This window comes from Vipera berus, assembly GCF_964194415.1.
Source record: "Vipera berus genome assembly, chromosome: W".
Taxonomy (NCBI): domain Eukaryota; kingdom Metazoa; phylum Chordata; class Lepidosauria; order Squamata; family Viperidae; genus Vipera; species Vipera berus.
In genome coordinates this window covers 51106602-51178690 of record NC_138210.1, presented here as the reverse complement: position 1 = coordinate 51178690, position 72089 = coordinate 51106602, and the positions used below count along the sequence as shown (strand labels likewise).

The 72089-nt window shown below is 44.7% G+C and overlaps 1 protein-coding gene across 1 annotated transcript; it reads left to right on the top strand.

Annotated features, from left to right (window-relative positions):
* Positions 1-42339: 42339 nt before the first annotated feature.
* Positions 42340-67072, top strand: LOC308676289 (uncharacterized protein; the record flags this gene model as incomplete). Its single annotated transcript, XM_081342102.1, has 6 exons — positions 42340-42612; positions 59710-59986; positions 62579-62680; positions 63885-64019; positions 64771-64825; positions 66016-67072. The coding sequence occupies 5 exons, from the start codon at positions 42340-42342 to the stop codon at positions 64821-64823; spliced, it is 840 nt and encodes a 279-aa protein (XP_081198228.1). The 3' UTR covers positions 64824-64825; positions 66016-67072.
* Between the last annotated feature and the right edge of the window lie 5017 nt (positions 67073-72089).

Genomic DNA, 72089 nt, shown 5'->3' with positions numbered 1-72089 from the left:
AAAACCATACAATACAAAAGTTAATAAATTTAAAACAATTAATTAAATTTAAGCCCAAAAGTTAAAACTTTAAAACCCAATTAAAAAACCCCTCAGTCTAGGCCAGACAGCTCAAAGAGCCAAGTTTTTAGGTCCCGGCGAAATGAACGAAGGTCGGGGGCAGTCCTAAGTTCCATAGGAAGTTGGTTCCAAAGGGCAGGAGCACCCACAGAGAAGGCCCTCTCTCTGGGAGTCACCCGCCAGCAATCCTTCACCGGTGGTACCCTAAGAAGGCCCTCCCTGTGGGAGCGCACAGGACGATGGGAAGTTAATGTCGGCAGCAGGTGTTCCCTCAGATAATGATGATGGTTGGTTGAGGACGGCTTCATACTGTTCAGTCATCTCTGCAGGATCTGAACTTTCTCTTTAATGAGAGATATTCAGGAGGGGGGGAACCCCCAAGAGACTGAGATCTGTAAAGAGGGTAGAGGGCTTCCTAGGATCATCTGAAGTTGTTTCTGACAGCATGTTCCTCTATCTTTTCTGCCTTGACACTCAGCCAGTCATCTTCCATTTTATAAAATTTATTCTGGATTGCCCTGGGACACTGGTAAAGGCATTATTCTTGGCAGCTGACGGTAGGACTTCTGATGAGCAGGATGAAGGGGAGGCTTTTCAGCAAACAGAGCCAGTATCTCCTCATCATGCTCATTGAAGGTCCTAGCATCTTTCAAAGCTAATGAATGGGCAGCCTCCCGGGAACATTTGCAGTCATGCTCAGTAGGTCAGCAAGCTTGGTTTCTAGGTCTTCAACCAGAGCTGAAGCTGTGTTGGGGTTCTTCAGCCTGACCACAGTGATTCTTTTTGTGGCCTTTGTTTCCTTGTGGCCGCTTCTTGGGTCTAATATGGAATTTCATTCTGGAATCAATTTGTCCAATAGTGATTTGTCCAACAATCAGTATGATCATGGCCTTGGTCATTCTGACTTCCTGCCTGTCTTTTCTCCTAACTTTGACGTAGTCAGTAAGATGCTAATATTTAGGATAGGGATGCATGTAGACAGGCAGAAAGTCTTGTTGGGGAAGAAGAGACTGTGCACCGCACAGATCTGTAGTAAAAGTAGGCGATCACTGTTATACTTGCCCACTCCATGTCTCTAATGACTCCCTGACAGGTTGTAGAATTGCACCCTACTTTTCTCTTGAGGTTGCCAAGCAAGATCAGCTTCTCATGTTACTGCTGATAACAGGCCATCTAGCTCTTCATACAATCTGTTTATCACCAAATCTGGGTTGGTCACCGTAAGAGTATAAGCACTGATCAAGTTACTCTAACTTTTGTTCTGTAGGGAAGCTCTAGTGTCATCAGCCGGTCACTAAGAGTGTTCTGTACCAGCCTGCTACTGGCCCTGCAGAAAAGGCAGGGACAACCCCTTTTACAAGAAGGCAAGAGGCTGGAACTAAGCCTGCCAAATTTATGGACACAAAAGCAAACAGAACAAGACACGAACCATGAAACAGGAGCTATTCAAGCGGGTGCCTTCAGCAAACCAGCCCTCCCACGCATTCCCCTTTTATACAGTTCAGGGCGTGGCTTCTCTCTGCCTCCTTCTGAGGTGCCCCATTGCCTTCCTCTGTTTACTCCTGATTGACTCCCTCCTGCGTCGGGCGTCCTTGAACTGGGCCAGCTGTGGGTCATCTTCATCCACGCTGTCAGGCTCACACAGCTGGGTCTGCGTCATGACCAGGTGGGAGGGGCCTGGCTGAGGGCTCTCATCAGCAAGCTCTCCAACCCCCTCAGCAACCTCTCCAACACCCCCCTCCTCCTCCTCTGAATCATCCGACCCAAATGCCGAACCCACAGGCTGACCCTGAATCACAACAAAGAGCTACAATGTCAGTGTGGGATCTTGCAAGCTCGCTGGCAACCGAGGTTGTTCTTCTCTTTGTTGTGTCTGCTGTAGGATTATCCAACTGGGCTGATCAGTCGTGCTGGTAGACACCAACTTTCACTGCTGCTTTGGTCAGCAAAAAAAGATCATTAGGCCTGAGCTGCCTGTGTGGAAGTCTATGATGACAGCTCCCAGTGTACCCACACCTGATGCTTCATCACTTGCCCATCAACTACAGGACTTCTGATGAAAGAGAAGATAAGTAGTGTTGAAGATTAAAAAAAAAGTCAAAACTAGTGTGTGTCACTTGGATTTAAATGAGAGACAGTTATGCAATGTCAGCCTCACTATCTCTTCCCAATTCCTATCTGGATCCAGGAGCAGGACAAGATGACTGGAGATGGGACAGAGTGCAGTAGGTGACCTGGATGCCTTCAAGTGTCTTTTTGTAGTCTACACATTCCATGAGGCTTTCAGAGCTGCTTCTTGACCATTGAACTTTCCAAGGGTCTCATCACTCAGCCTGCCGGTGTCTGTCCTCACATACTGGGATAGACAATTCCCTATCTCACCAAAGGTTGAAAACCCATTGACTACCTTCACCTGATTTAGCCAACTTGTTGAAAGTCGTTCCCTGTGATATGGCCCCTGTCACATGCAAAGAGTTGTGAGAATAGAATAGAATAGAATAGAATAGAATAGAATGGAATGGAATGGAATGGAATGGAATGGAATGGAATGGAATGGAATGGAATGGAATGGAACGGAACGGAACAGAATAGGTGGAATGGAACGGAACGGAACGGAACGGAACGGAACGGAATGTTTATGTTTATGTTTATGTTTATGTTTATGTTTATGTTTATGTTTATGTTTATGTTTATGTTTATGTTTATGTTTATGTTTATGTTTATGTTTATGTTTATGTTTATTGGACTTATATAGCGCCCTTCTCCTGTAGGACTCAGGGAGGTTCACAAGGTATTTAAAATAACAATACAAATTAAATGTCACTGCACGTTTTTTTTGTTCGTCAGAAAGTTCATTTCTAACTGTACATTTTCCCCTGTTCTCTGCACCTGTTGTGATAACTTATCTGGTAACCATAGTGAATCCCATATGACCAGTTATGTTATGGTTTCAGTCTGTTTATTGCGCATGTCTAGAGAAAGTTCTGAGTTGTTATCTGTATTGTTTTCTTCACTTTGCTGTTACTGACTGTTACGTTAGGATGTAGCCCAGCTAGCTCTGTATAATATATATTTAGTTTTTATATTTTTGTAAGTAAAAGGTATTTAGTAAGATTATGCGTCGTGTTTTTCTTGCCTTCCTGCAAGCATATCATGCATTCTCTGAAGCACGGTCCGTCGCCCTCTACAAAGGTGATTTTTACCTTGACATTTTGGTAGCAGAGGATGGTTTGATTTATGTTTTTGGAGATGCATGTTTCTGCGGCTGTTATCAGTTAGTTAGTGCTAGTGAGGCAGCGGTGATTAACTGCTGAAACATGTCAGGAAGGAAGCCACGGCTGAAAAGGAGTCTTTCTGTTGGGCATCTCCCTTCGACCTTAAGAACTCCGATAGCTTCGGCCACACGCCTTGGAGAAGACGCACCTGCTCCTGTCTACGATGCAAGGTCAGTCACTCCTTTTTCTACTTTTCCAAGCTCCCTGGCAGCTGCTTTTGGAAATGTTCACACTCCAGGGGCTCAAGATGAATTTCAAAGGCTTGGAGCGAAACCTAAAGTTCAGCCAAAGAAAATTTCTTCTGCTCCTTCAAGCCCCAAGCAAACTATGCGAGATAGGGCTATGCAAGGCTACTGTGAACAAATTGGGGTTTTTGAAAGGCGTTTGCAGCAGGCAAAGAAATATGTGTCAATGGTTCAGCAATATGAGAGGAATTATGAGCATGAACCGGCCATATTGCCACATCCACAAGGAGAAGCCATATTGCCTCCTTCTTCCCCAAAGCCAAAGTCATGCCCATCATTGAGTGTCATGCAAGACGAATGGGAACCGGAGGCTCCTATGTCACATGATCATGGGCTGTCTCAAAGGACATACAGAGCCACAGTGATGCCTGAAGCAAATGTTATAGCACCATCTACTGGTGAAGCTGCATTAAGACATAAATTGGAGCTCTCACTCTCGCAATTGTCTATGGAGGAGTCTTTGCTCAGAGATACAGGATTTCTGCCGTTATCTGAGGCTCCAGCCCCTGATGGTGCTAGGATTCCTGTTACTGTTGCTTCTCCTGTTAATATTGCTTCTATGCAAGCCCCTCTACCTGGCAGAACACAGCCATATTTAACCCACATGCAATTGCCACCGGGTTCTTATATGCGAAGGCCAGCGTCATCTGCAGGTTATGCTAATGCACCAGCCCCAGCGCCAGCGCCTCCTGCTGGCCAGGGTGGAATAGCAGCTCAAAGACAGTCACAGCCAGCACCAAGACTACCGGCAGCTTCAATGCAACTGCCGCATGTCCAGGCACGGACGCCACTGGTGCCCCCTGCAGGTTATGGTCGGATTGCACAACCTGCACAGCCAGTACCTCAGTTGTATATTCCTCATCAAACACCTTCCATTGTACCACTGGCTGGTGATTCAAAATTAAAGAAGTCAGGACAGAATTACAGGGCATGGGTCAGTGAGGTTGGACTTTTGTTACGCAGAGAAGGTACTCACATGATGGTGTTTAATCCTCCTGCCCAGCCATGGACTCCTGACATATGGGACTTGGATAATAGAGCATGCACAACATTATTGATGTCAATGGACATTGAATTGCAGCTCACGTTTTCACAAGATGCAACTGCCCAACAAATTTGGACTCAGTTAGAGGCATGTTATCGACCTACATCAATTGAGTCTACATGTTTGCTTTTGTCTGAGTTCCATGGTTCCAGATTAAAACCTGGTGAACATATTGGAGCACATTTGACTAAAATGAAAGGTATTAGAAAAGAACTGGGTGAAAAAGGCTATCCTATTGATGATTTTCAAATGATCAGCATTATCATCAATTCTTTGAATCATGAGTGGAAAGATGCTATTTCCAAGATTAATCAAGTGCCTATTGCTCAACGCACAGTGGATCATGTATGCAGAATTTTAGCCGAAGAAGAGGCACTTATGCAAGCTGCGCCACATTTAAGGGAACCACCTGCATCAAGAGCTTCAGCGAGGCGTGCCTTCCGTGGAAGGACCTACGTTCCAAGGATGCCAAGATGCTACATCTGCAATCGTGTGGGACATGCCACCCGGGATTGTCCCCAACGAGTTCCAGCGCCCGTCACATACCAGCCCAGAGGAACAGATTCCAGAGGAGGCAGAGGTAGAGGCGGACGACAAGGTCGTGGTCGTGGTTCCAGGCGTGATTCACAAGCTCCACTTGTCACATTGGTTGTGACCAACGATCCACAGCCTCAACCAGAGTACGACAGACGACTTCTTTGGACTTTGGACAGTGGAGCAGCATTACATGTTACCTACAGAAAAGAGCTTTACACTGAGATGCACGAGCCTGAACCTGAACTTCGTGAACTTTACTCTTTTTCCAATCATCCTGTTCAGGTCATGGGAAAAGGAACTGTCTACATTGAAGAGCTTGATGCTCTCATTCCAAATGTTTACTACGTTCCGTCTGCCAGTAGTAATTTGCTTAGTCAGAGTCATTTGTCTAGGTTTTCTCATTTTCAGGTCCACCATCTTGAAAAAGCAAGTTATATAGTCAAAGACGGAGATATTGTTGCTGAAACCATGTTGATTGGTGGTGTTTATTACTTAAAACCAAAGTCTAAGCAGCAAGAGCAGGCAAGTATACACGTTCCAAAAAGCACAGGCCCAGAGAGAGACGTCCCAGAGAGAGATCCTGTTGCTACTCCAAAGGTTCCTAATAATGATAAAAAGACAAAAAAGACACAGGTTGCTCACAGCAAGCCTGGGGTTCCTAATAAAAATGCTAATGTTGAGAATTCACTAACAGGTAAACCTTTGCATTCCAGGTGTATCCATAAGTGGCACAGAAGATTGGGTCATGCCAGTTTCCGTGTTCTGAAGAAGATGCCAGAGTTCGCAAGAGGTTTGGATCTAAAGGGGTGTAAGGTGTTTTTGGACTGTGCTGTCTGCAAGAAAGCCAAATCCAAGGCAGCAGCAATTCCAAAACGCGCTACACGCCTGTCAACACGCATTTTTGATTTGGTACACACTGACATAGTTGGTCCTTTTGCACCAACACTTGGTGGTAAAAGATATTTCTTGACAATCGTTGATAATTATTCTAGATATGGATATGTATATCCTATGAAAGAAAAATCTGAGACCTTTCAGATCTTTAAAGACTTTGCTAGTCTTGTCTATACCCAATTCGAGGTCAACATTGCCAGAATCCAGAGTGATCGTGGTGCTGAATTCATGTCTCAGCGTTTCCAGGACTGGATGCGTGAGAATGGGATAGTACATCAGACATCCGCTCCTTATACTCCAGCTGAAAATGGGGTGGCAGAACGCAGAAATGGGGTTTTGCAAACCATGATGCGTTGCCTCCTTGAAGATGCTAATCTCAGTCTTCCATACTGGGGTGAAGCTATCAAATATGCTAACCATATCATCAACCGTACTTGGAGTAGTGTGATAAATCAGACCCCTTATTTCATGTTGTATGGACACAAGCCTGATCTCTCACATCTCCATATTTTTGGTTCCTATGCTATGGTGAATATTCCTTTAGCCCAAAGAAAGAAAGGGGGTCCTGCAGCAAAAAGGATGAGATTTATGGGCATTGATGATAATTCAAAATGGAGCAAATACATTGACTCTCATCATGTTATTGTGGTTTCACAATCTGCTACTTTTGAGGAAGATGCTGACTGGTCCAGGATTCATTCTAACGATCCTGGAGTTTATTTTCCTAGAGATGATGTTGCTGATGCCACACAACCTGATGGTCAAGATTCACAGGATAATGTTCCTTCCACAAGTTCTTCCCAACCTGCTGTTCCGTCTTCGCAAGCCGCCGATGTTGCTGCTGGCGACGATGAAGACGAGGACGACACAGAAGAAGAATGGACGGTTGGCCCAAGACGTTCCAAGAGGTCCACAAAGGGAATCCCTCCAAAACGGTATTCGTGGCAAGTAACAAAAACACCTGTACCTTTGATTTGTAATGTTACACTTCCACCTGAGAAGTTCACACAGATCAAACATCTTCCTGAATCAGAACAAGATAAATGGTTTGAGGCAATGCAGGCTGAAATGGACAGTCTAAAGAAGCTTCAAGTGTTTACGCCTGCAAGCCCTCCAGCAAACAAGAAAGTTATTGGTACTCGATGGGTCTACAGGATCAAAAAGAAGCCGAATGGTGAGTTGTTGTACAAGGCCAGACTCGTAGCCCAGGGTTTTGCTCAACGTTATCCTGAGGACTATACAAATACATACTCACCCACGGTGCGAACTGAAAGTGTGAAAATTGCTTTAGCCACTGCAACTATCCTTGGCCTGGAAGTTTTCCAGTTCGACGTTGAAACGGCTTATCTTCACGCTGATCTTGATGAAGACATCTACGTCAAAGGCCCTCCAGGTTTCAGACAGCAAGAAGGGGATACCTGGTTTCTACACAAAAGTCTTTATGGTCTGAAACAGTCTGGTTTAATGTGGTACTTATGTCTTTCTGACAAACTAAATTCAATGGGCTTTATTAAGTCCGAAACAGATGAATGCGTGTTTACCAAAAGATCCGGTAATAGGTATGAGATAATTCTTGTTTATGTCGATGATATTGTTTATATTGGTCCAAATAAGCAGATGAGTGAGGTTTTTGCTAAAGCTTTACAAAAGTTTTTCACGTTGAAGTGTTTAGGGTGTATTAACACTTATTTAGGTGTTCAAATTGCCAAAACTCAGAAGGGGTTTAGTCTCACACAAGAAGAGAAGATTGAACAACTGTTACATCACTGTAACATGGAGGACGCTAAGCCTGTGAGTATACCCATGCAAACTGATTTTCACATTTTGGCACATGAACCAAGTCCTGAGTTCGAAGATCAAACACTATATCGCTCAGTCATTGGGTCGCTGCTGTATATTAGTAGTTGGACTAGACCCGACATTGCACTTAGTGTTAATCTTTTATCACGACACGTAGGCAAGGCAAAACAGTTTCATTGGACATGTGTTAAAAAGTTATTGAGGTATCTAAAACACACCAAAGACATGAAGTTGTTGTTGGAACCCACACATACTGACTATGCAGAGTTATGTTGTTATGCAGATTCAGATTGGGCGAGTGATAAGAAGTCACGGAAAAGTACATCAGGTTATATGATGTTCTTGAATGGATGTCCTGTTTACTGGCATGTGCGTAAACAGAATTTTGTTTCTTGTTCCTCTACAGAAGCTGAGTATGCTTGTGTGTCTGATGCATGCAATTCTTTAACCTGGTTTGATGCTTTAATCACAGATATCTGGACACATCCGATTCGACCAATCACAGTGATGGAAGATAATGAATCTGTGGTTTATATTTCTGAAACACGTTTTACAGGTTCAAGGTCCAGACACATTGACATCCGATATCAAAACATAAGGCAACTGGTGAAACAAGGTTTTGTGTCATTACAGTATGTGCCTACACGTGATCAAATTGCTGACATGCTGAACAAACCACTTCCTACAGCCCAGCATGAGTATCTGCGTGAGAAGATGTGCCTTACTTGAGTCTTCACTTTGCTGACGAAAGAAGGGGAATGTCACTGCACGTTTTTTTTGTTCGTCAGAAAGTTCATTTCTAACTGTACATTTTCCCCTGTTCTCTGCACCTGTTGTGATAACTTATCTGGTAACCATAGTGAATCCCGTATGACCAGTTATGTTATGGTTTCAGTCTGTTTATTGCGCATGTCTAGAGAAAGTTCTGAGTTGTTATCTGTATTGTTTTCTTCACTTTGCTGTTACTGACTGTTACGTTAGGATGTAGCCCAGCTAGCTCTGTATAATATATATTTAGTTTTTATATTTTTGTAAGTAAAAGGTATTTAGTAAGATTATGCGTCGTGTTTTTCTTGCCTTCCTGCAAGCATATCATGCATTCTCTGAAGCACGGTCCGTCGCCCTCTACAAAGGTGATTTTTACCTTGACATTACAAATGTTAAGATCAATTAAAATAATTAAATTTAGCCCTTGAATAAAATAAAACCCCTGTTAAACTCCAATTAAAACCCAATTAAAATAAAATTACCATTAAAATTCTCAGTCCTGGCCGGAAAGCTCAAAGAGCCAGGTCTTCAGGTCCCGGCGGAATGAACGAAGGTCAGGGGCAGTCCTGAGCTTTACCGGCAGCTGGTTCCAAAGGGCAGGCGCACCCACAGAGAAGGCCCTCCCCCTGGGTGTTACCCACCGGCAATCTTTTGCCCGCGGTACCCTGAGAAGGCCCTCCCGGTGGGAGCGCACAGGACGAAGGGAGCTTGATGCCGGCAGCAGGTGTTCCCTCAAATATCCTGGACCCAAGCCATTTAGGGCTTTATAGGTCAACAACAGCACCTTGAATCTCACCCGGAGGGCAACCGGAAGCCAATGCAGCTCCCGGAGCAGAGGTGTTACATGGGAGTATTGGGAAATCCCCATCACAACTCGCGCGGCTGCATTCTGCACCAGCTGAAGCCTCTGAGTGGTCCTCAAGGGCAGCCCCATGTAGAGAGCATTGGGATGGAATGGAATGGAACAGAACGGAACAGAACAGTATAGAATTCTTTATTGGCCAAGTGTGATTGGACACTCAAGAAATTGTCTCCGATGCATAAAGTCTCAGTGTACATACAAATAAAGTGATAGGTCATGGATCATAAATTATAGTTATAATCATTAATCATAAGATGCATATGATAAATAATAAGACACCAATAGGAGAAGGTAGTAGAAAAGATGAGAAAGGATGAGAAGATCAGAATGAAAACTGCAATGCAGCCTACTACATGGATAAATATCTTTAGGCCTCAGACAGTGCTGTGAGAATTAGGTGTTCAGCAGAGTGATAGCATGGGGGGGGGAAATATCTTTGTGTCTAGTTGTTTTGACATGCAATGCCCTATAGCAGCGTCCTGAGAGGAGAAATTAAAATAGTTTATGTCCAGGATGTGAGGGGTCAGTAGATATTTTCTCAGTCCTCTTTCTGGTTCATACAGTATACAGATTATACAGATTATACAGATTATACAATTGCAGGCTGCAATTGTTTTTTCTGCAGTCCTAACTATCCGCTGAAGTCTGTACCTGTCCTGTTTGGTTGCTGTTCCAAACCAGACAGCTACTAAGGTGCAGATGACAGATTCAGATCTGTATCAGCAGATCCTTGGGCAATCTGGGCTTTCTGAGTTGACACGAGAAAAACATTCTTTGTTGTGCCTTTTTAATGATGGTTCTAGAAGCCAGAGGTGAGGCACAGATAAACCACAGATGGATAAACAACCCTACAAGCAGGATTCAACATATTCCCTCACCAGTGCTACCCAAACCTGACACCGCATATACCCCAAATCATTCAGGTTATAGATTTTATGAAGGTTGCCAACTAATCAGACATGGGGTATTTTTCAATAGCCAACCTGACTGCCATTTCAGGAAATATAAAAAGGTAAAGGTTTCCCCTCTCCAGTCATGTCTGACTCTAGGGGGCACTGCTCATGTCTGTTTCCTAGCTGAGGGAGCCTGTGTTATCTAAAGACACTTCCGTGGTCATGGGGCTGGCATGACTATATGCAGAGATGCACTGAATGCTGTTACCTTCCCATCGAAGTGGTACCTATTTATCTACTCGCATTTGCATGCTTTCCAACTGGTAGGTGGGCAGGAGCTGGGTCAAGAACAGGTGCCCACCCCATTGCACAGTGTTTGGGACTCAAACTGCCAACCTTCCAGTAGACAATCCCAGCATTTTCATCGCTAGGCCACCTCACCCACCACCCACCACACACATGTGTAAGTAATGTAAGTAAGAGCCTTGGTGGAGCAGTGGGCTAATGCCTCCCTAAGTAACACCAGCTGCCTGCAATTAGTGCAGGTTCGAGTCCCACCAGGCTCAAGGTTGGCTCAGCCTTCCATCCTTCCGAGGTAGGTAAAATGAGGACCCAGATTGTTGGGGGCAATAAGCTGACTTTGTAAAAAAAAATGCCGCGGGGGGGGGGGGGCCGAAAGCCCTAATAAGCAGGCATATACATAGAATGAAGGTTATTGCTAAGCACATTGATTTGTGCTTCTTAGATTGTAAGCCGCCCTGAGTCTTCGGAGAAGGGCGGGATATAAATGGGATTTTTAAAAAAATGTATGCTTTCTTCAAAGATTAGTCATACGATTCTTTTAATTACCCAGGTTCCGTTCTGGTGATAAGCAGGTAGTTTTTTCCTCCTTACTAATGAAAGCCACCCTAACTCGGATCCAATTAAATAAAATTTAGTCAAATTGGTTATATAATTCAACTGATGGTACAAATGGGAGAGGAAGTACAAGAAAACTCCCTCTCTCCTATGGCCTGAAAGACAAGCTGCTGACAGATGTCTTTCTTCTCTGTGGTCAATTCTCAGAGAACCATCCTTGAAACAAGAAGTCTATCATTATGCACAGTGGAGGAGTGAATCCCTTAATTTATATCAACCAAAGTTTAAAACAAATGTTTATGTGACTACAGCAAATAAGATTTACAGTATAATAACTCTCCACACCTCTAAGATATTACACCACTAGGAAAAGAACATACCAATAGTCATCTTACTACCACAGCTGAGACAAGAATTTTTGTTGCTAAGCGAGGCAGTTGTTAAGTGAGACATGCCCAATTTTATGACCCTTTTTGCTATAGTTGTTAAACAAATCACTGCAACTGCATCTGTTAAGTGAATCATGCAGTCGTTAAAAGACTTGATGTGCTTCCCGCATTGATTTTACTTGCTAGAAGTTTGCTAGGAAGGTCAAAAATGGTGATCATGTGACCCCAGGACGCTGCCACACACTGGTTGCCAAGCGCCCAAAGTTTCATCCCGTCACTCTGGGAATGCTGCATTGGTTGTAAGTGCAAGAACCAGTTGTAAGTCGCCTTTTTTTTAATGCTGCCGTTGCAACTTTGAACAGTCACTAAACAAACAGTTGTACGTTGAGGACAGCCTGTATAAGGCAGAGAAGAAATATAAGGCAAGAGCATGGATTGAGAAGGAAGATTTTATCTCCAACCGAAAAGCATAAAGGAAAAAAATGAGAGGTAATAATAATAATAATAATAATAATAATAATAATAATAATAATAATAATAATAATAATAATAATAATTTTATTTATATACCGCCCTTCTCCCGAAGGACTCAGGGCGGTGAACAGGGCAAGCATAAAAAATACAAAAATACAAAAGTTAAAAGGGATTAAATATATGCCCAAGTAAAAACAGTAAATACAAATATTAAAATAGCAATAAAAAACCCCACCCATCTTAAGAAAGTCTAAGGGAGGATCTAGACTTGTTTTAGAAGGGGCCCAAAACAATTATAGAGGAGATAGTTACACAGGGAAATAAGAAGAAAAAAATCAATATAAACAGAAATAGCTTCCAGAACAGCAGTCCCCAACCTTTCTAGTTCCATGGACCGGCGGCAGTGGGGGCGGGGGAGAAGGGATGGTTTCACATGCAGGACCACCGCATGTGCAAATAGGCCTTCACACTCTCACACACCATTTTGTGGCCTGATTCCCAATAGACCATTGACCAGATCTGGGTTGCAGACTGGGAGTTGGAGACTCCTGTTCTAGAGAGTCTTTTTGAGTACATACTCTTCAACCCAGATCTGGGTTGCAGACTGGGAGTTGGAGACCCCTGTTCTAGAGAGTCTTTTTGAGTACATACTCTTCAACCCAGATCTGGGTTGCAGACTGGGAGTTGGAGACCCCTGTTCTAGAGAGTCTTTTTGAGTACATACTCTTCAACCATTCCTAAACTGGCAGAAATATATTGGCCTGAAACGTTTGGTCTCTATTGCCAATATTCAGTATTTCCTGCCTGTTTCAACTCACTGTGAATTCCTTTCAAGGTCATGAGGGACAAAGACTTCATATAACTTGAGGCTGCCCTTGTAGAGGGGCAGAATAAGGTAAAATAAAAAAGCATAACTTTAACACCAGAACAGCTAAAGGATGATTTATGCTTGTCTCACTCCTGGGCTATGGATGAGATGAAAGCAACCATATGCACACGGGGCGGGGGGATCTTATTTTAGCTGTGGTTTAATGAACTGGTGACCTGGAGAGATTCTCAACAATGAGCAAAGTTTCTATAGAGGAACTTAAGGAACAACATTTACAATCTGAGGAAATCCCTGTGGAAGATATGGGACTGATACTTACTGTATTTTCCGGTGTATAAGACGACTGGGCGTATAAGACGACCCCCGACTTTTGAGAAGATTTTCAAGATTTTCCGTCTTACACGCCGGAAAATACTTACATGCCAGTTGCCAAGTGTCCGACACAAGCCCAATTCAGCCCCGTCTGATGCAGATGGTGCAAAGCCACCCTTCTGAAGCGCAAAGGGGCTTTTCCTTCCACCCACCCTTTGGAATACACACAAGAGCTGCATTCACACGACGCGCTCTTCCAGGCCAGACTCTGCAAATGGCACGCCAGAAGCCACAACCACCGCGGGAACTCCAAGTCCCCGCCTTTCGGCAGCCTGCACGGCCGAGCACAATCCGGCTTTGAAAGCGCATTTGCAGATGGAGCAGCTGCTGCGTCTGGAGCCAAGCCCCGCCCAGGAGGCGGTCGGCCAGGTGGGCCTGGAAGACGCGCTGGAGAGCCGGGCTTGGGGCGGCCATGCCAAGGCTGGCTGGTGAGGGCCGCTGCATGGTCTGCAGGTGAGAGGGGCGCCAGGCCACCAAGTACTGCTGTCCAGGCTGCCGGGAGAAATAGTGGGTAGCAGGGTGTGCTCTGCTTATGCTCAGATGCCGCTTGGGTGAGGGGGAGGGGCTTCCTGCCGCTCCCGGGGTCTGGCGTTTGCAAGGGGGAGGGGAAGGGGCTTAGAGGCTCTTGGGGTGGGAAGGGAGGGTCACGTTGGAGGGGGGACTGGACTAAGGAGGCTTGAAGTTGCTTTCCAAGAATGGGGGTGCTCGATTGATTTATGTACTATTTTCCAGCGTATAAGACGACTGGGCATATAAGATGACCCCCCCCGACTTTTGAGAAGATTTTCATGGGTTAAAAAGTTGTCTTATACGCTGGAAAATACGGTACTACAGGGTAATTGTAAAAAAAAAAGAAACTACAAAAAAAGAATAAAACTTGTCAAGTCCTGAATGTTAAGCAAACAAAACTGACTGAGACAGTGGGGATGAAAGAAAATGAGCAGCAAAGGGAAATAAAAGCCCACAAATGTCAGAGATAAGAAAGCTCAACATGAAAAGAAAATGTTGCAATTTAATCTTCACAAACAAGATTCTGCTTTCCAGATTGGCCTGGGGAAAATCCTCACACTTTTCTGTCAATTTTTGAGAGAATTGACAGAAGGTGGAACAAAAGTTTGAACAATTCATCAAACTCAGCCTAAGTTCGACTAAAGAACTAGCGGAGATCTCTTACTGCATAATATTTCAGGAGAAAAAAACAGTTTCTTTGGCTAACTTGAAACAATTGAATAAAAAAAGTTTTTAAAAGGAGTCTGAAAACATTAGATCTTTGTTTCCAGAACCAGAAAAGTCTTTTTTGTGGCATTTGATACACAGTTGGTAGAACTGTTAAAATAAATAGATGGGTCTTAGGTAGAAGCGCAGAAGAAATAATGGAATTTAATAGGAATGGAAGAATTTTATTTTCAGTTCCCCCATAAGTTAAATATAAAAACATGTGTGCTAGTCGTTTCCAACTCTAGGGGCCGGTGCTCATCTCCGTTTCAAAGCCGAAGAGCCAGCGCTTGTCCGAGGACGTCTCCGTGGTCATGTGGCCGGCATGACTAGACGCCAAAGGCGCACGGAACGCTGTTACCTTCCCACCGTAGTGGTCCCTATTTTTCTACTTGCATTTTTACGTGCTTTCGAACTGCTAGGTTGGCAGAAGCTGGGACGAGTAACAGGCGCTCACTCTGTTACACGGCACTCGGGATTCGACCCGCCAAACTGCCGACCTTCTGATCGACAAGCTCAGCGTCCTAACCCACTGAGCCACCGCGTCCCTTTTACATATAGCCCTTTACTTACACCTAATCATTTAGTGATGTTTCAAAAGTTACAACAGCACTGAAAAATGACTTATGACTTATGATCCTTTCAGCATCCCCAGAGTCGTGTGATCAAAGTTCGGATGCTTGGTGCAATGTTGCGTGGTCGCACAGAGAGACGGACACTTGAGCTGGGTAGTACTTCTTTATTTGGATCCGGAATGAAGCTGGATGAAAAGGGGTTTACCTGGCGTCTCTTATACCTGCCCAGGTGAATGGTGACCAATGGATTTGAACCTGGGCTTCCCGCCAGTCCAGGTGGCCAATAGGTTTAAACCCTGGCTTCCCGCCAGAGCTGACCATGCCTGGGGCTGTCAATGACTCACTCTATTCAGGTTTTCCCGCCTAAGCAGTTATAGCCTGGAGCTGTCCAGCCCCCTGCTGTGCTGGTATTTCCTGTGTATGCTTAGCAGCATACACTACACTTGGCAACTGACTCATATTCATGATGGGTGCGGTGTCCCAGGGTCATGTGATCTCCTTTTGTGATCTACTGACAAGGAAAGTCAATGGGGAAGCCAGATTCACTTAACAACCGTGTAACTAACTTAATAACTGCAGAGTTTCACTTCACAACTGTGGCAAGAAAGATCATAAAATAGGGCAAAACTCACTAAACAACTGTCTTCTTTTAACAACAGAAATGTTGGGGTCAATTGTGGTTGTAGGTTGAGGACCACCTATACTGGTGCGTAGAAAATATTAGATTTAGCCAATGCATAGTGGTAGAAAGGTTAGAAAAGTAAGGTGTGGTAGGAGTATCATGGAGTGAAGAAAAGAGAGTTCTTTGAAGTCAGTGTGATGGAATATTTTTACCACATTAAAGGAAGCGACATCAGGAACCCTTATCTCCATGTTTGCGTTTGAACTTTGAGGTTGGACAAGATTCTTGAGAATACTATGGACAATCAAGAAAACAAACCAATGAATTTTAGAACAAAGCAACCCAGAGTTCTCAGTTGTGGTACAATCGTAGCTTGGCACTCGACCGCTTCAAAAGATGAAGTGAGGGAAGCTAAGGCTCAAAATGAACTAAGGCTTGTGACCAAAGTCAAAAATAACCCCCCAAAAAAGCTTCTTTCAATATGTAAAAAAGAAGAAAAAGTTAAGAAAATGATTGGTCCATTAGTGGGAGAAAGTGGCAAGAAGGTGACAAGCAACAGGGAGAAAGCACAACTACTCAACTCATTTTTTGCATCCGTATTTATACAAAGGGAGAAAACAGTCCAACCTATCAAAAACAGTACCGTAAAAAACAGATTAGAAACACAAGTTAAGATAGGCAAGAAAATGGTAAGTGAGCACCTGTCCAGCCTAGACGAGTTCAGATCACCAGGACCAGATGGATTACACCTCAAGGTTCTGAAGGAACTGGCAGATGTGATCTCAGAACCACTGAACTATAGTTTTCAAAAATCCTGGAGCACTGGGGAACTACCAGAGGACTGGAAAAGAATGATGTAGTTCCCATCTTCAAAAGAGAAAAAAAATGGATCCAGGAAACTACAGACCTATCAGCCTGACCTCAATACCTGGGAAGATCTTGGAAAAGATAATCAAGTGATGAATCAGCGAACACCTAGAGGAAAACAAAGTCATTACCAAAAGCCAACATGGGTTTGTCAAAAACAGATCATGCCAGACAAATCTTATTGCATTATTTGACTAGGTGACAAAAGTAGTGGACCAGAGCAATGCTGTGGATATAATTTACTTGGACTTCAGTAAGGCATTTGATAAAGTAGACCACAACCTACTACTTGATAAGATAGAAAAATGTGGGTTAGACAGCATCACCACCAGATGGATTCGTAGCTGGCTGACTGGCTGTACTCAGTGTGTGGTATTCAAAGGAACTGCATCTACATGGAGAGTCTATATAGCGGGGTGCCCTAGGGCTCTGTTCTGGGCCCAGTGCTCTTTAACATCTTCATCAAAGATTTGGATGAGGGGATAGATGGGGAGGATCAAGTCCATGGTTGCTATACCTGTTAGAGTTCTAGGCCTGAAATGTCTCAGGCCCCAGTTCATAGGTGGGAAGAAACACATACCCCCAATCACTTTAGGGGAGAGCACCGCCACCCCAGGCTGATCACTCACAATGAAGCAAGACTATATTTCAGTCAGTCAAAGGAATTCAGCTGCTGGCTGAATGACTGAAAGTGAAAAAAGAGAAGGAAAAGAAAGTCAAGAAGTTGCTTCCTGAAATGAATTACCAAATTTGTATCCCCCCACAACAAGTGCATGGCAGAGCTACAGTTCTTTATTAATATAAAGGATGGTCGTTTCAAAGCTGTCTTTGAAAACTGCTTAATTTAATTAATAAGTAAATGAATAGCGACAGAATTGCCAGTCCAAATTGTGGTTGCTGAGGACGAACTGTATTCTACTACAGTCCTCGACTTACAACCATTCATCTAGGGACTGCTTGAAGTTACAATGGCGTTGGAAAAAGTGACTTATGACCATTTTCCACTCTTATGACCTTTGCAGTATCCCCACTGTCATATAGTCAAAATTCAGAAAATTGCAACCGGCATGTGTTTATGATGGTTGCAGTCTTCCAAGGTCATGTGATCACTTTTTGCGACCTTCTGACAAGCAAAGTCCATGGGGAAGCCAGATTCACTGTGTTACTAACTTAAGAACTGAAGTGATTTTCTTCACAACTGTGTCAAGAAAGGTCATAAAATGGGGCAAAACTCAGTGAACAACTGTCTTGCTTAGCAGTGGAAATTTTGTGGTTATAACTCAAGGACTACCTGTATAATATAGGATTTAAACATCCTTAAGGGATTTCAATCATGACTTAGTTCCCCTGACACTATTTGAACTGAAACCTTAAATTTGTCAACCAAGAATTATCCAAATGTTTTAAAGAACAAAAAGCTCATGGTTGGTGAGAGGTTACAATTGATTGTGATTGATTATATGCCATCAAATTGTTTTCAACTCCAGCCACCACAAAGAAAGATTTTCTCCATGAGGGGTTACCCAAATGTTTACTCAGTCCTAACTAACACCATGACAAAATTTTATAGAAAGTAAGATGGTGATATAAAAAGGTAAAGGTTCCCCCGCACATGCGTGCTAGTCGTTTCCAACTCTAGGGGCCGGTGCTCATCTCCGTTTCAAAGCCAAAAAGCCAGCGCTTGTCCAAGGACATCTCCGTGGTCATGTGGCCGGCATGACTAGTCGCCAAAGGCGCACGGAACGCTGTTACCTTCCCACCGTAGTGGTCCCTATTTTTCTACTTGCATTTTTTAACATGCTTTCGAACTGCTAGGTTGGCAGAAGCTGGGACGAGTAACAGGTGCTCACTCTGCTACGCGGCACTCGGGATTCAACCCACCAAACTGCCGATCTTCTGATCGACAAGCTCAGCGTCCTAACCCACTGAGCCACCGCGTCCCTTATGGTGATATAGTGTAGTCTAATTTATACATCATATCTGGTACAACCCAGGGACTGTGTAGTCTTTCAGCATAGCACAATACTTTATCAATATCCCGATCTTTCCTGTCTTGCTATCAAAGCCCTATGTTTATTGTCATACATATTTCTATATTTGTATTCCAATGGAGTCTTGCTTAATACAATGATTAAAACGCAACTGGGATTGTCAGGCATGATTGTTTATTTTCATCAGTGCCTTTAGGTTCATACATGAGAAATTATACAACCTACGCTAGTGTAATGAAAGAAGCTGAAAGAAAAACTATGACGAAGTGTCTGGATTCAGTCACCAGCTGAAACATTTGGAAAAGTTCCCAATTACAGAAAACTGCAATCAACAGACTTATATAGGTAGTCCTCGACTTACAACAGTTTGTTTAGTGACTGTTCAAAGTTACAACGGCACTGGACAAAGTGATTCATGACCATTTTTCGCACTTATGACCGTTGCAGCATCCCTATGGTCCTGTGATATACATTCAGATATTTGACAACTGGTTCATATTTATGACGGTTGCAGTGTCCCGGAGTCATGTGATCACCTTTTGTGACCTCCTGACAAGCAAAGTCGATGGGGAAGCCAGATTCATTGAACATCCGTGTCACCAATTTAACAACTGCGATGTTTCACTTAACAAACGTGGCAAGAAAGCTTGTAAAATGGGGCAAAACTCACTTAATGAATTTCTCACTTAGCAACATAAATTTTGGGCTCAATTGTGGTCGTAAGTCGAGGACTACCTATATTTTACAACATATTCATTTACCAAGCACTTTCATTTTACTTTTGCCTGACAGTCCCTACTCAACCAGCTCCAAGTCTTTACAAGAGATTGCAAAGTATGCCACTCATCGGCACTTTGATATCCCCTTCTTTGCCAGGGAAGGAGATGAAAAGACTTTTGGTACACCGAAAAAGGCTTGTTCTATGTTAAATGGCTTCTGACATAGAAAGTGACTTCTGGCAAAGATGGAAAGAAAAGAGAGCAAAGGCAACCTCGGTACCAATTAGCAGCCACTAAGCAGTTACTACTTACACTCCGAACAGCCCTTGAAGTGGGCTGCTTTTGAACCCAGTGTAGGGCATTTTGAACTCTAAATCAGGGGTGTCAAACTCAATTTCATTGAGGGCCGCATCAGCATTGCGGTTGCCCTCAGGGGACCGGGTGGGCGTGGCCTACTGGGTGGGCATGGCTAAAGTGCATATGGCCTACTGGGTGGGCGTGGCCAGCTCTACATCGTTGGCATCAAGGGTGCCTATGGGGGCCTGGGCAGGAGTGGGACAGATCTGGTTCATATTGGCAGGAGGAGGGTCTCTGGGCCAGGGCCAAGGCAGTGGGGGCCGTTCCCTCACTGTTTCCAGGATGGCTTCGCGGGCCACATGTAACCACTTCGTGGGCTGGATCAGGCCCCCGGGCCTTGTGTTTGACATGTCTGCTCTAAATGATTTTAATTTGCTAAATTTTGCACAGCCTCTAATTAACCCTAATGCCCTCCATCTGTATTCGGAATGGATAAAGTTTTAAAGAGGTTGTTTGCTTGAGACATTTCATTACCAAACTAAGTAATATCATCAGTGTGAGTGAGCTTCTTGTTTATATGCAAAAGACCCAGTAGCCCAAGAAGAAGAAAAAACAGGGGCCATCTACCACAACATAAAATGCAAGGACTGCATCTGCCATTAAATAAGGGAGACAGGCAGAAGAACAGCAGAATAGCAGTGACACCAACTAGCTGTCAAAAGACGTGACAACTCCTAAATCTCACAACACACGGACTGACTCAACCACAGTTTCACTTGGGAAAAACTATTAGCCTCATAGGCCAAGTCAAATCCAAAAATGCTAGGAAATTCCTGGAAGCTTGGCATTTAGATAAATCAGCCATCAGTAGACACGTAAAGTTAAACTATATTTACACACCATTCAAAAGACACAGTAAAAAAAATCTAGGAAGAAAACAAAAAGACTAAAACATATCTGTCCGACAGGCAGCACTCAGATAAGCTGAGATCAACACAGCCAGACAAACAATCAGAGAAGAAATTCAATACTCTAATGAAGAAACTGCCAAGGAGAAAGCCATACACACTCCCACCAAAACTGGGAGGGCAAACTACTATATACATAAAGGCAAGAATTTCCACCCTTACTCACACTGAAGACATTCCCTAGTTGGGTGCAAACAAACATCCATCCTCAGAGAGCACCAAGAAAACCATAATCCATCCTTGGGCTACTGATAGTCTTTTTCTATCAGAACATGACATATGTGCTAATACGGCAAGGTTTCTATAGCAGACTATCATAAATCTAGGATAAGATAGCCCAACTACTAGGCTTATACAACAATATAAATGTATCCCTAAACTGGGGGTCTCCAAACTTGGCAACTTGAAGACTTGTGGACTTCAACTCCCAAAATTCTCCAGCCGCCATGGCTGGCTGAGGAATTCTGGGAGTTGAAGTCCACAAATCTTTAAGTTGCCAAGTTTGGAGACCCTGCCCTAAGCCAATAGCCCATATTTCATGTTATGGTCTTCCCCACTCAACACAATACAGCAGACACGTCAAACACAAGGCCCGGGGGCCGGATCCAGCCCGCGAAGTGGTTTCATGTGGCCCGCGAAGCCATCCTGGAAACAGTGAGGGACCGGCCCCCACTGCCTTGGCCCTGGTCCAGAGACCCTCCTTCTGCCAGAGACCCTCAGATCTGTCCCACTCCTGCCCAGGCCCCCATAGGCACCCTTGATGCGAAAGATGTAGAGCTGGCCACGCCCACCCAGTAGGCCATATGCACTCTAGCCACGCCCACCCAGTAGGCCACGCCCACCCTGGCCACACCAACCCGGCCCCCTGAGGGCAACCGCAATGCTAATGCGGCCCTCAATGAAATTGAGTTTGACACCCCTGCAATACAGCATAATGGTAACCCCACTGACCTTCCAAAATGACACCATCTTTTTTTCTGGACATTAATTGATTGTCTCTGACCTGGTGCTCTTAGAAAGTACATTGATGAAACTGAGCTTGGAAGGAAACAGAGTGCATTTACATGGAATTATTCCAGATATTTAACAAGCCGACTGTTCACAGCTCAGCATTTTGCTTTTGTTTTGGGAAGATGCTCGGTCAATAAACGAGTACATCAAGATTTTTATGCATACTAATTCTTAATGAAAGACAGATTGGACACAAATCTGTTCCAGCATTCAGCACAATGCAAGCAGGAATAGTCACCCAACGCATTCAATTGAAAACAATCATGCTAATGAAATAACACGTAATATTAATTACCCTTTGTTGTGCTGACTGAACATTGTAAGCACAGCATGTCTTTTCTTTGTCAACAATGAAATGCGATGGGGGTATCTTTCCGTGGAGATAGTTGATCTGTTTCTGACAAAATATAATGAAAATTGATTTTTCTTCTTTCGTTTATTCTTCTCTGGAAAGAAAGATTACAGTGATTAAAATTAAAAACATATGAAGAACAGTTGCAGGAATTGGGTATGGCTGGACTAGGGGGTAACGTGATAGCAGTGTTCTAGTATTTGTGGGGCTGCCACAAAGATGAGGGGATCAACTTATCTTTCAAAGCACCAGAAGGCAAGACAAGAAACAATGGATGGAAACTAATCAAGGAGAGAAGCAACCTGGAATTAAGGAGAAACTTCCTAACAGTGAGGACAATTAACCAGTGGAACAACTTTCCTCCAGAAGTTGTGAATGCTCCAGACTCAGCCTTCCATCCTTCCGAGGTAGGTAAAATGAGGACCCAGATTGTTGGGGGCAATAAGCTGACTTTGTAATAATGCCGCTGGGGGGGGGGGGCGAAAGCCCTAATAAGCAGGCCTATACATAGAATGAAGGCTATTGCTAAGCACATTGAGTTGTGCTTTAGATTGTAAGCCGCCCTGAGTCTTTGGAGAAGGGCGGGATATAAATGGGATTTTTAAAAAAAAAGTTTTAAGAAGAGATTGGACAACCATTTGTCTGAAATGGCATAAGGTTTCCTCCCTGAGCAGGAGGTTGGACTAGAAGACCTCCAAGGTCCCTTTTCAACTCTGTTCTGATTCTGAAAAATGAAAAACAGCTATTCTGACAGGAAAAAAAATCACCCCGTGCCATTGCTCAAGTCAAAAATGATGACTTTGAATAAGTCTTCCTTCGCTTTTTCTTTCTTTATTTCCTTTTTTTCCTTTCTTTTTTCTTTTCTATATATATTTAATATCATTAAGATTTGTATTATCCTGTATAAGCTAGAGAGTGATGGATTTTAGAGTTTATGGTTGTTAGTATATGGTTGTTTATGATTGTTTTTCTTTTCTATACCTTGTATTTAGCTCTGGGAAGTCGGGGGGGGGGAGGGGGGGAGGGGTAGGGAGGGAGGGAGAGGGGAGGGGGAGGGGGGATTGTTAAAGATAAACTGTATGTTAAAACTTTTCAATAAAAAAAAAAATGATGGTACGAAAAGGCCATCTCTTTTATTGGACAACAGGTTTTCAGAGGAGTTTTAAGAGCATTAAGATCCCTATGTGCAGAGTTAAGATTTATACAACTGAATTTAGACTTAGAATAACTAAGTTGGAAGGAAACGGTTAGGCCACAGGTCTGCAACCCGCGACTCCGGAGCCGCATGCGGCTCTTTCAGCCATCTCCTGCGGCTCCCAGTCCTCTGCCATGTGCAGTCCCCCCCAAAAAAATGCGGGACTAAAAAAGTTCAACCAATCAATTCAAATATGCAGGGTAGGTGCATATCTCGCCTTGGCTCCACTCTTCAGTCAAACCCTGTTCTGCGTATGTACACGCATGTACGCACATGTGCACACATTTTTTTTGCGGCTCCCAGTTTTTCCTTTTGTGAGGGAACCGGTTCCGAGTGGCTCTTTCACTGTTTCAGGTTGCTGACCCCTGTGTTAGGCTGATTGGTCTGTAGTTTCCTGGGTCTGATTTTTTTTTTCCTTTGTTGAGGATGGGAACAACATCAGCTCTTTTCCAATCCTCAGGTAGTTCCCCAGTGCTCCAGGATTTTTGACAGATATAGTACAACGGTCAGGGCTTTTTTTCTCATAGAACGCTCAGAACGGAGTTCCGGCACCTTTTTTTGGATGGAACCTTGTAGGGTAGGCAAGGCGGGTTGTATGACATGTGTGAGTTCCGGCACCTTTTTCTTTTACAAAAAGAGCACTGACAACGGTGGTTAGATAACATCTGCCAGTTCCTTCAGAACTCTGGGATATAATCCATCCCATCCCTGTGGTTTATATTCATCAAGATCAGACAGCTATTCTCTTGCCATTTTCTTGCTTATTTTATTTTTTATTGTTAGTCTGTGTTTTACAGTTAAGTTTTTGGTAGGTTGGGCTATATTTTCTTTTTGCATGAAGACTGATGCAAAGAATGAGTTAGGCAGCTCTGCTTTGTCTCTGCTGTCTGTTACTTCCTTGCCATCTTCTATCTTTAATGCACAGATTGTTTCCTTGGCTTTTTTTCTTGTTATTTATATGTTGAAAGAAACTTTTTTATTATTATTTTATTGACTTTTGTTGCAAGTCTTTGTTCATTCTGAGCCTTTGCTTTCCTGACTTCACCTTTGCAGATTTTGGCTGTCTGCTGATATTCTGCCTTAGTTATGTGTCCCTCTTTCCATTTTTTGTACTTGTCCCTTTTGTCTTTCAGTTTATCAGAGAGATCTTTGTGCAGCCATGCTGGTTTCTTCTTGGATTTCTTGTTTTTCTTTTTCATTTAACTTTACCCTCATTTAATTGCATCCCCAAGTCCAAGAAGGAGAGATTTATTTATCCATCATGACTGAATATAGCATTTCCATCCTATTAGGATGATAATCCGGATTTTTTTTTCAACACTATTTTTCATGAGGCCTCGTCTCTCTTTCTTTTGCAAATAACTTGCATTTTGGATCCCAGGGATAAAACCGAGGTGTTATTTTCCCTGTTGGTTTCAGAAATGCAAACCACCACAGTCTTCAGGCTGAGACATGAAATGCAATAAATCTTCTACTGTTCTAATAATTACTTTTTAATTGAAGAATGAAATCCTAACAGGATTTAAAATTGGGATTATGATACTGTAGCACAAAAGTCATTCTTTTGAGAAGTGGGTTAAACACGAGGCATGTTAAATGTGAAAAATAATTAGACAAGACCCCCAAACAACCATGGTTATTCCAGTGTTAATCTGAGTGAAAGCACACATTACGGTTTCACAGGATTGGGGCTTTAAATGTTTCTACCATCTGCCTTTGTCTTAGTAACTGTTTTCACTGTTAATCCTCTTCCCTGTGTAACTCAAGATTTGGATTCATTCACACACTTTGCCAATTCTTCTGTCATGACGCAAATGAGGACACAAGGGGAGACATCTTTGGAAAGAAAATGAATCTTCATATGATACACAAATCTGAATCATGAGTGATTTATTTTCTTCCTGAAGACGTTTCCCCGCATGTCCTCATTTCCTGCAAAGCCTAGGTGTGTCTTCACAATGAAACTAAATTAAATTCGAAGTCTTGTTGAGATATTTATGTCCTTAAAGAAATCCAGGAATACCTGCTGGTACTCTTTTCAAAATGTTTAAATAATAATAATAATAATAATAATAATAATAATAATAATAATAATAATAATAATGATGATGATGATGATGATGATGATGATGATGATGATGATGATGATGAAAGGGACCTTGGAGTAGTAGTAGTAGTAGTAGTAGTAATAATAATAATAATAATAATAATAATAATAATAATAATAATAATAATAATAATAATAATAATAATAATGATGATGATAAAGTTGGAAGGGACCTTGGAAGTCATCTATTCCAACCCCCTGCTCAGGCAGAAAACCCTATACCATTTCGGACAAATGGCTGTCCAGTCTCTTCTTAAAACTTCCAGTGTTGGAGCATTCACAGCTTCTGGAGGCAGGTTGTTCCACTGGTTAATTCTTCTAACTGTCAGGAAATTTCTTCTTAGTTCTAGGTTGCTTCTCTCCTTGATTAGTTTCCATCCGTTGCTTCTTGTCCTGCCTTCAGGCGCTTTGGAGAATAGCTTGACTCCTTCTTTGTGGCATATATTTTTTATGTATTGGTTTATTATGAATGAGCTGTGGTGGCACAGTGGTTAGAATGCAGTATTGCAGGCTAACTCTTCCTACTGCCAACAGTTCGATCCTGATCAACTCAAGGTTGACTCAGCCTTCCTTTCTTCCAAAGTCAGTAAAATGAGGAGCTAGATTGTTGGGTGCAATATATACTATGTAAACTGTAAAACTATGTAAAACTAGTCTAGCTCAGGGCTTTTCAATTGGTGGTACGTGTACCACCTGTGGTACTTTGCCACGTGGCAGGTGGTACGTGATTGCTAGCCAAGTGTAGCAGAGGAGGGGAATAAACCTAAGCGACCCAAGCCTGAGGGAGAGGCAGCTGCAGCTGCATGAATGTCTGGACTCGGCAGAAGCACCAGGAGCCAGCAGGGCTGCAGTTGATTGGCACTTCCAGAAGCAGCTTGGAGCTGGAGGTGAACTGAAGAAAAAGTGGGGGAAAAGAGAGGAAAAGCTATAAAAGAATGTGGTTTGGGTTTAATGCCTTTAAACAAATGTAATTAGTTTTTGTTTTTTTTAATCCCATTTATATCCCGCCCTTCTCCGAAGACTCAGGGCGGCTTACAATCTAAGCACAAATCAATGTGCTTAGCAATAGCCTTCATTCTATGTATATGCCTGCTTATTAGAGCTTTCGGGGGGCCCCAAACGGCATTATCACAAAGTCAGCTTACTGTATTGCCCCCAACAATCTGGGTCCTCATTTTACCTACCTCGGAAGGATGGAAGGCTGAGTCAACCTTGAGCCTGGTGGGATGCAAACCTGCACTAATTGCAGGCAGCTGGTGTTACCTAAGGAGGCATTAGCCCACTGCTCCACCAAGGCTCTTTATCCCCTTTAATTGAGTCTGTCTGTGGCTTTTAGAAAGTTTTCTTTGAAGGTAAACTGGCTTAATTTAAAGCTAAAGCTTTTCGCAATTGCTGGTGCCTTTCAGTGAAGTATTGCAACATTGTGACACGTGACACACCTGAGGCAGCTTAAAGAGAAAAAAACCAGAGTTTGTGTTTCTTTATTTTATTTTCTTGCTTTGCACTTGTCTTTAAGGGTACATGGAAAGGAATTGGGGGGGGGTACATTCTTACTACACTGTGGAAGAGCTCAGAAGGGAGAGAGGAAGAAGGGACAACCAACTAGCTCAGGAGTCTACAAATGTAGCAACTTTAAGACCTGTCATGAGAACTGAGGAATTCTGGGAGTTGAAGTCCACAAGTCTTAAAAGTGCCAAGTTTGAAGACCCCTGAACTAGCTGGTAGTGGTGCATATTAATAAACATGGATAAATTTATCATACATTTGTCAGTGGAAAGGGAAAGTGATTCAGCAAAGGAACAGCCACTGAAGAAATTAAAACTGGTACTTTTTTTCTTTTTTTCTATAGTTTGTAATATTATACTAGATTATAGAATGAAATGCAAAAATACAAAAGCAAATATAGGACACAGTGGGGAAGAAAAAGGGGGGAAAGTGAGGGGGAGAAAGGAAAAAGAACAGACTTCCTCTATTGCAGTAGAAGGAACTATTAACATTGAACCTCAACTTTTTACTTTTCCATAATATTATAAACTAGCCATTTCTATAACAACAAATGAATCTAATCAGTAAAACCCCAAATCCCCCCCCTTTTTTTTAACTCATCAAGTTTTTGACACCTTGCTAAGCACTGGTGGTACTCAAATAATGTCATGTCCTAAAAGTGGTACAATCTTTGAAAGGGTTGAAAAGCCCTGGTCTAGCCTATCGAAAAGAAGGATTAGGGGGTATGTGATAGCTGTCTTCCACTACTTGAGTGGCTGAAAGCTTGTCAAAGGGCAATCCAACCTAGAAATAAGAGAAATTTTCTGACAGCGAAAGCAATTAATTAATAGAATAGTTTGCCTCCCAGAGCGCTGAGTGCTCCATCAATGGAAATTTTCAAGAATAGACTGGACAACCATTTGACTGGGATGCCATAAAAATTCCATCTCAAGGTTGTTGGACTAGAAGACCTCCAATGTTCCTTCTAGCCCTATGATTCTATGATTCCAACACATACCAGCATCCTGACCAAGGAGAGCAGTGGAAACAACGCTGGCCCCTCTTCCTGTTGTCAAACAATTAACTGGATTGTACTAACTTCCCTTTTCCTGTTACAGATAAATTTTGCTCCAGTTCAAAGCCTGCCTTTTGAGAAAATAATCCTCGATTAGGAAGTGAATAGTTTAAAAATATTTCAAAAATAAATCTGGGCTCAATTACAGTCATAAGTCAAGGACCACCTGTACATCCTCACAGGGAGGGAGGGAGGGAGGGAGGGAGGGAGGGAGGGAGGGAGGGGGAGAGAGAGAGTGAGAGTGAGAGTGAGAGTGAGAGTGAGAGTGAGAGAGAGAGAGAGAGAGAGAGAGAGAGAGAGAGAGACTGGTCCAAGGTCAAACGGTGCATTTCTGTGACCAAGGAGTAATTTAAACCTGGTTTCCTTGGCATCAGTACAAAATCTTAGCTTCTATCCCACACTGGGTCTCTAGAGCCTAAAGAATACCGCTGTTTATAAACAGAAAGTTCGCATGCTTTCTTTTCCTTAACACGTTCCAAAATGTCCTGTTACCAAGTTTAACACTTCTAGTAAAAATCTAACTATTCATATATTTTAAATCTCAATTGCATTTTTAAAAAGTAGCTCATGAAAGAAGATGGAAGATAGCAAGAAAAGAACAAGGAATACCATTCTTGAAAATACAAAGCTTGAAAAAGCAAGTTCTTTGGGCAGCTAGTAGAAGGATTATTTATTTATTTATTGTCACTGTTCACATGTGTCACTGGTGGCACCGAGAAATCTTCCCAAGTCTTATGAGAAGGCAGGAGAGGCAAACAATCACGTTGACGATGGCTGTAAAGATCAATCCCCACAAGGCCACCTGCTTGTCCACTTGGCCCAGCATGGCACACTCAAGAATTGGGGGACAGGCCCGTCCACCCAGAAGGCACCAGAAGGTCATTTCAGATACCAAGGGAATCTGCAGAGCAATTACAACCCAGAGGAAGACCAACTCCATTACCAGGAGAAGAATCATCAGAAAAGCAAAGGCTGCTAAGTGCCAGGTAGATAGAGAAAAAGTCTTGGCATCAGATGGAGCTACATTTCTTTCTAAGGTGGCTTCTTTGAGAGATGGAGGCGATTCGGCAGTCACCATGGCATAACTGACACCATCAGGGTTTGTTTGCGCTTCCTCTGCTGCTCTTGCAGCTTTTTTCTGGTGCTTGGATACAACCCTTATGAACCCCATAAGCCCCACAGGGAACAGGCCAAGCAAAAAACCAAGGCCCCACGCTGAAGAAACGGGAGACGAGAAGTGCTGGTTGAAGCAGAGAGCTTGGCAAAAAGGCTGAAGATCTTCCTCCATTGTTGCCTTCGTCCAGTTACAGACCAGGTCTGCCTTTGCAGAGGACCAGGGGTCATTGGCTAGGAGGAGGGCCACCAGGCGTAGGCCCAAGAGGAGGTACCATGGGGCCAGGCCAAGACCATCAGATTTTCCTCCAGGAAGCATCATAGTTGGCTGAAAGAGTCGGGCCAGACCAGTAACCAAAGCCGCCATCTATGGAGACAAGGGAAGGGATAAGAGAAAGATAAATCTCATTAAGAAAGCCATTTCTCCTTCCTTCCTTCCTTCCTCCCTCTCTCCCTCTCTCCCTTACACACTTCCTTCCTTTCTCCCTTCCTTCCATCCACTCCTTCCTTTTTCCCTCCTTCCCTCCCTTTTCCATAAGTCCACTCCTTCCTTCCTTCCTTCCCTCCCTCCCTCCCTCTCTCCCTCCCACTCCTTCCTTCCTTTCTCCCTTCCTTCCATCCATTCCTTCCTTTCTTCCCTTCTTCCCTCCCTCTTTTCCATATGTCCATTCCTTCCTTCCTTCCTTCCTTCCTTCCTTCCTTCCTTCCTTCCTTCCTTCCTTCCTTCCTCCCTCCCTCCCTCCCTCCCAAATAGAGTCCCAAACATGCAGATGTGACAGTGCTCAAGAAAGATAAAGGTAAAGGTAAAGGTTCCCCCGCACATGCGTGCTAGTCATTTCTGACTCTAGGGGCCGGTGCTCATCTCCGTTTCAAAGCCGAAGAGCCAGCGCTTGTCCGAGGACGTCTCCGTGGTCATGCGGCCGGCATGGCTAGACGCCAAAGGCGCACGGAACGCTGTTACCTTCCCACCGTAGTGGTCCCTATTTTTCTACTTGCATTTTTTACGTGCTTTCGAACTGCTAGGTTGGCAGAAGCTGGGACGAGTAACAGGCGCTCACTCTGTTACGCGGCACTCGGGATTCAACCCGCCAAACTGCCGACCTTCTGATCGACAAGCTCAGCGTCCTAACCCAGTATAAAAAGAATTTTTAGGAATTTTTAGGAGTTGATTCCAAACTGCTCACGTGGGCTTGGGAGGTGGAAAGATTGTTGATGTGTGAAAATGGCCATCTACATAGAAGGTGCAGAGAGTGAAAAGATCGTAGTATTCGGTGCCCTGCAGAGGTTTTTTTCACTCAAGATGAAGAATGGGGTGTGGTCCTTACTAAGTTGCAAATCAGGATCAGAAGGGAGGGAGGAAACTAAATGAGGCAAAACAAGAGAAGGGGAGAATCGACTGGGTTCCCTGAAACCCCTGCTTGTTCTTTAGTAGCTGCTGCTTCTCTTCCAGGATTCCTGTTCCTCAAGTAACTGAGGCACAAATTCAACAAGTGGGATTTTTCCAAACATTTGAAGAAAATTCCGTTTGCTGAATCCCAGTGAAGTTCTTCCCATTGAGAAATTGAACTGCAGGAAAGGGAGGGAGGGAGGGAGGGAGGGACGGAAGGAAGGAAGGAAGGAAGGAAGGAAGGAAGGAAGGAAGGAAGGAAGGAAGGCAGGCAGGCCTGAACCAATCACACTCAACCGACTTCCATCAACTGACCCAAAAAAAGGGGAAGAACATTATCCAATCACTGCACCATCATCCCCTGAGCTTCTGCTATATGTGAAATTAAAAAGTCCCCTACAACTCTTTCTCTGCAGAAAAAGAAAATAACGTAAATTGTCACTCCTTCCCCTAACACTACTTTCTTCAGGACACGTGATGTCTATGCATTTCTCTGGTAGTTTCCAAAAAGAACTAAGAGGGTGGTGTGATGGGAAGTTATCTAAGCGAAGGTTAATGATAAAATGTGCAAATAATAATATTGAAATCTCAGCCAAGATTTGTTGCATTAAAACTCCCTGGAAACTAGCAAAGGTGAACTATTAATTTATGACTAGAAATTAAATCAAGAGAAATGTACTAGAGCAGACATGTCAAACACAAGGCCCGGGGGCCGGATCCGGCCCGCAAAGTGGTTTCATGCGGCCCGCGAAGCCATCCTGGAAACAGTGAGGGAACGGCCCCCACTTCCTTGGCCCTGGCCCAGAGACCCTCCTTCTGCCAGAGACCCTCAGATCTGTCCCACTCCTGCCCAGGCCCCCATAGGCACCCTTGATGCGAACGATGTAGAGCTGGCCACGCCCACCCAGTAGGCCATATGCACTCTACCCACGCCCACCCAGTAGGCCATGCCCACCCAGTAGGCCACACCCACCCGGCCCCCTGAGGGCAACCGCAATGCTGATGCGGCCCTCAATGAAATTGAGTTTGACACCCCTGTACTAGAGGAAGCAGGCAATACAGGAAGATTAGTGTTAATATTGTAACAGTTTATGCAGGTGGTCCTCAACGTATGACCACAATTGAGCCCCCAAATTTCCATGGCCAGTAGTTGAGGGAGTTTTGCCCCATTTGCCACAACTGCAGGGATTCACTTAACAAGAAAAATTGTAAAACGGGGCAAAACCACTTAACAACTGTCTTGCTTAGCAACGGAAATTTTGGCCTCCGTTGTGGCAACCCTTTTTTTTAGCTGCCAAAGTTGCCGAATTTTATATCTTCCACTTGTAGAAAAGCCTTCTCCACTTTTACGCTGCCTTTTCCTTCCTTACTTCAAATAATAGTAAAAAAAAATGAGGACAATGAACAAACTGCACAGGGCTTGGCGGCTGGTAGTACTAGGAGCTGTTTGTGTGGAGGGACCCAAAATGCAAACGTTGCAACTTTTCAGTTTTAATGAATTTCTTTCCTCCCCTCCTCCTTTTCCCTTCTCCCCATTTCTAAGACAAAGGAAATGAAGATACAAGAGGATTGCAAGTAGTCTAGACTCGTTTCCCACAAAAGAGAGAAAGTGATAGAAAGGAGAAATGCAGCCACTTTGCAAAGTTAAAACTTGGAGCAGGATTTAGTAGCCGTTCCAGAACACAACTGGGCTTTTTCGTTTGTGGATCATCTCAAAATTCACAGTCGTGCACATAAGCAACCCAACTTTTTTACCTTCAACCCATTCAACCAAGAGAGGAAGCCTGGGGCAGTAAAGATCTCTTTGGATTAAAACATGCACGTGAATTATTATTATTATTATTTTAGCGTCCCTCCTTCCTGTCCCCTCCTTCATTTCCTCTGCTTATGTAACCCGTGTCCAATAATTCTCTTAAAATTCAGTCAAACGTTTTACATCGTGAAATTTCCCTGTCTCTGGAGCACCAAGTTTTTAGTTTTTACCTTTAGTCTGTTCTCGGTGTCTTTCCTGCCACCTCTTTAGACTTCTTCACTTTCTTGGATCGGCTGTCTGTCTGGGTGCTTCAAAGTAGAAAAAGTATTTATTTATTTTTTGTTCCAGATTATCAGAAATAGGATGGGCTGCTTAGTGAGAAATGGAAAGCTGAACTGAAAGCCACTTCTCCAAGTAAGAATAGCCGCTGTCCCTATCCAGCTGCACACTGGGAAGTTGCCACTTCCCCACAAAGAGATGTGAACAAAGCACAACGCATCTGCATTCATTGGACGCCCTCTCCTCTGGCGAGCTTTTATATGCTGTTGTGTTTTTTTTAAAAAAATCAATGGTCTTTCCATGTCCTGCCCAGTCTGTGCATCCAGAGTTGGAAGGAATGAACTAAGACCCTTGGGGAATCTGTTTCCCTCCCTTTCACAGATGCTTCCGGGGAATGGATTCAAAACAAGTCTCTAACAAAAGCAAAGCTGTGCGAAGAAGTTTCACAGAATAATGGCTAGAGGTCACAAATAGCAAGGATGCAGATACAGCCTGTGATGTAAGCGTGTCCCCTCCTCCTGAACTAAAGGTGGGTTTAACAGAATTAACAGAGTTGGAAGGGACCTTGGAGATCTTCTAGTCCAACCCCCTATTCAAGCAGGAAATCCTGAAACCATTTCAGACAAATGGTTGTCCAATCTCTTCTTTAAAACCTCCAGTGTTGGAGCACCTACAACTTCTGGAGGCAAGTTGTGCCACTGATTAATTGTTCTGACTGTTAGGAAGTTTCTCCTTAATTCCAGGTCCTTCTCTTCTTTAAACTAGACATACCCAATTCCTGTAACCATTCTTCATATGTTTTAGCCTCCAGTCCCCTAATCATCTTTGTTGTTCTTTTCTGCACTCTTTCTAGAGGTTCTACATCTTTTTATATCATAGTGACCAAAACTGGATGCAATATTCCAAGTGTGGTTTTACCAAGGCATTATAAAGTGATATTGACATGTGATTTTGATTCTGTCCCTCTGTTAATGCAGCCTAGAACTGTGTTGACTTTTTTGGCAGCTGCAGCACATTGCTGGCTCATATTTAAGTGATTGTCCGCCAGGACTCCAAGATCCCTCTCGCAGTTGCTATTATTGAGCCAGGTACAACCTATATTATACCTGTTTATTTGTTTCACGTCACTATCTCTACATCCCACCAGATAAAAAACAGAAAATGCATGATTATTGGCATCGTGACAGATACTGGAATACAAATAGCATGGTGAGGTCACCATGCGCTTGTCATTTTCAGCACTGCAAATAGAGAAAATCAGGATTTCTGCTTGCAAACCAGCCCTTGCAAGTGGTTGGCTTTGGTTCAACTCTAAACCCCCTATTATGAATACAGGTCATGTGAAAATAACAATTTCTGGTCCTTTGCTCAGGGCCAGCCACAGTAGAACAGAAAAGCCATATTCTTTGAGAATTTACTAGAGTGTATTTTTTGCATATCCTGCCCTGTGAGGGATCAGGGATGTGTGTGGATACAATTGTATCAGCCGTCTGTTCCCAGAAATCTTGGTCCAGGTTCTGCCACAAAGCCAGAAGACAGGATCCAAGGGTTGACTCTGCAGAAAAAGAGGAGGCGGAGGAGGAGAAAGCCAGAGTGATTTGAAGTGATATGGTTTTTAAGTAGCCCCCAGTATGTCAGTTTTCTCCAACCTGGTACTCTTCAGAGACATTGAACCATGCAGCATGTCCTTGAAACGTGAAATGAAACTTTGCAACAATTAAATGGGGGAGGTAGGAACGGGAATCTTGTGGTCCCTCAATCACCTATAACAATTTCTGTTGGCTACAGCAATAAGCTTCATTTACAGACTGTGTTGTAGCCACACAAACTGGGAATAATAAAGCTGTGAACCACGCTGTTTTCCCAGGAGATTTCAATAAATAAGGCATTTAAAGCTGGATTTCTCTATTTGGAGGAGCCATTACTTTGCGGGAAAATATACATTTCAATAGGGGATGATGAATCAGGGCTTAGTGTGGAGAATGGAGAAACGTAAGCACCAGGATGTAGCTGCAAAATAATAATAAAAAATAGAGTTTCTGGAACTTTAATGCAATGATCTCAGAGATGCAATTACAATGAGGAGAGAAATCAGATCCTCGAATGGAAGGTGCTTAACAACTTGTGTGCAGGTTTCAACAAGCCCACAGGGTGGCAGTTCCCATGTTTCCTTAGCTTGTTTTTTGTTTGATTGCTTCTTCAAGATGGTTGATTCTGAATTTCAACTTCTGCTTCGTGACAGATGTTTGCCTCTTCGCAGAAAGACTCTGGTTAACATAGCCTGGATGCTGCCAGATTCCAGTTATCATTCTGAAAGCATTTTACATAAAAAGCCACATCCCACCAATCAGAGTGGGACAGGCACCCCAAAACAAATCCACAGCTCAAGAGAAAGTCAGAGTTGAGGAGATCAGGACAGGGGGGTGTTAAGTCCGGAATGACGAGCGTAGACAGCGAGGTAGAACAAGAGAACGTTTATTGAATTCACATGGGTCAACTGGGTAGCAGCCGTTGAGCCCTACCTTATATACTATGGTGCCTTTAAACATAACCAATCCCCGGCCCAGAATCTCCCGCCGGAAAGTAACAACCAATAATTGCACCAGGTTTTCCCGGCAAAGGAAAACCACTCCCATAACTATGGACACAACACCCCTTCCCCCCTTGATGAAGATTACTATTTGACATAGTCTTTCAGATAACTGGGAGGCTTATGATTCCTGGCTGGGTATCTGTTGGCCGAACTGACTACTGGGGTGTCTTCAGTTCCGCCCTTAGCTAACGCCTCCGACTCTGTTGTGTGTGTTGCTAACTCTGGTAATATCTCCCTTGTGGGTTGCTGTTGTTGTTGGGGATCATTGGACTGACTAGAGGACCCCGGTGGTCTGTCTGGGGAAGCTGGTTCAAATTCTGCGGTACTATTCTGGGGATTTTCCTCAACTGCCCTGAGTTGTATTCCCCTCCCTTTGCCCACTGGTGCTGTGCCAACCCGGGCATGGGTGGAAACAGTGTCAGATGTAGTGATTCTCCTCTCTTTGTTAGCTTGAACACATTCAGGGGCCCTTTTCCTTAACTGATCGATGTGTCTCCTGATCAGCTGATTCCCTTCCCCCTCAATTAAATAAGATAAAGGTCCAGTTTTGTCAATGACTACCCCTTGTGACCACTTGTCCCCCTGTCCATAATTCCTTGCCCAGACTGAGTCACCAATGTTCAGAGACCAGGTCGGAGTGTCCAGCTCAGGTTCCTCAGGTAGTCTGTCAGGGTGTAGTCTGTCCAATTTTGTTATTAAACGTCTGCTCCACCTCATTTCAGCTGGGCTCTTCCCTGTGGCCGTGCACGGTGTAGTATGTTGGGCCAACAGGAACTGAGCCAGTCTCTGATGCCAGTTGCCTTGGATGATTCTGCGGAGGGCGTCTTTGGTTGTCCTGACGTTTCGTTCTGCCAATCCGTTGGAGGAGGGGTGGAAGGGTGCCGATGTCGCGTGCCTAATCCAGTTGGCCTTGAGGAAGTCCTGAAATTCATTAGATGTGAATTGGGGCCCATTGTCAGAAACAATTACGTCAGGTAACCCATGAGTGGCAAAGAGTCCCCGCAAGACCTGTATGGTTTTGACTGAAGTCATGGACTTAACAGGCACGACCTCCAACCACCGGGAGTAGCTATCCACCACAACTAGGAATGTGAGGCCCTGGAATGGGCCCGCAAAGTCAATATGGATTTGAGACCAAGGGTTCCTGGCCACTTCCCACTTATGTACCGTCGTGTGTGCTTGCTCTGGTCTGGATCGCTGACACTGATAGCACCCTGCTACTCTGTCTTCGATTGCTGTGTCCAACCCTGGCCACCATAAGTGACTCCTTGCTAAGGCTTTCATACGGACGATCCCAGGGTGCCCTTCATGTAATTCCCCCATCATTGTGTTCCTATGCCCCTCTGGAATGACAACCCTGCTTCCCCACAGGATACACCCTAAGTGTGATGACAATTCATCCTTCCTTCTAAAGTACGGTGTGAATTTGGGGTCAGGGTTTTTGTTAGGCCACCCACCTTGTACCCACGCTGCTATTCTGCTAAGTATGTGGTCTTTTTTGGTGGCTGCTGCAATGTCTCTAGCTGTCAGAGGGCACTCCGAGAGTTCCTGGAGGGACAGGATTTGTCCCACTGGTGCTGGGTCCGTGCCGGTATCAGCTAGGGGTAATCTGCTGAGGGCATCAGCATGCCCCATCTCTTTGCCAGGTCTGTGCTTGATGGAGAATGTGTATGCAGAAAGGAAAATTGACCATCTAAGCATCCTAGGGGACATGATTTGTGGAGTCTGCTTATCAGTAGTGAATAACCCTAGCAGGGGTTTATGGTCAGTGTAAATTGTAAAGTCCCTACCGTACAGGTAATCGTGGAACTTTTTTACGCCAGCCACGATGGCCAACGCTTCCCGGTCAATCTGTGCATAATTCCATTCTGCCTTAGTTAAGGTCCTGGAATAATATGCTATAGGCCTCTGTTGACCTTGCTCATCCATGTGGCTTATGACCGCTCCTACTCCATAAGGGGAGGCGTCACACGCTAGGAAAATAGGTTTGTTTTCAATGAAGTGAGTGACTGTGGAGTTACTGGACAGGATGTCCTTTAGTGTTTGGAAACTGACCTTGTGTTTTTTCTGCCACAGCCAAGGGGTTTTCTTATCTAAGAGCCTATGTAAGGGTTCAGCAATAGCTGCTTTGTGAGGCAGGAAGGTGTGATAGAAGTTAATTAACCCTAGGAAGGCTTGTAGTTCCGCCTTGTTCTTGGGCTCAGGTGCTAATTTGATTGCCCTAATTTTTCCTTCTGTTGGGTGAATGCCTTGTGCATCAATTCTAAATCCTAAAAATTCAGTTGATTTTACACCTATGCAGCACTTATCCTTTTTTAATTTAAGCCCTGCCTCTCTGAATTTCCCCAATACCTGTTCCAGCCTCTCAGCTAGGATGTCCTCAGTTTTTCCAGCAATTAGGACATCATCGAAGTAAGGGCATACACCTGGAATGCCCTTCAAGGTCCTCTCCATCACCTCCTGGAAGATGCCTGGAGCTGCTGCTATTCCGAACTGAAGTCTGTGAACGCGGAACGCCCCCTTGTGGGTAACTATCGTTTGAGCCTCGGCGGCTTCCTTAGACACAGTAAGTTGCAAATACGCCTGCGCCAAGTCGAGCTTGGCGAAAATGGCGCCGTCCTGGATCGTTGCGAGGACCTGCTTCACCGTCGGGACCGGGTAAGCATGTTTTTTCATGGCTAAGTTCAGGGTGGCCTTATAGTTGGCACAAATCCTCACATCCCCGTTCGGTTTAAGGGGTGTGACGATTGGTGTCTCCCAAAGGCCTCCCTCTACAGGTTCTAGGACGCCCTGGCCTACTAGCTTATCTAGTTCGGCCTCGATTTTTTGTTTAAGGGCGAAAGGCACCCTCCGGGCCTTAAGCCTGATGGGCCTAACAGCGGGGTCTAGATTAAAGGTGATGGGGGGGTCCCTTGTACCTTCCTAAGGACTCATCGAACACGTCTGCGAAGTTATCGCAGACAGACTTCAGGGTCTTGCTTTGTATAGTGTTAATTCCCCCAACCCAGATGCCCAGGGCCGAGAACCAATTGAGGCCTACAAGGCTGGTTCTCTGGCCCTCAGTGACTAAGACATTTAAAAATCCGCTAAACCCTTTGTAATTTACTTTAACAGTAGCCTCGCCGACTAAGTCTATTGGTGTTTTCTGGAAATCGGCTAACTGTAATTTAGTGGATTTTAGGGGAATTCTACGGCCGCTTTTGTTTTCTATGTACCTAAGGGTGTCCCTAGAAATTATAGATACTGAGGCCCCCGAGTCCACTTCCATCTTGCAGGGAATACCCTGCAGTCGGACTTCTATTTTTAATTTAGGCCTCAGAATGTGATTGATTCTAGGGTTGTGATCTATTCTAGGGGTCCCCACATGGTTGACCCCCAGCCCTGCCCCCTGGTTGGAAGTGCGTGCCTTAGGTCTAGGGGTCTCTCCGCCACTCCGATCGGGGGTTACCTCACCTGAGGCCCATGCATCGAGCTCGTGGAGACGGTTGTCGCGCGGTCGGCTTCGGCAGATGGCCTGGATGTGGCCGGTTTTCCCGCACCCTCGGCATTTCGCGTTTCTGAACCTACACGATGATCGGAGGTGATTTCCGCCGCAGCTGCCACACCTCGCTTCTGAGTCGCGAGGCCTGTTTGGGTTTTCCCTCTGGGGTCGTTGAATCGCTGGAGGTTGTTGTCTTCTCCCTTGGTCGGGTCCATCGGTGCGTGAAGGTCTCGCCGCCATCTTCCCGAACCTTCGGGCAATCTCTGCAACGTCGGCTTCCCACTGGTAGTCCACCTCCCCACCGTCCACATGGCTCTCGAGGTTGACTTCAGCCGAGGCAGCCATGCTGTTGTAGGGGGGGTCGCGCCTTCCTGTAGACTCGTACGTGAGTAACTCGTCTAAAACATCTTGCAGTGTCCCCGTGGGCTTCGAGATTATCCGGTTCTGCAAGTGTTCGTCTCGCAGGCCCAAAACGACTCGGCCTCTTATTCTGATTTCGAGGTTGTCGTATTTGCAGCGCAGAGCTGCTTCTCTGACTGCCGCCACAAATTGAGTAATTGATTCGCCTGGTCGTTGGTTCCGTTTTTCGAATATCCTCCGCCAGAACAGTTCAGACCTCTTTGGGGTGAAATGGACCTTAAGCTTGGCCAACAGGTCGGCGTACGACACGCTGGAGACCGGCAAGGGCTGGCACAGGACGACGGCCACCCGGTAAACCGGTGTGCCGCTGATGGTTAGGAGAGCCGCCGCTTTCTTCCGGTCCTCCGTTATCCCATTGACCAACATGAACCCCTCGACTTGTCCGACATACTCCTCCCAGTCTTCAGGGTAGTTCGGGTCGAACTCCTTCAGGGATCCGACTTGCGCCATCCTGGGAGTTCAGTTTAGCTAGCTGATCGGTTGACTGCAATTCAAATTTCCCGCTTTTCGCTCTGCTGGCTTCCGCGGCTCCTTCGCTGTTCTGTCGTCAATCCCACCCTCGTCGCCACTGTTAAGTCCGGAATGACGAGCGTAGACAGCGAGGTAGAACAAGAGAACGTTTATTGAATTCACATGGGTCAACTGGCTAGCAGCCGTTGAGCCCTACCTTATATACTATGGTGCCTTTAAACATAACCAATCCCCGGCCCAGAATCTCCCGCCGAAAAGTAACAACCAATAATTGCACCAGGTTTTCCCGCCGAAGGAAAACCACTCCCATAACTATGGACACAACAGGGGGCATGTTTAACTACTATTCCTAAACGTGCTCCAGGGAGTTTGCCAGCTAGTAGGGGTCAGGAAACCTGCCCCAGGGCTCTGTTCTTGCCCCAAGGCTCTGTACTGGGCCCAGTGCTCTTCAATATCTTCATTAATGATTTGGATGAGGGGATAGATGGGGAACTCATCAAATTTGCAGACGACACCAAGCTGGCAGGAATAGCCAATACTCCAGAAGATAGGCTTAAGATACAGAAGGATCTGGACAGACTCGAATACTGGGCACTATCTAACAAAATGAAATTCAATGGTGAAAAAAGTAAGGTTCTACATTTAGGCAGGAAAAATCAAATGCATAGGTATAGTATAGGTGGTACCTTGCTCAATAGTAGTAACTGTGAGAGGGATCTCGGAGTCTTAGTAGACAATCACTTCAATATGAGCCAGCAGTGTGCTGCAGCTGCCAAAAAAGCCAACACAGTGCTAGGCTGCATTAACAGAGGGACAGAATCAAGATCAAGTGAAGTACTAATACCACTTTACAATGCTTTGGTAAGGCCACACCTGGAATACTGCATCCAGTTTTGGTCACCACGATATAAAAAAGATGTCGAGACTCTAGAAAGGGTACAGAAGAGAGCAACAAAGATGATTAGGGGGCTGGAGGCTAAAACATAGAGGGAACGGTTGCTGGAATTGGGTATGTGTAGTTTAATGAAGAGAAGGGCGAGGGGGGACATGATAGCAGTGTTCCAATATCTCAGGGGCTACCACAAAGAAGAGGGAGTCAAGCTATTCTCCAAAGCACCTGAAAGCAGGACAAGAAAGCAACGGATGGAAACTAGTCAAGGAGAGAAGCAACCTAGAACTAAGGAGAAACTTCCTGACAGTTAGAACAATTAACCAGTGGAACAACCTGCCTCCAGAGGTGGTGAATGCTCCAACACTGGAGGTTTTTAAGAAGAGACTGGACAGCCATTTGCCTGAAATGGTATAAGGTTTCCTGCCTGAGCAGGGGGTTGGACTAGATGACCTCCAAGGTCCCTTCCAACTTTATTATTATTATTATTATTATTATTATTATTATTATTATTATTATTATTATTATTATTATTATTATTATTATTATTATTATTATTATTATTATTATTATTATTATTATTATCTCCTCATGCCTATCTACTCTTGACCTCTCAATACAAGACATCTCAGTCAAAGCATTACCAGTCTTCCACCTTGGAGTCCATTGGGGAGGAAGTGGTGACCACATGACCTCAAATGGACCAAATGTCAATATCCTGCTCATCTTGCAGTATGAGGGGACACTGAGTGGCTAAGGATGTACTTGGGGCATGTGCAAATAAGTTATAGCCATGTGGATTACCTGGCATCTTCCTCCTTTAATGAAGATGTCAAGTGGTCAAGACAGATGACATGGTGATGCTATCCTGGAAGTGCCAATCAACAAGAGAACCAATCAGCTGCTCAGAATTCAAATATAGCTCCAAACAACTGACTACACTGGCACACAAGATGCTTACAAACGAAGGAGAACAGGACAAGAAAATCCTGCTGATGATGACACCTAGTTTGGTAGCGAAACGTTCAGGAATTATATTAAAACAAGCTTGGAGAACAAACCACAGCCAAAATAACAAATACTATGCCTAATTGGATAAATGGCCTAGCTATTAATATACAGAACACTTATTCCATTCTCATGAACCAACGTACTTCAAAATGTAACCTATAACTTGTTGTGTCAGTAGTTAATTAATGAGAGGTTTCTGTGAAGCGGGAAACACGGTTGCAATTATTGGTTAATGTTTAAACGGCGGGAAATTCCGGGCTGGGGATTGGCTACAGTTCAAACGTTCCGGAGTATATAAGCCGAAGTTTAACTGACAGTTGCCAGTTGACATATGTGTATTAATAAACGTTCTTACTGAGAAACCTCACTGTGTCATTCGTCTGTCCGAACCTAACAAGTGGCGACGAAGGTGGGATTGACGGCGGACTAGTGAAGGAGCGGCGATAATCAGCTGCGCGTAAGGCGGTAAAATTTAAAACACAGTCAACCGTTGGCGGCCGTGGCAGAATTTAACAAACCTCCGAATGGCGCAAGTCGGCTCTTTGAAAGAGTTCGATCCAAAATACCCAGAGGATTGGGAAGAATACGTTGGCCAGGTCGAAGGGTTTATGCTTGTTAATGGCATAACCGATGACCGGAAGAAGGCTGCAGCTCTATTGACCATCAGCGGCACACCCGTTTACCGGGTTGCCGTCGGCCTGTGCCAACCAATGCCGGTATCCAGTGTCTCGTACGCTGACTTATTGGCCAAATTAAAAGTGCACTTTACGCCTAAGAGATCTGAACTGTTTTGGAGGCGTATATTTGAAAAGCGCAATCAGAGACCTGGCGAGTCGATCACGAAGTTCGTTGCAGCGGTCAGAGAGGCAGCTTTGCGCTGCAAATATGATAATCTCGAAATCAGAATTCGAGACAGAGTAGTGCTGGGCTTGCGTGATGAACATTTACAAAATCGGATTATTGCCAAGCCCACCGGGGATCTACAAGAAGTCCTCGACGAATTGCTAACTTACGAATCTACTGGAAGTGGTAGTCGAGACCCCCCCCCCGCAATAGCATGGGCACTTCAGCCGAAATAAATCTTGAAAGCCATGTGGACAGTGGGGAGGTGGATCAACAATGGGAAGCCGACATAGCCGAAGTCGCCAGAAGATTCGGGAAAATGTCGGCAAGACCCTCTCGCAACGAAGCACCAGAACCGGGACGCAGATACCAGACAACAACACCGCAAAGACAACCGAGGGACAACCCGACCAGACCGCACGACACAGACACCAGATGTGGAAGCTGCGGGGGCAACCACCCCAGAGCAACATGTAGATTCCGTTCCGCAAAATGCAGGATGTGCGGGAAAACGGGCCACATCCAGGCCATTTGCCGTAGCCGACCTCGCGACAATCGCCTCCATGAAATTGACGTTTGGGCCGAAGGTAAGGTAACCCCCTACTGTCGTGGCATTGAGACCCCCAGACCTTTGGCACGTTACCCCAACCGCGGGAAGGTGGCGCGAGTCAACCACATAGGGAACCCAAAAATTAATCATATTCTGAGGCCTAAATTAAAAATTGTAGTCCATTTGCAAGGAATTCCCTGCAAAATGGAAGTTGATTCTGGGGCCTCAGTATCAATAATTTCTAGTGAAACTCTTAAACATATTGAACTTAAAAGTGGCCGTAGAATTCCACTTAATTCGACTAAAATTCAGTTAGCGGATTTCCAAAAAACTCCAATACACATTAAGGGAAAAGTCACCATTAGGGTTAAATATAAGGGATTTAATGGCTTCTTAGACTTATTAGTCACCGAAGGCCAGAGAACTAGTTTAATTGGCCTTAATTGGTTCCCAGCCCTAGGAATCTGGGTCGGGGGAATAAATACTATTAATAATAAGACCCTCAAATCTGTCTGCGATGAATTCGCAGACTTATTTGATGGGTCTTTAGGTAAATACAAAGGGCCCCCTATTAATTTTAATTTAGACCCCGCAGTAAAACCCATTAGGCTTAAGGCCCGACGGGTGCCTTTTGCCCTTAAACAAAAAATCGAGGCCGAGCTCGATAAGCTTGTAGGCCAAGGCGTATTAGAACCGGTCGAGGGAGGCTTGTGGGAGACACCAATCGTCACACCCCTAAAACCTAATGGGGATGTGAGGATTTGTGCCGATTATAAAGCCACCCTGAATTTAGGAATGAAAAAGCATGCTTACCCGGTCCCAACGGTGAAGCAGGTCCTCGCGACGATCCAGGACGGTGCCATCTTTGCCAAGCTTGACTTGGCGCAGGCGTATTTGCAACTCACTGTTTCCAGGGAAGCTGCTGAAGCTCAAACGATTGTTACCCACAAGGGGGCGTTCCGAGTCCACAGATTGCAATTTGGCATTGCAGCAGCTCCAGGCATCTTCCAGGAGGTGATGGAGAGGACATTAAAGGGCATACCAGGTGTATGCCCTTACTTTGATGATGTCCTGATTGCTGGAAAAACTGAAGAAATTTTAGCTGATCGTTTGGAACAGGTACTGGGAAAATTTAGAGAGGCAGGACTTAAATTAAAAAAGGAAAAATGTTTTATTGGAGTTAAATCCACTGAATTCTTAGGGTTTAGAATAGATGAAAAGGGAATACATCCTACAGCTGAAAAAATTAGAGCAATTAAATTAGCACCTGAACCTAAAAACAAGGCTGAGTTACAAGCCTTTTTAGGGCTAGTTAACTTCTATCACACATTCTTGCCACATAAAGCTGCTATCGCAGAACCATTACATAGATTGCTAGACAGAAAAACCCCTTGGCAGTGGCAAGAAAAACATAGAATTAGCTTCCAAACCTTAAAAGATATTCTATCTAGCCAATCCACGGTTACACATTTTATAGAAAATAAACCAATCTATTTAGCGTGTGATGCTTCACCTTATGGTGTTGGGGCTGTCATCAGCCATATGGATAATCAGGGCCATCAAAAGCCAATTGCATACTATTCCAGGACGCTCACCAAAGCTGAACGGAATTATGCACAAATTGACAGAGAAGCATTAGCTATAGTGGCAGGAGTAAAAAAGTTCCATGATTACCTTTATGGTAGGAACTTTACCATATTCACTGACCACAAACCATTATTGGGACTGTTTACCACAGACAAACAGACACCCCAGATAATGTCTCCTAGGATGCTTAGGTGGTCAATTTTCCTGTCAGCATATTCATTCTCTTTGAAACATAGACCTGGCAAGGAGATGGGTCATGCAGATGCCCTTAGCAGACTACCTTTATCTAACACAGAGGATGACCCCGCGCCGGTTGGTCAAATTCTGTCGTTACAAGAAATACCTGAATGCCCCTTGACAGCTAGAGACATTGCTGATGCCACTAAAAAAGACCGAATCCTCAATAGAATTACAACCTGGGTACAAGGTGGATGGCCAAATAAGAATCCTGACCCTAACTTCACTCCATATTTTAGGAGAAAAGATGAATTATCATCTCATTTGGGTTGCATCTTGTGGGGTAACCGAGTTGTCATTCCTGAACATCACAGGAATACTGTAATAGCAGAATTACATGAGGGTCACCCGGGGATTGTCCGCATGAAGGCATTAGCTAGAAGTCATTTGTGGTGGCCTGGGTTAGACAAGGCAATTGAAGAGTGCGTATCAGGGTGTTATCAGTGTCAGCGCTCTAGGCCTGAACAGGCACACGCACATACACATAAGTGGGAGATGGCCAGGAACCCATGGTCTCGTATACATATTGATTTTGCGGGGCCATTTCAAGGCATAACATTCTTAGTTGTGGTGGACAGTTTCTCCCGGTGGTTGGAGGTTGTGCCTGTTACCACTATGTCATCTGCTAAAACAATTCAGGTTTTGAGGGGCCTCTTTGCCACCCATGGGTTACCTGATGTGATTGTATCTGATAATGGGCCCCAATTCACCTCTACTGAATTTCAGGATTTCCTCAAGGCCAATTGGATTAGGCACGCGACGTCGGCACCCTTTCACCCTTCCACCAATGGCTTGGCTGAACGCAACGTCAGAACCACAAAAGACGCTCTGAAGCGGATCATACGTGGCGATTGGCACCATAGACTTGCAAAGTTCTTGCTGGCTCAGCACACGACTCCCTGCACGGCTACCGGTAAAAGCCCAGCTGAGATGAGGTGGGGCAGATGGCTAACCACTAAATTGGACAGGTTACACCCTGACAGAATGCCCACAACTGCTGAACCTGACATGCCAAACCGGTCTCTCAACATTGGAGACTTAGTTTGGGCCAGGAACTATGGACATGGGGACAAATGGGTTCCAGGGGTAGTCACTGACATAACGGGGCCGTTATCTTACACCATTGAGGGGGAAGGGAATAGAGTAATCAGAAGACATATTGACCAATTAAGGAAGAGGGTTCCCGAAAGTGTGTTAGACAATGCGGGTCAAAATGAACACATGCGCGACACTACATTCTGGCATAACCAGTCTGATACTACAGCTGTTGGGGGGGGGAGTGGAAACTCAACCCAGGTTAGCAGAAACAATTCCACAGCACGGTCAAATCGATTGGGAGTTGTTTCCAATGGAAAGACCAGCAGTTCCTGTGCGGCAACAACAGCAACAACAACATCAGCAACAACAACAACAACAACAATTGTCTGATAGAGCATTATCAGAGTCAGTGTCCCAAACATCTAGGCCCATAACAATCAGCCAGTCTGCAAACACAACTGTAAGTTGCAAGGCCAATAGATATCCTTCAAGGGTTCACAAGCCACCAAAATATTTGAAAGATTACGTTAACAAATAACATCATCTGGGGGGGAAGGGGTGTTGTGTCAGTAGTTAATTAATGAGAGGTTTCTGTGAAGCGAGAAACACGGTTGCAATTATTGGTTAATGTTTAAACGGCGGGAAATTCCGGGCTGGGGATTGGCTACAGTTCAAACGTTCCGGAGTATATAAGCCGAAGTTTAACTGACAGTTGCCAGTTGACATATGTGTATTAATAAACGTTCTTACTGAGAAACCTCACTGTGTCATTCGTCTGTCCGAACCTAACATAACTCATATGTAGCTTCTTGAATCCCTCATATCTTACAAAATTGACTAAATATTCCATCATATTTATTTTATTTTATTTTTATTTTTTATTACATTTATATCCCGCCCTTCTCCGAAGACTCAGGGCGGCTTACAAGCTTAGCAGTAGCCTTCATTCTATGTATATGCCTGCTTATTAGGGCTTTCACACACACCCCAAGCGGCATTATTACAAAGTCAGCTTATTGCCCCCAACAATCTGGGTCCTCATTTTACCTACCTCAGAAGGATGGAAGGCTGAGTCAACCTTGAGCCTGGTGGGATGCGAACCTGCACTAATTGCGGGCAGCTGGTGTTACTTAAGGAGGCATTAGCCCACTGCTCCACCAAGGCTCTTCGTACCATAGCATTATATGCTCCTTTTATATATTTTTACTACTGTTATCCATATACTCTATGCCGCACGCTAAATATTCTAATCATCACTGAGACGATGTAAAGCTTATTCCCATTATTCCCAATGTCATCCTTCCTCTGGAATAGCATAGCCTGTCCTCCCATCCCAGAATTCTTACAATCCCGATCCTGCTTACTTCCTGCAGATGTTAAAAGACCTAGATCAGGGGTAGGCAACCTCGGCTCTTTTATGACTCATGGACTTCAAGTCCCAGAATTCCTGAGTCAATTTGGTCTAGTGCAGGGGTAGGCAACCTCGGCTCTTTTATGACTCGTGGACTTCAACTCCCAGAATTCCTGAGCCAGCATGGCTCAGCATGGAAACCTCTCCATTTCTCCTCAGCTTGGCTGACTCAGGAATTCTGGGAGTTGAAGTCCATGAGTCATAAAAGAGCCGAGGTTGCCTACCCCTGACCTAGATGTTTCCCTAGGCATAGAACTAGGATGTTAGAGGAGTCCATTTTATGTGGGTTTTGTGTTCTTTGGAGACAGGCTATATAGGACCGAAGACCAATTTATGTTTAAATTACTTTCTGCCGCTCATTTGATGTATATTGTGGGATGTAATCCTATGCTAGTATATAGGAGGGAGATGAGGAGGGAGATGGAGAGAGAGAGACAGTCTCTCAGCCCTACAAAGCAGGCCAAGACAAGCCAATTCTGGAAGAAAGAAAATCTTGCCCAGAAAACTTCTCTCTCTCTCTCTCTCTCTCTCTCTCTCTCTCTCTCTCTCTCTCTCTCTCTCTCTCACACACACACACACACACACACACACACACAGAGAGAGAGAGAGAGAGAGAGAGAGAGAGAGAGAGAGAGAGAGAGAGAGAGAGAGAGAGAGAGAGAGGGTCCCTTATTTGGTTACAAATGGGGAACCGACTAGCAGCAGGTGGCGCTAAAGGCTCTCTCATCGGGGACATGGGGAAATGCGAGTTCAAGATACAGAAAAGGGCGATTAAAAGTGGAAGAAGCGGGGAGAACTCCCGCCTCCCAAACCCCGCTTTAAGCTTCCTTTAGGCCGCAGAGGCGGGCGCGGGCAGGGATTGAGATCGCTGATAAAGAATGAGCTAGTGGCCCGCCCTGGTTGTGGAGACCAGCGGTAGAGAAGAAGGCTAATTCCCCGTTATCCAGACCGGAGGCTTTGGAAGTCGCCAGGCAGTGAGTGTGGCTGATGCACGGGTAGTAAAAGTCATCTGAAACCGCACTGGCTGAGGTGTCAAAGCCTCAATTAAGGATATGCTGTATGAAGAGTGAGGGGTTCCACAACCTCCTAGCCCTTTCTAGCTACCTTATCCAGCCTCCATCACACACATAATACACCTGGCTGACTCGACTATCCACCATGGAAACAATGGGCTCCATGATGGCTGGGCTGATGGGAATTAGAGTCCAAACCACATCTGGGAATCGCCAGGTGGCTCATCTCCATCCATCTTCAGCCTGACAGCCTCATAGCTGGCGGTATTTAGTGGTTACTTAAAAGACAAAAGCACTTCCGAGAGCGCAGCGTGCATTTTAACCGGATATTTTTAATTGCTCCTGGGCTCTGGAAGAGCCAACTTCAAATCTTGCCCTCTTGCTGAGTCACACGCCTAGAGTGGAGGGTAACTAACGGGAGGGCCGGGCCTTGCCAGATGGCTGCAACAGTTTGGCAACCAGCCTGGTCTCTTTGTCACCAGGGAATTTCTAAGGTTGCACAACCCCCTGAAGCGAGTTCCTGCCTATTGAAACCCTGGGCATTCCTCCATTGTGGTACGAAGCCAATGACGGAAAGGCAAAGAAATATATGCACTAATAGTTAGATGTGTGAGGTTGCATGTGACTTTACTGGACACTGGGGGCAAAGGAGGGGAATCCACCCAGAATAAAAGAGGATAGCCCATGGAGGAGGAGGGAGGGAGGTTAGCCCTCTGGGAGCGAAGGAGGGGAGACCACTGGGAGTGAGTGAAGGGAGTCCATTTTAACATAAGTTGATCAGTACAGATCTAAAATGACAGGTCAATTGCCTCCCTGGATGGATGGAACCTCACAGACTCCCTGGCTGACACAGGTAGTCCTCGACTTACAACCACAATTGAGCCCAACATTTCTGTTGCTAAGCAAGACAGTTGTTAAGTGACTTTTGCCCCATTTTACAACCTTTCTTGCCAGAGTTGTTAAGTGAAACACTGCAGCGGTTAAGTTTAATGATACGGTTGCTAAGTGAATCTGGCTTCCCCATCGACTTCGCTTGTCAGAAGGTTGCAAATGGTGATCGCGTGACCCTGGGACACCGCGACCGTCATCAACGTGAACCAGTGGCCAAGAGACTCAATTTTGATCACATGACCGTGGGGATGCTGCAATGGTTTTAAATGTGAAAAACACTCATAAGTCACTTTTTACAGTGCCACTGTAACTTCAAACAGTGACTAAATGAATGTTCATAAATCGAGGACTACCTGTAATTATGGGAGCTAGAATCCACTACACTTCCAGCCAGGACAACATCTGGAAGATCTATAACGTCATATTCAGTTCACCTGGGGCTGACTCTTCGCTCAGTGTAATGTGGGCCATGTCTTCGCTCCTGGCAGTTGGCAAAGAAAAAGGATCATCTTTAACCATCCAAGACAAAGAATTAATTGAGATTGGAGGGAGAGATGAAGCATTTTGCAAAGAAATTAAATGTTTGGAAATCTGTTTGCCAGGTGGATTTGTCCCAGTTTCTGCTGCTTCTCCCCCTTCTTCAGATTACCATTTTTCCAGCTCAAACCCTCAAATGCAGCACTTTTGCTGTTCCCAGAGCTTGAAATAACGAGAGGGAGAATGTCTCTGAGTATCTACAATACAGCAGTGATTCTATTTATCTACAATTTTGTGTATTTACAATACAGCAGTGTAGCAGTATTATTTATCCTTTTTTATTACCTTCTTTACCTCCCCCTTTTATTGGTGGTATTACTATTATTATGGTTTGTCCAGTCAGCCAGATGTTCAGACTGGATTATTCCATCTATTGCTTTGCATATACACTGAGTGCTTCTGTACTGGAGACAAATTCCTTGTGTGTCTAATCACACTTGGCCAAATAAAGTATTCAATTCAATTTTTGAACTTGGCAATTTTAAGAAGTATGAGCTTCAAATCCCAGCATGCTGAGGAATTCTGGGACATGAAGTCCATGCAGCATAAAGTAGTCAGGTTTGGAAAAACACTGATTTACTGTCCATTATGCTTTTAGGCCAGCCACAAGGAATCCTGACTTTGCTATAATTATGGACAAAGATGGCTAAAGCACAGGAGGAATACCAAATAAGTCAGAAGAGACAAAGAGTGTTACTGGGAGGCTGGTCCATGCCCAGAACATTTGATGTCTCAAACAGAAATTACTTTCAAATCTGTATCATGTCTTCTGATAAAGCAGTTTTGCTTCCGGATAAGTAAATCTCCCATACCTTTTATTTCAAATTTATAACATTTCAATTTGGCCTGTCCTCAGCCAAGTTAGGAAGCCTGTTTCTCCTCTTTTTCCCTTTAAAAACTCTTTTCTCATCTGTTGCATGACTGTTGCACTGCTTTCTTGCAGTCTAGACAGTTCCAGTAATATCCAATTATTATGTCTCCAAGTTTCTTTGGTTTTAATTTCCAAAATGTCCTATTTCTGCCCCCGCTCAGGTGGATTTGCTCCAAAACCTCAGTACTTGGATTGACCCAAAATGAAAGTATCTCTCTGTACAATCTGTATGTTGAAAAAGCATTTTTTAAAAATATCTATCCATTCTCTATATGCCAGCAACCACATTCTCTTTCCCTCTCAAAGAATTTAAAAATGAAATCTTTCTTGAATTCAATCCATGTTGACCACAAGGATAGGTCCACATGATTTTCTTGGCGCAATATTGTATAGATAGTCCTTGACTTATGATCACAATGGAGCCCAAAATTTCTCTTGCTAAGTGAAACATTTGTTAAGTGAGATTTGCCCCATGTTATGACCTTTCTTGATGCAGTTGTTAAGTGAATCACAGCAGTTAAATTAGTTACATGGTTGTAAAGCGAATCTGGCTTCCCTATTGACTTTGCTTCTCAGAAGTTCGCAAAAGGTGATCACATGATCTCGGGACACTGCAACCGTCATAAATATGAGCCAATTGCCAGGCGTCTGAATTTTGATCATGTGACCATGGGGATGCTGCGAAGTTTTCCTAAGTGTGAAAAATGGACATAAGTCACTTTTTTCAGTGCCCTTATAACAGACATGTCAAACACAAGGCCCGGGGGCCAGATCCGGCCCTCGAAGTGGTTTCATGCGGCCCGCGAAGTCATCCTGCAAACAGTGAGGGAACGGCCTCCGCTGCCTTGGCCCTGGCCCAGAGATCCTCCTTCTGCCAGAGACCCTCAGATCTGTCCCACTCCTGCCCAAGCCCCCATAGGCACCCTTGATGCGAACAATGTAGAGCTGGCCACACCCACCCAGGCCATACACACTCTAGCCACGCCCACCCAGGAGGCCACGCCCACCCTGGCCACACCCACCCGGCCCCCTGAGGGCAACTGCAATGCTGATGCGGCCCTCAGTGAAATTGAGTTTGACCCCCCTGCCTTATAACTTTGAAAGGTCACTAAACGAAAGGTTGTAGGTCAAGGACTAACTTCATAGAAGCAATTAACAACTGCCTTCTTATGGTAGAATTTTAGCAGTCTTCTTCTTGGGCTTTCCTGTTGGTATCCCATCCAGTAGAAAAAAGAGATCACCCAAGGCTGGCAATTACACCTCCTACAACATGTATAGAAACACCCACACCCTCTTGATGGGCTGGATTACAATTTCCATCCTTCTGCAAGCACTGGCTGTGGCTGATGGGAACAATAAGTTCTTGAAGGCACAAGAGTATGAAAGGGCAAAACCATGCATTTAGCTAGACCAGGGGTAGGCAACCTTGGCTCTTTTACGACTTGTGGACTTCAACTCCCAGAATTCCTGAGCCAGCTGGCTCAGGAATTCCGGGAGTTGAAGTCCACAAGTCGTAAAAGAGCCAAGGTTGCCTACCCCTGACCTAGTCCTAGACCACGGGTCGGCAACCCGTGGCTCCGGAGCCGCATGCGGCTCTTTGAGCCGTCTCCTGCGGCTCCCAGCCGCCCGGTGCGCGCGCACCTCTTCAAACGGGCAGTGGTGCGCGCGCACCTCTCCAAATGGAGAGTGGCACCGCCCATTTGGAGAGGTGCGCGCGCACCTCCCCGAATGGGCGGAGGTGCGCGCGCACCTCCCCAAACCTTTGGAGAGGTGCGCGCGTACCTCCGCGCGAACGGGCCGCGGCGTCGTTCTTTCAGGAAGCTGCCGCGGCCCGTCTGCAAAGCTGCCGAAAGCGGCAGCTTTGCAGATGGGCCACGGCAGCTTCCTGAAAGAGCGACGCCGCGGCCCGTTCCGAGAAGTGTGCGCGCACCTCCCCGAATGGGCGGAGCTGCGCGCGCACCTCCCCAAACCTTTGGAGAGGTGCGCGCGTACCTCCGCGCAAATGGGCCGCGGCGTCATTCTTTGAGGAAGCTGCCGCGGCCTGTCTGCAAAGCTGCCGAAAGCGGCAGCTTTGCAGATGGGCCACGGCAGCTTCCTGAAAGAGCGACGCCGCGGCCCGTTCCGAGAGGTGCGCGCGCACCTCCCCGAATGGGCGGAGCTGCGCGCGCACCTCCCCAAACCTTTGGAGAGGTGCGCGCGTACCTCCGCGCGAACGGGCCGCGTCGTCGTTCTTTGATGAAGCTGCCGCGGCCCGTCTGCAAAGCTGCCGAAAGCGGCAGCTTTGCAGACGGGCCGTCGCCGTCGGGCAACCGGGAACCGGTTCTATCTGACTTTAAAAAAAAAATGGTGACCGCGTGCATCCGCGCATGCGCAAAAAACCATTTTGCGCATGCACAAAATGTTTTTTTGCGCATGCGCGTGCATGGACACACGCACGCGGCTCCCAGTTTTTTAAATTTGTGATGGAACCGGTTCCCGGTGGCTCTTTTACTTTTTTAGGTTGCCGACCCCTGTCCTAGACCAAAGATCCACAAGGAGGCTTTACCCACCCACCCCTCCACTAAAATGGATTCAGAAATTATGACATGCTTTCGAAGTTCACAGGAATTTAATATATTTCTTGCATGATAAATATTTAAACCATGCACGTAGTTGGCCTGAGAGATTTCTCCCTTTCTCCTTCTCTCACACCATGAAGGCTCAAGGTCACACACTGAAACTAAATGCAGGGACCTTTTGCACACCACCCAGGATGGCAGCCAATTGCGACAGTATTAAAAGGGAGCTGGATAAGATCCTGGAGGGACAAGCTGCCCATGGTTTCTAACGTTACCAGTAGGACAATCAGGTTGGTCTAGTGCAGGGGCAGGCAACCTTGGCTCTTTTATGACTCGTGGACTTCAACTCCCAGAATTCCTGAGCCAGCATGGCTCAGCTTGGAAACCTCTTCCTTTCGCCTCAGCATGGCTGGCTCAGGAATTCTGGGAGTTGAAGTCCACGAGTCATAAAAGAGCCAAGGTTGCCTACCCCTGTTAGTGTTTAAGGTGCTGGCTTAGAAATTAGGAAATGATAAATTCTAGGGATGAAAGGCAGCTGGGTGAGTTTGGACCATTCCCCTCCCAGCCCAGTCCATCTCGCAGGGTTGCTGTGGGAAAAATGGGAAGAACGAGCATCTTGAACCCCTGTCCTGAGTTATACAGAATAAAGGTGGGAAATGAAACAATAAAGACATAAAAATAAAAATAAAAAAGGCTAGTTGTTAGGTTCGTATAGACGATCGACACCGTGAGGTTTAATGCAAGAACGTTTATTAACACACACATAAGTCAACTGGCAATTAACCGTTTAACTCCCCCTTATATAGTCTGCTACATTCAAACAGTGGCCAATCCCCAGCCCAGAAACTCCCGCCTAAATTGCACCAGCCAATAATTGCACTCAGTTTCCCGCTTCTAGGAAGGCCCATTTAATTAAACTACAGACACAACACCCCTTCCCCCCCACTAATGTTATTTATTAACATAGTCTTTCAAATATAATGGTGGCTTGTGAACCCTGGTAGGGTATCTATTACTCTTGTTGGCAACAGTCTCATTTGCTGTCTGGCCATTGGCTATTGTCTCAGATGTTTGGGCCAAGGGCTCTGATGACACAATGTTAGTGTTTTGATGTTGTTGAGTTTTGTTTTGTTGTTGTTGTGTTTGTTGTTGTTGTACTGGACGTCTATGAGATATACTTGAGCTACCCACTGGAAACAACTCCCAATCATCATTGCCCAGCTGAGGCACTGTGTTTGGTAGCCTGGTTTGCGTTTCCACTCCTACCTCTCCATACCCAGTAGTTGCTGAGCTAGGGTGGTCAGGATTGGATGTAACATCCTGAGCCTGTGTGTATTGGCCCACATCATTTTGCACAATTTCTGGGGCCCTTTTCCTTAATTGGTCAATATGTCTCTTAATTACTCTATTCCCTTCCCCCTCAATAGTGTAAGATAACGGCCCCGTGACATCAATGACCGCTCCCGGTACCCATTTGTCCCCTGGACCATAGTTCCTGGCCCAGACTAAGTCCCCGATGTTGAGAGACCGGGTTGGTATAACCGCCTCTGCTTCTGTGGGTAGTCTATCAGGGTGAAGTCTGTCCAGCTTTGTAGTTAATCTTCTTCCCCACCTCATTTCAGCCGGGCTCTTCCCTGTAGCTGTGCACGGTGTAGTATGCTGTGACAGAAGGAATTGTGCCAATCTCTGTTGCCAGTTGCCGCGGATGATTCGTTTCAGAGCGTCTTTTGTTGTTCGGACGTTGCGTTCAGCCAAGCCATTAGTGGACGGGTGAAAGGGTGCCGAAGTCGTGTGCCTAATCCAATTGGCCTTGAGGAAATCCTGAAATTCAGCAGAGGTGAATTGGGGCCCATTGTCAGAGACAATCACATCAGGTAACCCATGGGTGGCAAAGAGGCCCCTTAAAACCTGGATTGTTGTTGCCAACGACATTGACTTAACAGGCACAACCTCCAACCACCGGGAAAAGCTGTCTACCACAACTAGGAAGGTTAGGCCCTGAAATGGCCCTGCGAAGTCAATATGAATTCGGGACCAAGGATTCCTAGCCACCTCCCACTTATGGGTTGTCATGTGAGCCAGTTCTGGCCTAGATCGTTGGCATACATAACACCCGGCTACGCACTCTTCAATTGCTGAGTCTAACCCAGGCCACCACAAATGGCTTCTAGCCAGAGCCTTCATGCGTACTATTCCCGGGTGACCTTCATGTAATTCAGCTAATACTGGCTTCCTATGAATCTCTGGTATCACTACTCGGCTGCCCCACAAAATGCATCCTAAATGAGATGATAATTCATCTTTTCTCCTAAAATAGTGTGTGAATTTAGGGTCCGGATTTTTATTGGGCCATCCCCCTTGAACCCAGGCTGAAATTCTGTTAAGTATTAGATCTTTCTTAGTGGCTGCTGCAATGTCCTTTGCAGTTAACGGGCACTCAGGTATTTCATGTAAGGACAATATCTGGCCCGCTGGTGCAGGATCACCCTCAGTGTCAGATAGAGGCAGTCTGCTTAAAGCATCTGCATGGCCCATCTCTTTGCCTGGTCTATGTTTTAGGGAGAACGAGTGTGCTGACAGGAAAATAGACCACCTAAGCATCCTGGGAGACATGATCTGAGGTGTCTGCTTATCCGTGGTAAACAATCCCAGTAAGGGCTTATGGTCAGTGTATATAGTAAAGTTCCTACCATAAAGGTAATCATGGAACTTTTTTACACCTGCCACTATTGCTAAGGCTTCCCTGTCAATTTGGGCATAATTCCTTTCAGCTTTTGTAAGCGTCCTGGAATAATATGCAATTGGCTTTTGTTGACCCTTGTCATTCATATGGCTGATGACAGCCCCAACACCATAAGGTGAAGCATCGCACGCTAAATAAATTGGCTTGTTTTCAATAAAGTGTGTAACAGTGGAATGGCTAGACAAGATGTCCTTTAAAGTTTGAAAACTGATTCTATGTTTTTCCTGCCATTGCCAAGGGGTTTTCTTGTCTAAAAGTCTATGCAATGGTTCAGCAATAGCAGCTTTATGTGGTAAAAATGTATGATAAAAATTAACTAATCCTAAAAAGGCTTGTAATTCAGCCTTGTTCCTTGGTTCAGGTGCCAATTTAATTGCTTTATTTTTTTCAGTTGTTGGGTGAATGCCCTTCTCATCAATTCTAAACCCTAAAAATTCTGTTGATTTAACCCCAATAAAACATTTTTCCCTTTTTAATTTAAGTCCTGCAGCTCTAAATTTCCCCAATACCTGTTCCAACCGGTCAGCTAAAATTTCTTCAGTTTTTCCAGCAATCAGGACATCATCAAAGTAAGGGCATACACCTGGTATGCCCTTTAAGGTCCTCTCCATCACCTCCTGAAAGATGCCTGGAGCTGCTGCAATTCCAAATTGAAGCCTGTGAACTCGAAACGCCCCCTTGTGGGTAACAATCGTTTGGGCCTCGGCGGCTTCCTTAGACACAGTAAGCTGTAAATACGCCTGCGCCAAGTCGAGCTTGGCAAAGATGGCGCCGTCCTGGATCATCGCGAGGACCTGCTTCACCGTTGGGACCGGGTAAGCGTGTTTTTTCATTCCTAAATTTAGAGTGGCTTTATAATCGGCACAAATCCTCACATCCCCATTAGGTTTTAGGGGTGTGACGATTGGTGTCTCCCACAGGCCTCCCTCGACCGGTTCTAGCACCCCTTGGCCTACAAGCTTATCAAGCTCGGCCTCGATTTTTTGTTTAAGGGCAAAAGGCACCCTCCGGGCCTTCAATCTAATAGGTTTTACTGCGGGGTCCAAATTAAAATTAATGGGGGGGCCTTTATATTTACCTAAAGATCCATCAAATACGTCTGCGAATTCATCGCAGACAAATTTGAGGGTCTTACTTTGAATTGTATTTATTCCCCCTACCCAAATTCCTAAAGCAGGGAACCAATTAAGGCCTACTAAACTAGTTCTTTGGCCCTCGGTCACTAACAGGTCCAATGACCCATTGAACCCCTTATAAGTAACCCTAATGGTGATTTTACCCTTAATAGTTATGGGGGATTTTTGGAAATCGGCTAACTGGATTCCGGTCGGTTTAAGTGGAATTTTGTGACCACTTTTCCGTTCAATGTGCTTCAGGGTTTCGCATGAAATTATTGATACTGAGGCCCCTGAATCTACCTCCATTTTGCAGGGTATCCCTTGCAATTGTACTACAATTTTTAATTTAGGCCTCAGTATGTGATTGATTTTTTGTTGTCCTATGTGGTTGACTCTCACCCCCTCCCCGCGGTTGGATTGTCGTGCCCTAGGTCTAGGGGTCTCTATGCCACGATCCCAGGGGGTTACCTTACCTTCGGCCCATATGTCCATTTCGTGGATTCGGTTGTCTCGCGTCCTGTTGCGGCAAATGGCCTGGATGTGGCCGGTCTTTCCACACGATCTGCATTTTGCTGCGCGGAATCTGCAAGTTGATCTGGGGTGGTTACCCCCACAGCTACCGCATCTGGTGTCCGAGTCTCTCGGTCTGGGCTGGCTGTCTCGAGGTAATCTTTGCGCTGCTTGTGGCTGTTGTCTCCGGGCCTGGTCAGGTACTTCGGTGCGCGGTGGTCTGGCTGCCATCTTACCGAATCGTCTGGAGATCTCAGCTATGTCGGCCTCCCATTGCTGATCCACCTCCCCGCTGTCCACATGGCTTTCAAGATTGATTTCGGCTGAAGAGCCCATGCTATTGCGGGGGGGGGTCTCGCGTTCCCGTTGATTCATACGTTAGTAACTCGAGGACTTCCTGCAGATCTCCAGTGGGCTTAGCGATTATTCGATTTTGTAGATTTTCGTCCCGCAAGCCGAGCACCACTCGATCTCGAATCCTAATTTCGAGGTTGTCATATTTGCACCTCAAGGCCGCCTCTCTCACCGCTGCCACGAACTGTGTAATCGATTCGCCAGGTCTTTGATTCCTTTTTTCGAAAATCCGTCTCCAAAATAATTCAGACCTTTTTGGCGTGAAGTGAACCTTCAATTTAGCCAATAAGTCTGCATACGAGACGCTGGATACCGGCAGCGGTTGACACAGGCCGACAGCAATCCGATACACGGGCTAATGGTCAAAAGAGCCGCGGCTTTCTTTCTGTCGTCCGTAATGCCGTTTACTAGCAGGAACCCTTCCACCTGGCCAACATATTCTTCCCAGTCTTCTGGAAATCGCGGATCAAACTCTTTCAGCGAGCCGACTTGTGCCATTATTAGATTTTATTCGGCAACGTTGTACTTTGGTTGACTGTGTTCAAATTTTTTCCGCCTTGCACACAGCTGACTTTCGCCGTTCCTTCACTGATCCGCCGTCTATCCCATCCTCGTCGCCAATTGTTAGGTTCGTATAGACGATCGACACCGTGAGGTTTAATGCAAGAACGTTTATTAACACACACATAAGTCAACTGGCAATTAACCGTTTAACTCCCCCTTATATAGTCTGCTACATTCAAACAGTGGCCAATCCCCAGCCCAGAAACTCCCGCTTAAATTGCACCAGCCAATAATTGCACTCAGAGTTTCCCGCTTCTAGGAAGGCCCATTTAATTAAACTACAGACACAACACTAGTACCTTGTAAATTACAAGGTAAAGGTTCCCCCGCACATGCGTGCTAGTCGTTTCTGACTCCTTTTCAAAGCCGAAGAGCCAGTGCTTGTCCGAGGACGTCTCCGTGGTCATGTGGCCGGCATGACTAGACGCCAAAGGCGCACGGAACGCTGTTACCTTCCCACCGGAGCAGTACCTATTTTTCTACTTGCATTTTTACGTGCTTTCAAACTGCTAGGTTGGCACAACTGCTAGGTTGGCAGAAGCTGGGACGAGTCACAGGCGCTCACTCTGTTACGCGGCAGTTGGGATTCGACCCGCCAAACTGCCGACCTTCTGATCGACAAGCTCAGGGTCCTAACCCACTGAGCCACCGTGTCCCTACAAGGTATAGCAACCCCTAAATAAATAACTGCCCGAGCAAAAACCTCAGAGCAAGTTCGTCAGTACCTCCCAGATACAATTTGCTATTTTTTATTTTTTTTATTTTAATTCCATTTATATCCTGCCCTTCTCTGAAGACTCAGGGCGGCTTACAAGCTTAGCAGTAGCCTTCATTCTATGTATATGACTGCTTATTAGGGCTTTCACACACACCCCAAGCGGCATTATTACAAAGTCAGCTTAATTGCCCCCAACAATCTGGGTCCTCATTTTACCTACCTCGGAAGGATGGAAGGCTGAGTCAACCTTGAGCCTGGTGGGATGCGAACCTGCACTAATTGCAGGCAGCTGGTGTTACTTAAGGAGGCATTAGCCCACTGCTCCACCAAGGCTCTATCTATCTATCTATCTATCTATCTATCTATCTATCTATCTATCTATCTATCTATCTATCTATCTATCTATCTATATATTCTATAATATATAAGATATAATTAAAATATAATATAATATATATGTTATGTCATGTTACATTATTCTTTTTGTTGTTGACATAAAGAGCACCAGACTGCGTGAACTGTGTTTGGGTACAGCACTTTTCTGACTGTGGGATTCCGTCCCCCCCCCCCCCACACACACACCACCACCACCCCCACCCCCCACCCCGCATCTGGACTAGTTAAAAGTTTACCATCTTAAATTACATGCTGTTCCAAGCCCTGCAACTTTTTGTAAATTACGATTACGATTGTGATTGGTTTATGCTTGCTGGCTTCAAAACACCCCGCTGGAAACACGAAAGGAAAAGCCCTATCGACGGAAAGCGTCCCGTTCCAGGGGCCAACAGGATTTCCAGCCCAGCGGGATTTCCGAGAAGCCGGGCCGGGCCGAGCCGGGTCAAAGCTGGAGTGTTCCCCCCCCTTGCTTGTCCCCGCCTCCCCCGTCTTTCCTTCTCCGGCCGGGCCGTTTCCTTTCCTGCGCTGACTCGCTGCCGCTCCCCCCCCCCACTTCTCTCTCTCCCCCCCCCCTCTCCGCACCTCCCCCGCAGATCAAAGGATGGAACGCGGAGCTTGGCCGCGCGCCCGCCAATCCCCGACTGCGGGGGCGTCTTTCGCCGGGAGCCGAGCCGAGCCGGGCCGAAGCGAGCCGGGGAGAGTTTTCGGCACTGAGTCAGAGCGAGGCTGGCGGACAGTCAGTCGCTGGCGATCGGACATCCTCGGCGGCGGCGAAGGAGCAGCGAGACCCACCTGCCATGCTTGCCTGGGGTGTCATCCTGGGGCTCTTGCCCGTGTTGCTGGGCTCCGGCCGGGGAGAGCCCATCGCAGGTAAATGGGGGATCAGGGAGCATTTAGGACGTGTGTATATGTGTGTATGGGGGGGGGGTTCCCTTTCTCCTCCCTCCGCAAACTTTTCAACAACCGGAGAGTCTGTGGAGCAAACAGGTGCGGCTTTCAGGGTTGGTAGGGAAGGGTGCCACGAAGCTCTCTCTACCTGTTGAACGGCCGCGGTCCCGTTCAAGCGCTGGTTGAAGCGACCTTGGGAAGGGCTTCGGAGGGATGAGGAAGAGCCGGCAGGTAGAAGTAAAACAGAGGAGCGGGGTGGGGTGGGGGGTGGGGGGGCTGGCGAGTGAATGAATGAGCATAGGAATCTGAATGAACGGATGAATGAACGGATGTAGTTTGTCCGGAATCCCTTTTGTGATTTGACTACAAGACCCGCTTGTCAGGAGTCCCGGCCAAACCTTTGCGGACGGCCGTGGCTGCCTTTGTGGAGAAAACGTGGAATGAGGACCTCGCAGCGATTTTTAACTAGTCCAAGTATGCCGGTTTCCCCAATAACCCAGCTTTCTAGTCTAGTTGATACAGATGCTGGGGTGCGTTCCGCGCAAAGCGCGGTGCGTTCACACGTGATGTTAATTGTAAAGACTTAGATCTGCGAACCCTCCAAGCAGGAGAGAGATTCAGTATAAAGTCGGCGCGGTCATCTTCTCAGTCTAACAAAGATTCCCTGCACAGTTTTTCAGCAGGTGCAACTCTCTCTATCACGGCTTTTTTACGTCTCAGGGCTGAACCTCTTGAATCTTTTTACCTGTTAAGGAGTCGCTAACGGAACGATGTCGGCTAGGAGATTTACGAAAATGAACACAGTATAATTTTTCTTTTATCCCGCTTTTATTACTTTTATAAGTAACTAAAGGCGGCGAACGTGCGTAAAACCCTTTCCCACTTTTTATTATTAATTTATTATTTTTATATCTATATCTATATATATCTATATATCTATATATCTATATCCATATATCTATATATCTATCTATATCTATATCTATGTCTATATCTATATATATATCTATATATCTATATATTTATATATTTATATATCTATATCTATATCTATCTATCTATCTATATAATAAATTAATAATAAAAGTGGGAAAGGGTTTTGTGCACGTTCGCCGCCTTCAGTTACTTATAAAAGTAATAAAAGCGGGATAAAAGAAAAATCTAAAGAAATAAGTAGAATAACAGTTCACCCCTGAACTAAGCAATCTGCACATGCTTAGTGGCGCTTTCTTATCAGCTGCTGGCAAATTCCTGCGCTGAGTTAAAGCCCCGCCCCTCCCCGCGAAATCAATCACAGAAGTTGTCAGAATTGGAATGTTTATGAATGCAAGGCCCCGCCCCGCTCGACCCTGCCTCTTTCCTATTGGCGGGCTCTCCGGATAAAAGTCGAGGGGCGTCTCTTATTCCCGCAAGTGAGACAAGCGTGGGGGGGGTGGGGGTCGGCGGGCGGTCTGACGTCGGCGTCATGCGACCCGCTCTGAGTCATCGGTCCGACTCGCTTCTGGGCTCAGCGCCATCTGGTTGCCTGCTCGCTCGGGGCATGTTTTATCAATGAAGTCATTTAAAAGTGAGGAACGTGATGGCAGGGAGGGAGGGGGGGAGGGAGAAAGGCTCCCTCTCCTTTTAACCCCCTCCCGTCCCATTTTGCCATGTGATGCTCCCTGAGTTGACCCCTCCCTCCCCCCCCCATGTTCTCCTGTTCCTAACAGTGGTTCACGTTTCGGGGTGAAACACAATATCCACTCACCCCAGTGACGTTATGCCTCTGGAAATAGCCCTGGTGTCATGGGGGGGGGACTGGGATCACATGGATTAAGTGCAATGCCCCCCCATTTCTGAATCTTATCCTTATTTTACTTTCCTATTTTCACCCAGCTGATAATGCTTCTCATGACTTTCTTTCTCTTTCTTTCTTTCTTTCTTTCTTTCTTTCTTTCTTTCTTTCTTTCTTTCTTTCTTTCTTTCTTTCTTTCTTTCTTTCTTTCTTTCTTTCTTTCTTTCTTTCTTTCTTTCTTTCTTTCTTTCTTTCTTTCTTTCTTTCTTTCTTTCTTTCTTTCTTTCTTTCTTTCTTTCTTTCTTTCTTTCTTTCTTCCTTCCTTCCTTCCTTCCTTCCTTCCTTCCTTCCTTCCTTCCTTCCTTCCTTCCTAAAATTAATGAATTTTTAGGAAAGCAACTATGGCTGAAAACATGCTGGATTTCAATTTATTTTTTTTTTTTAATTCCATTTATATCCCGCCCTTCTCCGAAGACTCAGGACGGCTTACAAGCTTAGCAGTAGTTTTCATTCTATGTATATGCCTGCTTATTAGGGCTTTCACACACACACCCCAAGCGGCATTATTACAAAGTCAGCTTATTGCCCCCAACAATCTGGGTCCATAACCCTAGGAAGACAGGGACTATTGGAACTGGAGTCCAACATACCTGCAAGCGGGCAGAATCAGAAATACCAGAACTTTGGTTAATTCCACTTTCCTTTAGGAAGGCAGAAACTTTCTGATGCTGTTCGTGTGAAAAGGAGGGTGGGTGAACTCTCAACTCGCTTTCTGATTATTATTATTTTTTCCCCCTCAGAAACTAGCTGTCCTGGAGACCAGTCCTGGAGTCCTGACTTGGAAAAGTGCATGGACTGCTCAGTGTGCCAACATCAAAATAAGAACGATTTTTGCTCTACCTGTAAGTGGCTCCTAACTGCGCCTGGTACTGTGGTGGAGGAGGGCTCCATACATCTTTGATATTGCCGAGATAGCTCCTGGAGCACTCTGGGAGAGAGGATAGTGGCTGGATGTTCAGCCTGATGCTACAACATATGATTCTTTGGGGTTGAATGTTTGGATGGTGGAACGGTTGAGTGCAGGCCCGGCCTGGGACATTTTGCCCCAGAGCCCAAAGTCAAGATGCTGCTTCCTGTCGTTGCATAATCAAAAGCCAATAATCAATTAATCTGGAGACAGGATCCCAATCTCTCAGGCAGGTCAGACGGCACTCATAATGCCATCCCATATACCTGTATAGAGCTAGTGTGATTCCCTTCCCTGTCACATCTGCCACCGGAGAAGGCAGCCCTCTTTCTTTTCCCAATTTTGGGCAAGCGAGGGCCAAGGTTTATTCAGGGATGGTTAAAAAAGTGAAAAATTCAGCCTCAACCATTGATTAAAACTTTTCCCCATTTGTACCTGGGTTGCACAATCACATCTCCACAGCAGCCATGAAGGGGCGGGGCTTCTGTCACATGATTGTGGCTGCCATCTTGGCTTTTGAGGATACTGAGCCCACTTCTATTAGCTGTAGGTCTGCTAACTATAGTCTTTGTTTTTAATTTCCCCTCCACACACACTTTCTTTTGGGAGCAAGTGGTAGCTTGATAACAGGACGGTAGCATATAAATGTAATAAATAAATATATAAATGGAAGCAAGCGTTAGCATCTTCCACCAATCCTGAGAACAGCCACTGATGCCGCCGTTCAAATCTCTAGTTGCTGCTCTCCGTCATCTGAAAGCTCATTCTTTCTGGGGGCCTGGAGTTAATTAAGAGTTCAGAAAGACTCAGAGGCTTAGTTTTTGGCCAGCCTTTTTATGAGCAGGGTTTTGCCGTTGTGCTGCTGGCAATGAAAAAGATAATGGTTTTATTTTTCCCCCACCTCTATTCCAACATTTAAAACTGGAAAAAGTAAAGTCTTTGTATACAGTTTTATTCCGCTGCTTGTGGCAACTCTGCCTTGAGGGGCCTAGGTAGGCAGGAAGGGAAAGTATTTTTAAACAGTAGATGTCTGTTTCAGATTAAGAAATTGGCTGCATCAGCCAAAGATCCTTTGGGATCAACTAAAGGCTATTTTTTTCCGGTGAATTTAAGGTGTTCTTCTCTCCTCATTCTTGCAGGTGGAGACCCCCAGCCCACCAACGGCCTCAATCTGTGGGTGCTAGTTGGGGCATCGCTTGGAGCTGTTTTTCTGGCTAGCATCATTGCGGGCACAATCATTTATGCCCGCTGCCGAAGGCGAGAAAAGTTCACCAGTAAGTTTTTCCTTTTGGTGATATTTCATTCTAGTTGAAATTGTTGCCACAGCTAGTCCTCGACTTACAACCATTAATTTGGTGACCATTTGAAGTTGCAATGGCAAATGACTTACAGTGGGTCTTCACACTTACGGGCCGTCGCAGCATCCCCACAGTCACATGATCTAAATTTGGGTGCTTGGCAACTGGCACGTATTTACCAGCGTGCCAGGGTCATAGGATTGCCCTTCGCAACCTTCCCAGCTGGCTCCCAACAATAGCAATAGCACTTAAGACTTATATACAGCTTCACGGTGCTTTACAGCCCTCTCTAAGCGGTTTACAGAGTCAGCCTGTTGCACCACAACAATCTGGATTCTCACTTTTCCGACCTCAGAAGGATGGAAGGCTGAGTCAACCTTGAGCTGGTGAGGATCGAACTACTGGCAGCCGGCAGAATTACCCTGCAATACTGCATTCTAACCACTCCGCCACCACAGCTCTGCAAAGATAGTGGGGGGAGATGGATTCACTTAACAGCCGTGTTACTCACTTGACAACTGGAGTGGCTTGCTTAACAATTGTGTCAAAAAAGGTCATAAAAATTGGGCATGATGCACTTACCATTTGCCACGCTTAGCAACAGAAATTCTAGTCCCAATTGTCATTGTAATTCAAAGACTACTGAACAGCGAACATCTCTGCAGCCGAGTATCTACCTCTCTGTCACACTGATAAACTTTTAACCATATTTTTACTCTCTTTCCAGCCCCAATTGAAGAAACTGGAGGCCATTCAGCTCAAGAATCACTGATACACTGAAGGTGAGATCAAGATACTCCTAATCCCCAGTTCCTTTCCTAGTCCGTCCTTCCTTTCTGCCTGTGGGCAGAACACTTTTACTATTTTTATTAGAAATATCTATTGGTTTTATTGCCTTTAATATTGTAAGCCGCCCAGAGTTGCCTGTGGCGAGATGAGTGGCAAATTAAATACGTAAACGAATAAAGAAATAAAGCGACACTTTAAGAAGTGGAAAGAGAAACCAAGTTTCTAGTTCTCAAAAACAAACAACGGGTTTAGCTTGCCCTCTTTTTCAGAAACCTGCCCAGTGACCTTGAGCAGAAAACCTTTTTTTCTAGATAGTGAAACATTTACAGAAGCTTGGTATATTTGTGTGAAGTACAATGAAGTCATACTATGATAACAGAAGTCTCTTTTTTTCCCCCTTGGGCATAGTTCCGTGTTCATTCCTAAGCACTTTCATGTTTGAATAATCTCAAGGTTTTCCTAGTTCACATATTTAATTGGGACTAACCCCTGATTAAGTGTAACTTCTGAGTAAAGCTGCCTAGGATTGTTTTGTTGATCTTATACCCTCTCTGAAAATCTCCAACGTCATACTTGGAATGAGCAGTATGTATTCCATTTCATACATACTCCTTGTACTGATGATGTTACCTAGTTTGGGTAATGAAACATCTGCAAGAAAACAAGCTAGCTAAGAGAGCGGCAAGGAGCCCTCAATGTTCATACTTGAGGTATTTTTGTTTTTAAAACATTCTGCTCTTCATCAGATTTGCTGAAATAAGGGTATCGTCGTAAAAGTGGGAATAAGAAATCCAACAAATAAATAATAGATAAAAGGCACCATGGCCCTTTTTTAAACTTCATGACAACCCTGGGAGGTAGGCCAATCTGGTCCAAGAAAAGTCCCAACCTCTAGTTTAACCAGTCTGTTTCCAATGCTTTGCTTTCCCAAAATAATATATTCTGATATGTTTCGGCATATCCCAGCTACCATTCCCAACCAGTTGCCCTCCTTGGCCACTTTGAGATGTGTAGACTTCAACATGCTGACTGGGGAATTCTGGGAGTTGAAGTCCACACACCTTCAAGTAACCAAGTTGAAGAAACACTGCCATAGAGTGATAGGAATTTTGGAGGGACAAGAAGAAAGAATCACACTGAGTGCAAATTTATCTTATGGGTTGTTCTTTTTTCCCCCCCACAGATCTGTTGTTTTTTTTTCACCACTTCAGATTCAGGAAACAGCAAAGAAAACGTCACTTTTGGTTACCTCGACTTTTCTTGAAGCTGCAGGAGAGACGTCGTTCACCTGCCCTGGCATTCTGGGGCCTTACATTTTGCACACTCAGCAACGGGCTGTGAAACCTACTGTCTCTTGTTCCCATTTCAGGAAACAGGCCCCCTCTGGGGAAAGGGTGACCATCTTCCTTGTTAAACGTTTTGTGCTGTGAGAGGAGGGGAAAAAAACCTCACTTCTGGCACATACGTACCCCAGGCCTAATGCCTCATATTGGGGTGATTTATTTTTCTACAGGGGTTACAGTTTGGGGAACTTTGCAGTTCCTAGATCTGCATTGTGGGCCTCCTCCTTTGTCGTTTCCCTCCGGGGAACATTTTAAGGAAAAAAATGAATGTGATTTTTAGATTATCTGTATATAGAGAGATATTGGGTGCTAGAACTCTCCATGAAAGAGGAATATGGACTAGCCTCAACAGAGCTTCCCGCACCATTTTTTCCAATCAGTGGCTGGCCACTATATCAGAAAGACAATTTAGGTGTAGCTCCAGACGTTCTGGACTACAACTCCCATAATGCCATGAAAAATCACTGGTTGCCTTAGTTTTATGGGTGTTTTGCTCCATAAGGAAGGCACCAGTTTGTTTCCTCTGATTTTCCTCAGTATCCGTTCTTCTCTTTTTCCCTTCCCTTTGGTGCTGCCTGTTGAGATTCTATTTATGTCTCCTGCTCTCATAAGAGAATTTTAATTTTATGGTGTGATTGGGTTGTTTTTTTTAAACTGCATTCAGAAAAAAAAGAGGGGGAAAAAAGACTTTCATTTCCTGACACAGCATTTGTGAACTGAAAATAAAAATGCTTAAGTTTGGTATGAACATGTTGCGAATTGTCCCCAGGAAGTGAATGTGAATGTTGATGGGTTTGATATTGACCAACATTCTAAATCAAAGTTTGTTTGATGTATTAAATAAACCACAATTGGCCAGATTTGCATGATACAAAAAGCTGAAGCTGAATAAATCATCTTAAGGTTTAGTGTGAGATTCTATTTTTTTTTAACCTTTAAAGCGTTTCGCATAAATGAGACGAGTCTCTTTTTATGAATCCTGTAAGGTGGTTCAGCATGATGAGATTTCTAAGTGGAGGCAGAGGCATTCTCACTTGTGTCTCCTCTCCTGCACCAACTAAGTTGTAAAGCATATATTATATGTTTCAATAATCCAAGTAAAATCTCCAGTTAAAAGGTAGCAGATGGTAGGAAACACTACATTTAAAATCTGCTGGACATCAGAGCATGTAAATACTGTGCTAATGAATAAATCAGTGTCTCGATCAATCTTGGCTATTTTCAGTTATCTGGACTTCAGGTCCCAAAATTCTTAGCAACACTGCCTAGGGAATTCTGGGGATTGAAGTCTATGAAGCCTTTCAATTTTCTCCAGTGTGTATCCATTGGAGAGCTGTTTCAGAGAGACCTCTCCCAATTTGAGAATCAGACTAAGATCCTTTACTCTTCACTTAGACCAATGTTCTACAAACTTGGCAACTTGAAGATGTGTAGACTTTCAACTCTCAGAATCCCCTGCTGGTGGGGGAATTCTGGGAACTGAAGTCCACCCATCTTAAAAGTTGCCAATTCTGAAAAACACTGACGTAGGCCAGCGTAAATAGAGTGTTTAAAGCAATAATGCTCTTCCCCAATTCATTGCTCTTTGGAGGTGTGATTGGCTTTTCATATAATCGGGCGGGTCAGTCAAAAAATAACCCAGTGTTATAAATAAGAGAGTTGTGTTTCATTGTCAGAAGAATTCTGACCCATCTTTTTTTTTCCTAAATCCAGAAGTACAGACGAAAAACACTCTCTGCATGCTCAGGAACTCTTTTTTCACAGGTCCTACAGCTGAGTTTTCACCATCTGGCCCTGTAGTCCTGCTTGAGTCCTGCTTGTCACTTAAATAGGAGGCACCAGTTAAAATCTGGGCCCTTCCTTCCTTCAAAGCGGTAGAGGAAAAGTGAGTTTCCAAGTTTTCCTTTGTGAGAAAGCAAATTGAGGAGTGCCTAGCTGGCAGCAGGCATGGAAAAAAAAAGTCTTCCTGTTTCCTTTGTAGCTAAAGTATAGCCTAAAGGCATCCTGATGTGCTTCCTCTCTGCAGTTAAGTGGATCTGACTCTAGCCAAGAGAAAAATGCTTTGAAACGCTAGGATTCTTCATAAATGAAGCTGAAATACCTTAGAGGTATTTTTTTTCTCTCTCAACAGTTGGGAAAATTCCAGCAGTTATTGATTGTCAAAACTTAAGAAGTTTTAACTTCAATATACGAGGGCAATTCGGAAATAAAACCTCCGTTTGGTTATCAATGACAGACACAGATACAGAACTTTTATTATACACGTTAGAAAACTACAACATTACATTTACTTTTTCGCCATTCAAATTGAGGCACTTGTCATAACGTCTTACAAGGTTTGAAATTCCTTAGTAGCAGTCGCTCGGCGCCAAATCTGGGCTATAGCGAGGGAGATCAAAAAAATCCCAATGGAACTGCTTCAAAAGTTCTTGGGTGTGTCTAGCGGTGTGCGAGCGAGCATTATCGTGAACCAACACCGCACCGGAAGTCAGCGTGCCCCAACGCTTGTTATGGATGGCTCATCTGAGTTTTCTTAACGTTTCACAGGAAACTTCAGAATTGATGGTCGAACCACGCTCCATGAACTTCACTAGCAGTGCTCCTTTGGCAACTTCACATTTGGCGGGATTTTCTACGGCACCACGTCCGGTGTGGTGTTGATTCACGATAATGCTCGCTTGCCCACACACCGCTAGACGCACCCAAGAACTTGTGAAGCAGTTCCATTGGGATGCTTTTGATAACACACCCCCATGGCCCAGATTTGGCGCCAAGTGACGTACTGCTAAGGAATTTCAAACCTTGTAAGACATTATACAAGTGCTTCAGTTTGAATGGCTATTATGTCGAAAAATAATGTAATGTAGTTTTCTAATATGTATAATAAAAGTTCTGTATCTTATGAGTGTCTGCCATTGATAACCAAACGGAGGTTTGTTTCTGAATTGCCCTCACACTAGCAAAATGGGAGTCACTTCTGGCCCTTTTACAAAGGACTCTTTAAATTATTGGCTTGCCAAATAGACTGTACTCTTCATTTTTTTTTTATTGAAAAGTTTTATCATACATTTTGTCTGTAACAAACCCCCCTACCCCTCCCCTATCCCTCCCTCCTTACCCCTCCCCCCCTCCCCCCCCCCCCGACTTCCCAGAGCTAAGTACAAGGTATAAAAAACTAAAAAAAAGAATCATAAACAACCATATGTTAACAACCATAAACTCTAAAATCTATCACTCTCTAGCTCATATAGGATAACTACAAACACTATTAATATAAAATATATATAAAAAGAGAAAAAAGAAAAAAAAAGAGAAAAGAAGGAAAGACTTATTCAAATGCTACATGAAACTTTTTAGTCCCATATTTGTTCTGGATATACTCAATCCATTTTCTCCACTCCATAATATAGCGTTCTTGCGAATGATCTTTCAAATAGGCCGATATCTTTGCCATCTCCCGAGACAGAGGAGAACGGTGCTGGAGGAGATCAAGCTACAACTTCTTTGGATGATCCTAGAGAGCAGAGGGTGACGCGTGCTGCTTTAAAACGATCAAAAAAATAAAAGAACAAGATCAGCAGAAGTCTATGGAACTTCCACAACGTACTTACAGCCAAGCAGTGGGAGGAGCACGGCCTAAAAAAGATAGTCCTATCAAAGCAGTGCTTCAAGAGCTTTGGGATGATATGCATGACAACTAAATTTTTAACTTGGAACGTTAATGGACTAAATTCACCACAGAAGAGGAAGAAAGTTTTTCAATATTTAAAACAATTCAAGGTAGATGTTATATGTTTGCAAGAAACGCATATTAGAGTTGTGGATCAAAAGTATTTATCGAACTCAAGGTTGGGTACGCAATTTGTTGCTTCTGCAATGAATAAGAAAAATGGAGTGGTTGTTTATGTTAAAAGTGCTTTAACAGCAGACTTAATTGAAGCAGATAAGCATGGAAGATACGTTATGATAGAGCTGCTGTTAGAAGGTAAAAAGACGCTTCTAGTTGGATTATATGCTCCTAATCAACAACAAGCTGACTTTTTTAGTTTACTTCATACAAAGCTTACCCAGTTGGATTATAAATCTTTTATTTTTATGGGGGACTGGAATGGTGTTTTGGATGCACAGATGGACAAGGCTGGAGCTTTTAAGCGCGTCCCAAGTCATGCTAGACTGCCTAAATCCTTTTTTGAAATGAAGGATGACTTGGAACTGCGAGATATTTGGCGCAAGAGACATTTGCAGGAAAAGGATTATACTTTTTTTCTGACAGACATCAATCTTTTTCTAGGATCGATTTTATTTTGTTGACTAATGATTTTTTTTAAGGACTAAGAAGGTGAAGATTTGTGCAAGAACTATTTCTGATCACAGCCCAGTTTGGCTAGAGGTTGATAAGGAGAATAGAGATAGGTGCTCGTGGCGCGTAAAAGATGCAACATATTTTCACGTATGGTGGACTTGCAAGAAGGTTAAGGCCTTCTGGATTAAAATTTGGTGGAATATGCAGAAGATTTTCAAGCAAAGGATAAAGTTTTGTCCGCAACTTTTCTTGTTGGGAATAATTACAGATGCTACGGTTGTGGACACTAAGCTGATGTTGAATTTAATTACGGCAGCAAGACTCTTAATAGGTCAGTATTGGAAGAAAGAGGAACTGCCGACTATAGAAGAATGGACTTTAAAGGTTTCTGACCTGGCAGAGATGGCAAAGATTTCGGCTTATTTGAAAGATCACTCGCAAGAACGTTATATTATGGAATGGAGAAAATGGATTGAGTATATCCAGAACAAATATAGGACTAAAAAGTTTCATGTAGCATTTGAATAAGTCTTCCTTTTCTTTTTCTTTTTTTTCTTGTTTTCTCTATATATATTTAATATTAATAGTGTTTGTATCATCCTATATGAGCCAGAGAGTGATAGATTTTAGAGTTTATGGTTGTTAGCATATGGATGTTTATGATTGTTTTTTTTTTTGTCTTTATACCTTGTACTTAGCTCTGGGAAGTCGGGGGGGGGGGAGGGGGAGAGGGGTAGGGAGGGAGGGAGAGGGGAGGGGGAGGGGGGACTGTTAAAGAGAAAATGTATGTTAAAACTTTTCAATAAAAAAAAAAACCAAATCTGGTCTAAACATCTGGCTGTGTGACCAACTATAATAATAACAAATCATCTGTGGTGGTGGTTACCGCCTTGGTGCCATACCAAAAAATCTTGGATAGTCATTAGAAAAATCTGTGCATTGCAAAATTTCCATCTAATCAATTGCAACAGGCCACACTACTTGGATCTGTGCATATACTGTATTACACTGATACATTACAACATCCTGGATTTTTGGGAAGAACTCGATTTGTATGAAGGCCAACACCAGCTAAAGAAATGACATTGCTGTGTATATAATGACAGCAGTAGATCTTTGGGAAGAACTCGATTTGTATGAAGGCCAACACCAGCTAAAGAAATGACATTGCTGTGTATATAATGACAACAGTAGCATTTAGAACAATAGCACTGAGACTTATATTCACAGTGCTTTACAGCCCTCTCTATGCGGTTTACAGAGTTAGCATCTTGCCCCCAACAATCTGGGTCCTCATTTTACTGACCTTGGAAGGATGGAAGGCTGTGTCAACTTTGAGCCAGTCAGGATCGAACCACTGGCAGTCGGCAGAACTAGCCTGCAATACTACATTCTAAACACTGTACCACCATACACAATGGTTTGTTTAATCCCCCAATTTTTTCAAAGTCCTGTGATGTTTCCCCTCTACCTGTCTACTAAATAATTGAGATTGGATAAAAGGTAGACTTGAAGGATGGGGAGATAGTAAAAATAAATAGAATGAACTTAGCATTGAGAAGCTGAAAGGCTGTATAAAGATCTATCTGTGCTAGCAAGCTCCGTGCTGAA